The sequence below is a fragment of the Squalius cephalus genome (genome assembly GCF_949319135.1).
Source record: "Squalius cephalus genome assembly, chromosome: 8".
NCBI classification, from domain to species: Eukaryota; Metazoa; Chordata; class Actinopteri; order Cypriniformes; family Leuciscidae; genus Squalius; species Squalius cephalus.
In genome coordinates this window covers 40,572,263-40,644,351 of record NC_137129.1, presented here as the reverse complement: position 1 = coordinate 40,644,351, position 72,089 = coordinate 40,572,263, and the positions used below count along the sequence as shown (strand labels likewise).

Below are 72,089 nucleotides of genomic sequence, written 5' to 3'. Positions count from 1 at the left end.
CCAAGGAGAGGTCGTCCACCGACCAACAAGGAATCAGCCTCCAAAAACGAATCTCTGACTGCTCAGGAGGTTCAAGATTCTGCCAATTCGCATCACTTTACACGTTCAGGGAGACAAGTTCGAGCTCCAACCAAACTGCTTTTGCCGGTGCTTGTGAATTCTGGGGGGAGCTGTGTAGCGGCAGATACAAGCTCACACATCACTGATCTAATGACATAATTCACATATCAACAAGGCGCACGCATGTTGGACATGTCCCCTTTAAGAAGATGTTCATGAGAGTTTGGGGGTTGGGTTAATGCACGTTTTTCTGACGCATAGTGTTAATAAAAACAACTGTTGTTGTTCTGACACTGCAATCCTGCCTCTGTGTATTTTTGATAGCACAAAAGCTACAATATATATATACACTCACCTAAAGGATTATTAGGAACACCTGTTCAATTTCTCATTAATGCAATTATCTAATCAACCAATCACATGGCAGTTGCTTCAATGCATTTAGGGGTGTGGTCCTGGTCAAGACAATCTCCTGAACTCCAAACTGAATGTCAGAATGGGAAAGAAAGGTGATTTAAGCAATTTTGAGCGTGGCATGGTTGTTTGTGCCAGACGGGCCGGTCTGAGTATTTTACAATCTGCTCAGTTACTGGGATTTTCACGTACAACCATTTCTAGAGTTTACAAAGAATGGTGTGAAAAGGGAAAAACATCCAGTATGTGGCAGTCCTGTGGGCGAAAATGCCTTGTTGATGCTGGAGGTCAGAGGAGAATGGGCCGACTGATTCAAGCTGATAGAAGAGCAACTTTGACTGAAATAACCACTCGTTACAACCGAGGTATGCAGCAAAGCATTTGTGAAGCCACAACACACACAACCTTGAGGCGGATGGGCTACAACAGCAGAAGACCCCACCGGGTACCACTCATCTCCACTACAAATAGGAAAAAGAGGCTACAATTTGCACGAGCTCACCAAAATTGGACAGTTGAAGACTGGATCGTAGGGTGCAACGAGGCTAAAGGCACACCTTAAGAAAAAAATTGCTTTTCACTATTGCAGAAAAAAAAATTTGTTTGTATTGAACATTTATGGAGCAACAGATTTCGTGTGAAAATTGTGTGTTTATTTTATTTAAAATCGTATAAATGTATGAAGTTGCAATGTGGGCCTTTTACCCCACAGACACACAGTGTAAAACCAGCACGGGGCAAAAGACACACAGTATTTATACACAAATACTTTAGCTGAAATATTTTGTTTTTAATAATATCTGAGTTAATACTTGTTCAAAACAATCACTTTAGCAAAGTTTGCACTGTTTTCTGTTTATTTTGATACATAAGAGAATTATTTTCTTTTTTTTGTTCAATAAATCTGTCATTAAAATATGTTAATAATATGTTACAAATATAAAAATACATAAAATCATTTTAAAGTAAAGATTCTGAAAGCATTGAAAGATCCCATAATAATTTAATTTAGATTTACTGTAACATTAAATCATATTTTATTATATTATATGATTAATGTATTTTTAAATATGTTTCATTATTAATACGGTGATTATCTCTAAGGAGAACACCCATGTCGTAAAGAAGAGATAGGATCCAAATGCGAACGATAGTCAGAGTTTATTGAGAGAGCAAAAACAAATAGTTTCTTCAAAAGAGGAACACAGGTAGCTTGCAGGTTATGCCGAAAAGTCTTTAGAAAGGAAAACAGGACGGACTCAGTAGAAGGTCCCCTTTAAACGGGTCAGCAGCTCTCACAACTCTCGCTCGTAGGCTGGGGTGCAGCAGAAAGTCAGGGAGACCGGCCAGTAGACTTCAGACCTCTCGTCTCCACGTACAGAGCGGCAGCAATGCAATGAACACAGCACAGGGCGTTCGTCGACAGCGGGAGGGCTGGACACAGTGTAGAAGAGATGATTAATAGAGAGTGGAATAAATTAGCTGACCTGAACCAGACTGTTGACAGGACTGGAACACGACAAGACAGATACAGCAGGGTTTGTAAATAGCCACCAGCATAATACTCTCACGAAATAATCTGGCAAATGGCAAGGGAACAGAGAACATTAAATAGCTAGCGGGCTAGAGAAAAGAACAGGTGAAATGAATAAGCGTGATTACAGCTAATGAGAATCAGCTGAAGAGGGAAGAAGGGAAAGAGAACATCGAAAGGCCAGGTTCTGAATAGTATGGGATGAGGGAAAATACAAGTCTCTGATTCATTGCCCACAGTAGATGGCGGTAATGCTCTAACTGAGAAGCGAGCTGCCAATAAAAACGAAAAAGAAGAAGAAGAAGAAGGGAAAGAGAGAGGTGGTGACCAGCAGAGGGGGGAAAAGGAAAGGAAAAGCCCGAGAGAAGAACCAGACTCATGACAACCCAACTTAATATATGATATTTACCATCTGAATCTAGTCATGTCATGTCAACATATGGAAAAGTCAGACAGATATTTAATATCATGTAAGTGTACTGCGTTAGACTAAACTGGGAATGGTCACAGCACTTGCACTGTTGTCCTATTGTTAGTTTATTGGCTTCTATTGCTCTCCTCATTTGTAAAGTGTCTGCTAAATGATTAAATGACTGTGGCCTAAATGTAATGTAAATGCAAGCACACACACACACATACACACACACACACACACACACACAAATATACATGTTGGGTTTCCATGTTTTATGGAGACTTTCCATAGAATGATTTTTATACTGTACAAACTGTATATTCTCTCCCCTTCCACTAACCCTATACCATTAAACCTATCCATCAAAGGAAACTGTATTTTAAAGACTTAATCTGAGCATCAAGGATCCTTACTGTGTGTGTGAGTTTATGTTTGACACAGTATTTTTGTTTTGACAGCAAGTTACAGCAAACTGGACTGGAATAACTAGGGATGTAGGAAGTTTGTTTACCATTTTGCGAATATGGAAAGGGCAGAAAGCAATGACATTCCCTGAATGAGATCCCACACACATTCAACTATCCCTATTTGTTTCTAGCCTATACATAGGCCTACAGTGTGAGTTAGGTGAATTCAGGTTGATTGGAACACTAATCTTCTGATCTGCGGCTGTAGAGCAATACCGAGACTCGCTACAATACATTCACAGTCATGCTTCTGTGAGCATGTGAGACATGATGCTGCTGCTGCTCATGTAACATACATGTAAAAGACCCGTTGCAGATCTATACAGGTGGAGCTGGGGAAGGGGGAGGGTTTCTGAAAGCATTCTGCACTGCTAACAGCAACACTATTTAAATGTTGAGCCGCAGCTCATTGGCTGCTGATGTAACAACAACCAATCAGCTGTGCAACCTATAATGATGTGATCGCTACCAAATGAGTTAAGGACCAATCAGCCTGCGCCGTCTAGAGTTTCATGCCAGAACTTGGTATTGCCTTCAAAAATATTTATTTTTACAGTTTTTTACAATCACTTTGTACTATTTTCAGAACCTTGATGTCATTTTTCAAAACTCTAGACACAAAACTCAAAATGGTTATCACTTGTAACACAGGCTGTCTAATGTTCAAAACATTGCATTGTGCATTCAAAGAAATCTTGCACTTGCACAATCATTGGTTCAAAAAACAAATTTACTGTGAAATACCATTGAAACATAACCATAGATCACCCACACACAAGCAATCGATAGTTTCACTGTGCCATTGTTCGTACAATCATTAAATATTGTAGAACAAAATAGGTGATACAGGTTTCATTATGGTACTACATGTACAGTAAATACATCTCTGTAAAAGTACCGCAGTAGTAGAGAGAATACTTCAGACACAGTGGAATCATTCAACAAAGTTTGTAATATATTGATGCAAAACATACAATCACAACAGGTTTATTTGAATCAAAGCAAAAATAATTATGAAATAGAAAAGAAAAGACAGTACTGTAAAACATCAAATGCAGTGTTCCTCAACTTGCTTGCTTGTACTGTAAGAAACAAAACAGGAGTGATTACTGTACTTCTACATTGTCATCAACTCTGTGTTGTGGATTTGTGGTACAGTATTATTTGGGACCATACACAGTGTCTGATGAAGCATTATGATAAAATATAAGGCTACATCCATGGATATTGTAGTCTAATTGGTTCATGCTTCACGCTAATTGGTGACAATGAATCTCGTTATCTTGAAACTTTCATGATTTACTGTAAACATGGAAGATTGTTTGTCTGTTTCCATACAACTATGCATTAAGAGTACTGCAACAGTTACTTATCATTTTGAGCAGTTGTATCAGTTGATAGTTAGATCATTGTAAGGAAATGAATAGACACTCATTTGAAATGTAATGTGTGAATTGCCTTTTGAAATAGTAGTACTTTGATGTCAAGTTGTGTCATATTGAACAGGTGATTTTTGTTGAATGAACAAATGATCTAAGTTTTATGTGTATTGTATCCAAGCAATTGAGAAAAGGGTTAGAGTTCTGAAAAATGTGCATTTTGATCATTGGTTGTGAGTTTTGTGTCTAGAGTTGTGAAAAATGACATCAAGGTTCTGAAAATAGTAACAAAGTGATTGTAAAAAACTGTAATATCTTTTTGATGCTGTAGTAAATATGAATTGTTTTTAACAAAAGCAACAACAACAACATTTCAAGTGTATGCTGGTCATATGCTGACGTATTTGGTTAAGAAATGTATGCGCAATTGATATTTGTTTATAGTTTTTTAGGAATTTAAATAATTTAAGATTAAGTCTTTAAATCAATGAATATTGCATCATAAATATTATTAAGATTAATTATTTATAACTATTAAAGTGTGTGTGTGTGTGTGTGTGTGTGTGTGTGTGTGTGTGTGTGTGTGTGTGTGTGTGTGTGTGTGTGTGTGTGTGTGTGTGTGTGTGTGTGTATATGTGGACATGTTTTTCTACACCGGTGGGGACTTAAACCTGAATGCACACAGACTCATGGGGACTCGTGTCACCGTGGGGACCTAAATTGAGGTCCCCATGGGTACAAAAGCTTATAAATCATACAGAATTAGTTTTTTTGAAAATGTAAAAATGCAGAATGTCTCCTGTGATGGGTAGGTTTAGGGATGGGGCAGTGTAAGGGGATAGAATATACAGTTTGTACAGTATAAAAACCATTACGTCTATGGAGAGTCCTCACAAAGATAGTGCACCAGACATGTGTGTGTGTGTGTGTGTGTGTGTGTGTGTGTGTGTGTGTGTGTGTGTGTGTGTGTGTGTGTGTGTGTGTGTGTGTGTGTGTGTTTTGAAATGGCACTGTAGGTAGTATCTATTGTGTTCCACTAGAGGGCGAACTTAGTCCAGTGTTTGGAGCAGTGGGAGAACAAGGGTCAGATTCAAGAACATTTTACTGTAATCGTAACAATTATACATAAACAATTATAGAATTTACGATTGTTTTATATTTTAACAACATTCTTTTTTAGAAATTTTAAATCTTAAGTTTTGTCTTAAGAACAGTCTTATGGAAAATATAAGAACATAACGCAATGTTGTGGTGAATACAAAATATTCTTAACCTTTTTTTCCCCCGAAAATAATGCTAAAAAGACAGCAGTTAAGAAGTAGCCTATTGATTCCGTAAGCTCATCCACACACAAAATAGAATCAGCATTTTTTAAGTCATTACATCAAAATCTCTCATCATTGGGGTGGGGGAACGGATTTCGACATCTGAACTATTTGCCGTCGGATTCTGTTCCCCCTATGTTTATTACACAATGAGGTTCTAATATTTAACATATTTCATAAAAATTACTGGCCTCAGTAGCCTAGTAGTCAGTGCCCTGATACTATTTTTTTTTTTTTAGCTTTGGGCGACCCGAGTTCAAGTCCAGGGTCGTCGAACTTTCTTGATACTATACAGTCCTCATGATAAAAGGCAAAAAAAAAAAAAAAATCTTTAAACTGATGCAAGTTAAGCTGCATCCACACACAAAATAGAATCAGCAGTTTTTAAGCCATTACATCAACACCTCTCATAATGGGAGTAGGGGAACGGATTCCGACAGCTGTTTTTTTTGCCGTCGGATTCTTTTCCCCCCATATTTCTGACACACTGAGGTTCTAATATTTATCAAATTGATGCTGTTTAAGCTCCATCCACACACAGAATAGTATAAGCATATTTTAAGCCGATACATCAACAACCGATACAACAATAACATTTCAAGTGTAGGCTATGCTGACATATGCTGACGTCTTTTGTAAATAAATGTATACGCAATTTAGATTTGTTTACAATTTTTTAGGAATTTAAACAATTTAAGAGTAAGTCTTTAAATCATAGATATCATTAAGAATTATTTGTAACTATTACTGTAAATTGTGTTTGTGTGTTTTGAAGTGGCACTGTAGGTTGTATCTATTGTGCTCCACTAGAGGGCGTCCTTTGCATATACATAAACAATTGTAGCATTTACGATTATCTTTTTTAGAAATTTTAAATCTTAAGTTTTGTCTTAAGAACAATCTTATGGAAAAATATAAGAACATTCACGCAATGTTGTGGTGAATATAAAATATTCTCAACCTTTTTTTCCCGAAAATAATGATAAAAACATAGCAATTAAGAAGAATTGTATTCTTAAGAATCGTGAATCATCACAACAAGCGCAACACCGTTTTCTCTCTTCATGCTTACAATAGACCCATGCTCGGGTAACCTAGTTTTTGTCTGTAATTGCAAAAATGCGCTTTAAATATACTGTATGATTTGCACAGATTAATTTAAATATAGTGTATTTAACTATAGCCTAGGTACTATAGGTAAGCTACTACTTTAACCTCCATAAAAAGATCAATTCTCTAAATTGATTATATAAGATAAATCTCTTTAAACAAGAATCATGTGCCGCAAAAGAAAGAAGCAGCAGATGATGGACACAACATATCAAGTTGAGATTTTAATATGTTTTAATATGTGACAAAGATACTCGTTATTGTATAACGAGTGGTAAGGTAGTGGTTCAGGTTGCAAAACGTAGGCTATCTTTATTTATAAAGATGCCGGAGTGTGAAAACTTCTCCATCGCGGCGCACACAAGCGCATGCGCAGAAGCAAGCTAAAGGATCAATCTGCTATAGGCTCTTACAGTAACGTATAAAGCAACAGAACAACACCACTATATTCTACTACACTTATTATAAGTTTATTAGTCCTGTAAAGTTTTTTAACCCTTCATTAATACCACGCACTACAACAGTAGCCTATCAATAAAAAATCCAATGTCTATTCCTTTAATGTGAGAAATACATTGTACAAAGTAAAGCAAGTCCAAAATCTGGATCCCAAAGCAAAACCACCGCTGAGGTGTTTTCTGTTGTGTTCAATGTGCAAGAAAAAGGTCAGGGTGTGCTTTTGGGGAGTTGCCACATTGTATTACAGTTAAAACAATTCAACAATCTTCCTAATAGGCTACTAGGCTAGAATGACTGTAATGTCTACATATTTCAAAGAGAGTGTTGGCTGAATTCTACTCTGGACTAAATGCAGCAATGTCATCAGCAGGTGCTTTAGGCCAAGAGATGGGATTCTAATAACTCTATTTATTATTATAATTATTTCTAATAGCTATATTTAATGTTAATATTAATACAGAGCCTCTGTGATGTTAGCTGTCTGTCAGTAAAAAAAAAAAAAAAAACCTGTGCGCCTTGTATTTGCAGCAGTGTCAATGTTAAGGGTCATGCCATTCAGAAGATTCATGGGTGATTTTAACATTTGAGTAGCAGAGTGTCTATTTTTCTATTTTTACATCCTCACACTCAAACAGTTTGATTGACAGTTCCTTCTGTCACAGAAGTTATGTGGCTTGATTTGCTGCCAGAAATCCCTGAAGAATGATCATTGACAGCTTGTGTTGAGTGAGTATCACACATATCATCATAGATAAATCGTTTCATTGTCAACCCTTATCAACAATTCACAAAAATACCAGTTCTCAGCTTACATATCTCTGAAAGAATTAATTAAAACTGTCAGCCGAGTTGCTTTCACATGTGATATGTACATTGCAAAGTAAGACGCAATGTCTAGCATTTGTGAAGCGTGTCTTTTCATGAAAGCAACATATTTTGGCCCATATAAACTCATATTTATTTGATCATAATTAAATGACAAAAAAAACTGTTTAATCCTTAAAACAGCTGAGCGAACTTTTACATAAAATAATACAGAATACAGAAAATAATAATAAAAACATTAGGAATTACATGCAGAAAATGCCCTATTTTCCCTCCCAGAAGACAGCATGAAAAATTTAAATTCATTCCCTTTTTAAAAAACCTACTTTTAAATGAATAAATGCATTTAAAGTATTATATTCTTGAGGAATAGTGCAAAATCAAACTTATCTTTAAATTAACCTATACCCTAAACCGAGAGTGTGCTATAATTGCAAATATTAAGATAATATATATGCTGTTTAACTTGTTACAGCATGCCTGGCTGAACTCTCACGTTTGGTTGATATATGATTAAAGGATCTACAGGAAAAGTCTTAATATTTTTCCCATAATAATGAGGCCTGTTGCTTGTAGCAGATGCGATTCAATCTGTGACGCACTTGAAGATGCAGCCGCTGTAGACGGAGCAGCCGTTGTAGAAAAAGCTGTAATAGAAAGATTAGCTAATTAGCTGGAAAAGATCAAATATACCTTTTTTGCTTCATTCAGGTCAAAATGAGAAAAAAAGTGAGGGTTTTGTATCTTGACCCTATGATAATAATATGACAGAAGAATGTCTATTGAGTAATAATGCTTACTGGAACCATTGACGGAAATTGTCTGAGAAATGATGTTCAATGCATTGACATTTCCTGATTCTACTGCTGTCAAAAGTGTGTCTGCAATCTCTGTTCTGGATGGTAAAGATTGGTTGAAGCTGAAAACTAGTTGTGTTCTCGTGATGATTGACCCTGGTCTGAAATATAGTAAAAAATGTTAGAGGGGAATCCATTTTCCAAGCACATATTATTAAAAGTGCAATGTTCATGCTCAACACACACACACACACACACTTACTTACCTAAATCCTTGGACAATCACTCCAAGAAAGTTAACATACTTGGGTTTGTAGACAGTTCCAAGCTGGAACAAATAACAAACAATTAGAAATATCCAAAGTTAAAGTGTTAGTCATTTTCTCCTCTGTTAGAGTATTTCACAATTGCTAGGACACATTTTTCAATACTTGGGTCACTTTTTCAAATCTCTTCACACAGTTCTCCTAACCAACTTTCATCTTGGCACAGCAGTTCATTTCACATTCAAAATGCACTAAAATCATGTCAATGTCTCAAATCAACTCATTCTTCCAGAACACTATGGATTTCACCCAACAAACACACTTTGTCTGTCATAAAACAAAAACCTAAAAACACAACAGCTAGCATAATGTTTTCTTTTGTAAAATGTCTCTACAAAACAAGAACGACTCTCTCTACTGATCAGAATTCACTGCAGTTCATGTTGCGTGGTCCATGTTTGCATTACAGTACAAAATTATCACAGAGTTTTGGTGGTGTTTGTGTCTGAGTGAGTAAAGAATTAATGTATTCTGAAATATGTTGTTATTGAATGCATTTTAATGCCAAATCAATGATAAATAAATGGTCCACAGTTTAGCCCACATAAACTGCTGTTGTGCTCAATGTGTGAAGAGTTTTGAAAAAGTGACCAAAGTATTGAGAAGTGTGTCCTAGTGATAATTTAAAAAAAGCTATAGGTCTTAAAAATCCAGACATTTATCATCAGAGAAGCTCCAGTTGCTTCAACTCACCTGATCCTTCACAAGCTTAGACCTATTCTTGAACTCCTGAGACTCTGAATTGTTGAGAGCATCTGTAAATGTGTCAAAAGAGTGAAACTCCAGGTCTGTTAGTAGCTCAGGTACTATTTTTGCAGTGGTTGTAGGCACTTTAGTTGTGGTGGGTGTAGTGGGTCCAGTGTTAGTGATGGATGATGCAGCAAGAGTCGATGTGGCTGTTGAGGATTCTGCTGATATTGTTGTGGATGTTTCGACTGGACTAAACGTTGAACTTGCAGAAGCTGGTGAAAAGGAGCCGGCTGAAATCAAGGTAGAAGCTGTTGGTGGTGATGCTGTTGTGGTAAGTGTTGCACTAGTTGTGGATGTTGTGGTTGGTGTTGTGGATGATTGAGTTGCATGAAAAGCAGATGAAGAAGGAGTGGCTGAAGTAAATGAGCTAGTGGATGATGCAGCAAGAGTCGATGTGGCTGTTGAGGATTCTGCTGATATTGTTGTGGATGTTTCGACTGTGGTTTGTGTTGGTGTTGTGGATGATTGAGTTGCATGAAAAGCAGATGAAGGAGTGGCTGAAGTAAATGAGCTAGTGGATGACGCAGCAAGAGTCGATGTGTCTGTTGAGGATTCTGCTGATATTGTTGTGGATGTTTCGACTGTACTAAACGTTGAACTTGCAGAAGCTGGTGAAAAGGAGCCGGCTGAAATCAAGGTAGAAGCTGTTGGTGGTGATGCTGTTGTGGTAAGTGTTGCACTAGTTGTGGATGTTGTGGTTGGTGTTGTGGATGATTGAGTTGCATGAAAAGCAGATGAAGAAGGAGTGGCTGAAGTAAATGAGCTAGTGGACGACGCACCAAGAGTCGATGTGGCTGTTGAGGATTCTGCTGATATTGTTGTGGATGTTTCGACTGTGGTTTGTGTTGGTGTTGTGGATGATTGAGTTGCATGAAAAGCAGATGAAGAAGGAGTGGCTGAAGTAAATGAGCTAGTGGATGACGCAGCAAGAGTCGATGTGTCTGTTGAGGATTCTGCTGATATTGTTGTGGATGTTTCGACTGTGGTTTGTGTTGGTGTTGTGGATGATTGAGTTGCATGAAAAGCAGATGAAGAAGGAGTGGCTGAAGTAAATGAGCTAGTGGATGATGCAGCAAGAGTCGATGTGGCTGTTGAGGATTCTGCTGATATTGTTGTGGATGTTTCGACTGTGGTTTGTGTTGGTGTTGTGGATGATTGAGTTGCATGAAAAGCAGATGAAGAAGGAGTGGCTGAAGTAAATGAGCTAGTGGATGACGCAGCAAGAGTCGATGTGTCTGTTGAGGATTCTGCTGATATTGTTGTGGATGTTTCGACTGGACTAAACGTTGAACTTGCAGAAGCTGGTGAAAAGGAGCCGGCTGAAATCAAGGTAGAAGCTGTTGGTGGTGATGCTGTTGTGGTAAGCGTTGCACTAGTTGTGGATGTTGTGGTTGGTGTTGTGGATGATTGAGTTGCATGAAAAGCAGATGAAGAAGGAGTGGCTGAAGTAAATGAGCTAGTGGATGACGCAGCAAGAGTCGATGTGGCTGTTGAGGATTCTGCTGATATTGTTGTGGATGTTTCGACTGTGGTTGGTGTTGGTGTTGTGGATGATTGAGTTGCATGAAAAGCAGATGAAGAAGGAGTGGCTGAAGTAAATGAGCTAGTGGATGATGCAGCAAGAGTCGATGTGTCTGTTGAGGATTCTGCTGATATTGTTGTGGATGTTTCGACTGTACTAAACGTTGAACTTGCAGAAGCTGGTGAAAAGGAGCCGGCTGAAATCAAGGTAGAAGCTGTTGGTGGTGATGCTGTTGTGGTAAGCGTTGCACTAGTTGTGGATGTTGTGGTTGGTGTTGTGGATGATTGAGTTGCATGAAAAGCAGATGAAGAAGGAGTGGCTGAAGTAAATGAGCTAATGGATGACGCAGCAAGAGTTGATGTGGCTGTTGAGGATTCTGCTGATATTGTTGTGGATGTTTCGACTGTGGTTGGTGTTGGTGTTGTGGATGATTGAGTTGCATGAAAAGCAGATGAAGAAGGAGTGGCTGAAGTAAATGAGCTAGTGGATGACGCAGCAAGAGTCGATGTGGCTGTTGAGGATTCTGCTGATATTGTTGTGGATGTTTCGACTGTGGTTGGTGTTGGTGTTGTGGATGATTGAGTTGCATGAAAAGCAGATGAAGAAGGAGTGGCTGAAGTAAATGAGCTAATGGATGACGCAGCAAGAGTTGATGTGGCTGTTGAGGATTCTGCTGATATTGTTGTGGATGTTTCGACTGTGGTTGGTGTTGGTGTTGTGGATGATTGAGTTGCATGAAAAGCAGATGAAGAAGGAGTGGCTGAAGTAGGGAATGTTGCTGTAGATGCTGTTGGAGTAAATGAGCTAGCAAGAGTTGAGGTGGCTTTTGAGGTTGGTATTGTTGTGGATGTTTTGCTCATACTAAACGTTGAACTTGCAGAAGCTGGTAAAAAGGAACTGGCTGAAATCAAGGTAGAAGCTGTTTGTTGTGATGATATTGTGGTAAATGTGGTTGTGAAAGAACCTGTTGGTGTTGTGGATGATTCAGTTGTACTATGAAAGTCTGAAGGGGGTTGGGGAAAAATAGGCATTGTTGTTTCAGATGCTGTTGAAGTGAATGCACTAGTGATGGATGATCCAGGAACAGTTATTGGCTCAACTAGAGAGATTGAAACTGCTAATATTAGAAAAAAGCATCAAGTTAGATTGAACCTCATGCCAACACTGACATAAAAAAGTCATTGCATCATGTTTAATTTATTTTCAGTTCAGATATGTTTTTTTTTTTCATGCAAGACTAAACACATATAAAACAAGATTTCTTTATTTCTTCTTTTCTTTCAGTTGTTATCAGACCTACCTGAGTTATTAACAGTGACCGAATAAGAACTTATGTTCAGGATAGTGACGTTTATCTCAATCAATAATGCATTTGCAATCTCATTAAGTGATGGCACATCCTCTGTTGCATTGAAAGTGAGCTCTGCTGAGGTAATGACTGACCCAGCTCTGGAATGAAATTTTCAGAAGCAGTATTATACTGTGTTCCTTCAAAATTTGACAATTGGCCACTACATTATAAATATTATATATTTACCTGAAGCTTAAGACGTGAGCTCTTATGAAGGAAGGATACTTCAATTTGTAGATTGTCTCAAGCTGTAACGAATTACAGTTACAATAAACACCTTTAATTTATATGATTTGGCTGTATACACTTAATCAAAATCAAACTGAAATCACGATATATCAAATCAAAGGCTGTCACTGTTTTCAGGGTCTTGAGTCAGGAAATGCTTCTGACAAACTCTCTGTATATTATGTGAGTTTAACACTTAATTTAGGAAGGCAATGTGCAATTTCTCACATTTTTGAGGACAGAAGTTTACAGCATGTCAAATGCACCGCAAAAATAAAAGCTTGAGGATTTGAAATGTTAAAAGCTTGAGGGTTTGGACATTTGAAAGTGAAGATATTGAAATATTAGTTAGTTAATTTTTTAAGACATTTTATTAATATTTTTTATTTTAATATCACTATTTAACATGTTTTATTTTGCAGTGCAATTATTATCATTATTATTATTATTATTATTCAGTTTGATTTGGCTCCTAAAGTATGAATGTAATGTGGACAATTTGGACACAAAACAACTAACGAGAGGTTTAAGTTCACTTTTAAGTCTTGTAATAATAACTACACCAAGGCATTTTTTTATTTATTTCTTACAATCAAATAAAACACTAATTGAAAAAAAAATGCTTAAATATTTTATCTAAATGCCTGCGTGTCATGTGACCATTAACCTACATCAGAGAACCGTGAATATAGGAATGTGCTATTTTTTTCATTTATTAAAATCTTAGGATGTAGCCTATCAAGTAAAGTTTAAGGGGTTCAGCTAAGTTTGAGACTCCCTGATGTAAGCTGTTGTTATAGTGAATCAGTTAAGTGGGTTTAAACTCACATTGTCCTTAACATGCTTAGCCCTGTCCTTGAAAGCCTGAGAGGATGAGTCGTTGAGTTCAGGTATAAATGTCTCTGAACAGCGGATCTCAAGCAGTGCATTGGCTGTATGAGCACTGTTTGTGAAAGGAGACATTGAACTGTTGGTGGCTGTTTCTGTAGCTTCTGGTGTTGTAAAGGATGGTTCAGCAAGAGATGTTGATGACGGGAATGATGCTGAGTCTGTTATTGTTGACTGAGTTGCTGGAACAATTATGTAAATTTGAAGTGAATGTATGAGTTTTTAATGATAATTTTGATCTCAAGTATTGTAAAGTTGATTCACCTACCAATCAAAATATAGAAAATAATAAAAGCTTTTCTCTCCATCTTGGAAAGCGTCCAGTGAGTCTGCAACGTATAAGCAATGAGTCACTGAAGAGTTAATGAATGTGTAAACTTTATTAGTATAACCAGCTATAGTTTTATAATGCTTCTCAGGGGCGGTTCTAGAGGCGGGGCCACAGGGGCCCTGGCCCCTGCTGAAATCTTATTGGCCCCTGATTGGCCCCCGTTCCTAGGGGTGGGGGAAAAATCGATTCTTAGATGCATCGCGATGCGGACGTGAACGATTCTGAATCGATTCACAAATGTCAAAAAATCTATTTTCTAAAAAAAAAAAAAAAAAAAAATTCCTTAACGTAATATTGACGGAACGCAAAAGGCGGAACTCTAAAGCGGACGTGCAGTGCGCGGACAGTCTGGCGTGCACATAACAGAGACGCGCACATAACAGACGCATGATGGCTGAGCGCCAAATTCGAACGGCACCATCTTCGTTTAAAGCTAACGTATGGAAAATTGGCAATTTCATTGTTACCTATTTAGTATTTAATTTTTTTTTTTTTTTTTTGTATGAGAGCTGCTTTCTGTATTGTTTAGTTTTCACATCAATATGCTGTAAACCGATCTGTTTTACGTACGTTATACTGCCCTGCAATATCTGCAATGCCAGTCACAAAAAGTTACATTTTGACTGTGCTCTCTGCAGATGTTCATTAACTTTTTTTGTATAAGCTGTTTTTGATTGTGGTATACAGCAAACATTTCAAGTCATAACTCTTTATTATTTAGTTGTGAATAAGAGCGGCTTTGGATGTTACTAATTATTCAGAATATGCGTAAGTCCACAAGCATTATATGAGAGCTGCTGGTACATCATTCTATATTTTTGAACAAAAACTGTTTGTGAATTTGCTACAGCAAAATGTTTTTTTTTTTGTCTGAAGGATTATATTGCTCATTGGAAATAACAAGAGGATGTTGGTTAGTCTATTATTAAATGCTAGAGATTCAGAATATGCTGAAGTTTGTATTAATTTACTACAAGTACGCTGCTAGTACAGGCACACATTTATTTTCCTGTTGGTTCTTTGCAATGTTGGGACAAATGCTGGCAAATGTAACCGTTGACTTGCCAAATCACTTCCATTTGTTTTATTAATAAAATTAATATAGGAAGTATTGGAAGTAAGTTCATTATGGGTCATCATAAATACTTTGCTTTAAAAGTACCAAGTAGGCCTAGTAAAAAAAAAAAAATTATAATATCGATAATAATCGGTAATCTTTACCCTCTGAATCGTAATCGAATCGTGAGGTGCCTAGAGATTCCCACCCATCAATCGTCGACGAGAAGAGCAACCGGAGAATTCTTCACAACGATCACAGATGCAAATAATTTACTCTTTATAAGCGACGACATGATTATGAAACTTAAAAGGTGGAATTCAGAAAGAAGTGCATTGTGTCCTTTATGCACAGTATAAATAAATAAATAAAAATCATTAAGAACTTGACTGGCTCATAATTTTTTATTAGAGTGTTTGAAAAAGGAATGACTGCCGAAATGTATTTGCACCATACTGAATAAATTATTTATTATATATTTATTATATATTATATAAATATTATATATACCCTGTATTTGGCCCCTGAATGTAACATGTGGCCCCTTAATGGCCCCTGTTACAGAAAAATCCTAGAACCGCCACTGATGCTTCTGGAATATTTTTGAGAAAAACAAAACAATCCGGAAAGACGAGATGAGAGATGGCAACATCTGTTCAAATAAACCTAATATACAAGTAAGCTAATGTTAACATAAACAAAAAGTTATTACAGAGTTCTTAAGACCTTTTACAGTTATCTACTCTATAATTTACTCCAACACACATTTGACATCATACTTCTGTTTATCTCTTACAAATCACAAATTCTAATCAAATTTAAATTAAAGTATTATTTCCTCTAGCTACAATATTTTTCTATTATGACACTCTTATTATTAATATTTATTTGCGTTTAACAACATTATTTTCCTTTGATATTAACATCAGAATTTAAAGATTTCCCAGACTGGAATTTGGTTTCCCCAAAGAAAGAATATTTCCCAATTAAGATATATAAAGTAAAGTAATATAAAAGTTTATTTATATTGAGCTAGACAGCTGTCACATAGGGCTTTACAATATAAACCATAAAGATTACTTGTAATCAAAATAATGTAACTGCTATTTTCTTGTAACTGAAGATGTGTTACAATTACACAACTTAATAATTATTTAATTTCATTTAATTTGACACATACTGCTATGTCTTACAAAGACAAAAGCAGGCATCCATTATAAATGTTTTCCTGTTGTGATATTTCCCACAATTAAACGATAATTTAATATATAAACATAATTAACACAATACTTTAGTGAAATAAAATGTTCTTACCAATCTTTAAGCAGATATATTACTGAACACGTTGATTGTAATTTCGCTGTTGCTTCGGTGGTTTAAGTAAGTCTGCAGGTTATGCCTCTTATACCTGTGGCGATACTGCCTTTTAAAAGCACATAATGACGTCCGGACATTTTTTTCCGCCTTCATTGAAATGCAGAAATAAACTACAATGTGCCTTGGCATTCTCATTAATTTCACTTTTCCAGAACTCATCACTCATAGCACAAAAGCGTTCTGTGTGGGTGAAACTGGATCTTAACCTAGATAACACAAACTCAAGACAGCAATTTGCTACATTTTACAGTAATACTGTAAATATAAAGATTTGCATTGTAGCCGAAGAGCTAACAATTTCATTATCATCTTCATCTTAAGAATAAATATGTAGTTTAATGTAAACATGGAGAGCGTGAATTCAAAACAGTAGAGAGGTCCCTATAGTGTAAATAAATATACTCAAATGTATTTGAAATAAATGTATTTTGTGCTAAGTATACTACAAATACATTTACATATTTATGTGCTTAATAAAAATACCCTGCAATTGTACTTTTGGTATATTAAACTGCATGGTCTTTTTAAAGTCTGCTAAATTGGATGTGTAATTCTTTTTTCTAAAGAAATGTTTCAAACCAAAATGTGCAATGCTACTGTGTAAGTGTACTATACTGTGACTGATAAAGTGTGGTATGGTGAAAAAAATTTGCTAGATTGTTCTAGAAGAATGACTTGATTCGAGACATGAATGAAGTGTTTTCAGTTTGCTTTTTGAATGTGAAATGAGCTCAAAGTTGGATAGGAGAACTGTGTGAAGAGTTTTGAAAAAGTGACTTTTGGGTCACTTGGGTCCTAGCGATTGTAATAATAATAATAATAATAATAACAATAATAATAAATATATAAGGCAAATCTTTGGTAACATTTCTTAAGAATGTTCTTATCTGTTTTCTTAAGATTGTTCCTAAGACAAATCTTAAGAAGAATTTTAATTTAAAGTATGATCTTAAAAATGCTACAAAAAGTCAAACAGTGTTCTCTGTTTATGAGAATATGCATTTATCTCACTGGTGTTTGTAGGTACATTGACAGCATTGAATTGTTCACATGCTTCTATCCAGGAAGGACCACAGGTTTCCAGATCTGTTCTGCAGAAACGGCCCTGGGCTCTTCAAGGAATTCCATCGGCATGTTCATTTATTTCCATGAATGTATCAGTTTCATCCTTCCTGTGTGATTATGGCATGTTTCCAGAATGTTCACAGCCCAAATCCTTTGCTATGTTTCTTAAGGGTGTAACAAACATAACCCAGGTCGGCACTTTCAGAGACAGGATTTCTGACTCTAAAATAAGATCAAAACCATAACAGATCAGATAAAGCTTTATTCCAAATGTCTGGAACCTTTCACCAAATTAGACATGCTCAAAGCATTTACATTTTTTAAAGCATCTAAAGACACGTTTTTGCTTTTGATTAAATACCTTTACTTAACTACCTTTATTTTATTTCTAATTTCTTTTAAAAGTTCTTTTTTTCTGAATTATGTCATTCAAAACCAAACAAAATTAATAATAAGGTTTTGTAATTGGTTGCTAGGGTGTTCTGGGTAGTTGCTAGGTTTCTTACTCTCTGGTATAAAACTCACTCACACTTTTCACACGCTCTCACGCCACACATCCATTTTCTCACGCAGATAAAAATCGCGAAGCAAAGATGACACTGACAAACAAGACAGAGCAGGTTACTTTAGATATTAAACAAATCCTCAGCTCTCAGATTCTGTCAATTTTATTACGAAATTCAAACAATAAATACCGTTTTGGCGCATATAAATGTGACCTGACAGATCGCTGTAGTGCCTCAGTTCAAGCGGCACGTGAACCGATCATCTCTTACTCTTTACTAGTTAATAAATAAACATGAACAATAGGTTGGTTGAAATATATCTTCACAACTTACCGAAATGTATATGCCTACATAATATTGATCAATCAGTGTTTTTCAACCGCGGAAAGAGGTCAATAAAACAGTTAGAGAACTATATGTCACATAACTTTACATTTACCTCAGGAAAGCCATTTAATGGCCAAAGCACATTATTGGCTATAAAAATTAGCTATAGGCTATAGAGAGGAGTATTTTGTGCACTATATTACATATTTAATATATTTTCCTTATATCATTAAAATAGCCTATTATAACGGTGCTATAATAATAACATTATATTTAATTTGAGTTGTTATTTTTAACCTTTTAATAATAATTCCATCTGACAGCTCTCTGTGTTTACAGCATTAGGTCAGATATTTTTTTCTTGAGAAGAATTATCATGTAGGCCTATCTACTGTAGGCTAGCTAATATTTATTCAAATTAATCGATATTAAATCAAGATCGGAATCAAATCAAAAGAATTTAATTGAAATCGTGAAATTTGTGTCAAGCAATAATAAAAGTAGCCATCATTGTAATTTGTACCATGTAAACATTGTAACATATTGTCACTAAACTTAATAGAATTATGTTTAGTTGCCAAATGTTTTGACTATCACAATACACTTATTGATTGTGATGCAAGGTTTTTTTATTTTACACTGTACAGACGTAACTGTATGACCACGAGATCATTTTCAGTGGGACAGCAGCAGAACGGGGGCAGATCGCAAGCGCTTGACAAGCTTAATGAGAATCGTGCATGCAAAAATATACACCCGTTTCCTCCACTGTTCATACTTAGGCTACTATATAAATAATCATATATTTTTATGCTATTTAGTAAATATAAATTATTAACAACAGCAACAACAACAACATTTCAAGTATATGCTGATGTCTTTTGTAAAGAAATATAGGCTATAGCCTTAGCTATTTATATTTGTTTTCAATTTTTTAGGAATTTAAAGAATGTGCGTCTTTTCATCAAATTATAACATCATAGATATCATTAAGATTAATTATTTATAACTAGGCCTATTAATGCATGAACGTGTGTGTGTGTGTGTGTGTGTGTGTGTGTGTGTGTGTGTGTGTGTGTGTGTGTGTGTTTAGGTCGTATCTATTGTGCTCCACTAGAGGGCGCCATTAGTCCAGTGTTTGGAGCAGTGGGAGAACAGGGGTCAGATTCACGAACATTTTAATCGTAGGGTGCAACGAGGCTAAAGGCACACCTTAAGAAAAAAATTGCTTTTGAACAAACTTTTTTTTTTTTTTCTGCAATAGTGAAAACTTTTCACTATTGCAGAAAAAAAAAATGTTTGTATTGAACATTTATGGAGCAACAGATTTTGTGTGAAAATTGTGTGTAAAAACGTATAAATGTATGAGGTTGCAATATGGGCCTTTTACCCCACAGACACCCGGTGTAAAACCAGCATGGGGCAAAAGACACACAGTATTTACACAAATACTTTATCTGAAATACTTTGTTTTTAATAATATCTGAGTTAATACTTGTTCAAAAGAATCACTTTAGCAAAGTTTGCACTGTTTTCTGTTTATTTTGATACATAAGAGAATTCATTTATTTTTTGTTCAATAAATATACTGTCATTAGAATATGTTAATAATATATTAAAAATATATTTTAAAAATACATAAACAAAATCATTTTAAAGTAAATATTCTGAAAGCATTGAATGAGATCCCATAATAATTTAATTTAGATTTACTGTAACATTAAATCATATTTTATTACATGATATGATTAATGTATTTTTAAATATGTTTCATTATTAATATGGTGATTATCTCTAAGGAGAACACCCAACTTAATATATGATATTTACCATCTGGATCTAGCCATGTCATGTCAACATATGGAAAAGTCAGACAGATATTTATTATCATGTAAGTGTACTGTGTTAGACTAAACTGGGAATGGTCACAGCACTTGCACTGTTGTCCTATTGTTAGTTTATTGGCTTCTATTGCTCTCCTCATTTGTAAGTCGCTTTGGATAAAAATGTCTGCTAAATGATTAAATGTAAATACTCTTTCCCTACCTTTTAGGGAACTGAGGTTACGTTAGTAACCGAGTAGGCTACGTTATTTCTTATTTTATTTATTTGATATTGAAAATTGTTTTAATCAGGGCATTTATCCGGTTTGGGCAAGTACAATTCTCTTTCACTTGGCTGGCGCTCAGCGCTTAATATATCACAACTAATATGCAGTGTTTTCAACCACATAATGTTTATTTTATGTTTCAGACATTTAAATACACATAGTACTAGTAAAACAATACATTTGCAGTTTGTAAAATACACACTGATGTCTATGGAAGCGGCAAGCCACTTACTTTCATGTATTTCGGGAGAAACTGGATTCAGGTCAGTGGCGTAGCCACGGGTGTGCCAGGGTGTGCCGGTGCCACCCACAGTGGCAGCTGGCACACCTAAAAATGGATGCAGAATTATTTTTTATAGTCTCAATAAAAAATGTTTTACTAAACCTGGGCTTCACGCGTAAGTTAAAAATATTTTAACTGACCCCTTGTTTCCGTGATGTCACGTGACACGCCGCAGCCACAATAACTAACAGACGTATTGCTATTCGTTTTATTTCCTTTTTCCTTGAAAATATTCACAAACTTCCTTACCATGTCAGCTATCTGATATTCCGATTCTTCGTTTAAAAAACTTTTTAAATTATCTTGATCTATAACGAGATGAGCGCTGCAGTTCAGAGAGTCCTGTCAGCCGGATTTACAGCACCTGAACTCTTTTTAACTTACGCGTGAAAGAGTTGATTTAAAAAAAAAAAGTATATTCTAAATAAACAACTACATATTTCACATAAAGAGAGTGTTGGCTGAATTCTACTCTGGACTAAATGCAGCAATGATCAGCAGGTGCTTTAGGCCAAGAGATGGGATTCTAAATTTATTATTATTATTATAATGGTAGAATTAATAGAGAGCCTCTGTGATGTTAGCTGTCTGTCAGTCAAAAAAAAAAAAAACAAAAAAAAAAAACTGTGAGCCTTGTATTTGCAGCTATATTAGGGGTCATAGGTGATTTTAACTTTTGAATAGCAGTGTCTATTTCTCTATTTTCACTATCTCACACTTCTGTTCCTTCTGTGGCTTGATTTGCTGCCAGAATTCCCTGAAGAATGATAATTGACAGCTTGGAGCATGTGTTGAGTAGCACACCTCTTACATCACAGATAGTTTTCACTTTCAACCCTTATCAACAATTCACAAAAATACCAGTTCTCAGCTTGCATATCTCTGAAAGAATGAATTAAAACTATATTAACTGAGTTCCTTTCCCATTTGAAATTTGTACATTGCAAAGTAAGACGCAATGTCTAGCATTCAAGGGATTTGTGAAGTGTGTCTTTTCATGAAAGCAACCTATTTTGGCCCATATAAACTCATGTTTATTTGATCATAATTAAATGACAAAAAAAAAAAAAAAACACTGTTTTTATCCTGAAAACAGCTGAGCAAACTTTTACAATGTTTACATTTGAAAATAATAATAAAAACATTACATGGAATTACATGCAGAAAATGCCCTCTTTTCCCTCCCAGAAGACAGCATGAAAAATAGAAATTCATTTCCTTTAAAAAAAAAAAACAACTACTTTTAAATGAATAAATGCATTTTAAGAATTATATTCTTGAGGAATAGTGCAAAATCAAACTCATCTTTAAATGAACCTACACCCTAAATCGAGAGTGTGCTGTAATTGCAAATATTATAAGATAATATATATGCTGTTTAATTTGTTACAGCATGCCTTGCTGAACTCTCACATATGGTTGATATATGATTAAAGGATCTACAGGAAAAGTCTTAATATTTTTCCCATAATAATGAGGCCTGTTGCTTGTAGCAGATGCGATTCAATCTTTGATGCACTTGAAGATGCAGCTGCTGTAGCAAAAGCTGTAATAGAAAGATTAGCAGATCAGATCAAAAATACCTTTTTTGCTTCATTCAACTCAAAATGAGAAAAAAAGTGAGGGTTTTGTATCTTGACCCTTCTGATTAACATTACAGAAGAATGTCTATTGAGTAATAATGCTTACTGGAACCATAGACAGAAATTGTCTGAGAAATGATGTTCAATGGATTGACATTTCCTGATTCTGCTGCTGCCAAAAGGGTGTCTGGACTCTCTGTTCTGGATGGTAAAGATTTGTTGAAGCTGAAAACTAGTTGTGTTCTCGTGATGAAATATATTAAAAGGATGTAATAGGGGAATCCATTTTGCAAGCACATATAATTAAAAGTTCAATGTTCATGCTAAACACACACACACACACACACACACACACACACACACACACACACACACACACACACACACACACACACACACACACACTTACCTATTTTCTTTGAGAATACGTCTCCAAAATCTAACATTGGGTTTGTAAACAGTTCCAAGCTGGAACAAATAACAAACAATATGGAATATCCAAAGTTAAAGTGTCAGTCATTTTCTCCTCTGTTAGAGTGTTTTACAAATGCTAGATCAATCCCATAGAATTGTTTTCCTGTTGTGATATTTCCCACAATTAAACGATAATTTAAGAATGACTCTCTCTACTGTTCAGAATTCACTGCAGTTTATGTTGCATGGTCCATGTTTGTATTACAGTACAAAATTATTCCTAAGTTTCATATAGTTTTGGTTGTGTTTGTGTCTGAGTGAGTAAAGAATTAATGTATTCTGAAATATGTTGTTATTGAATGCATTTTAGAGCCAAATCAATGATAAATGATCCACAGTTTAGCCCACATAAACTGCTGTTGTGCTCAATGTGTGAAGAGTTTTGACAAAGTGATTTAAGTATTGAGAAGTGTGTCCTAGTGATTATTAAAAATCAAGACATTTATCATCAGAGAGGCTCCAGTTGCTTCAACTCACCTGATCCTTCACAAGCTTAGACCTATTCTTGAACTCCTGAGACTCTGAATTGTTGAGAGCATCTGTAAATGTGTCAAAAGAGTGAAACTCCAGATCTGTTAGTATCTCAGGTACTATTTTTGCAGTGGTTGTAGGCACTTTAGTTGTGGTGGGTGTAGTGGGTCCAGTGTTAGTGATGGATGATGCAGCAAGAGTTAATGTGTCTGTTGAGGATATTGTTGTAAGTGTTGTGGATGTTTCGACTGGACTAAGCGTTGAACTTGCAGAAGCTGGTGAAAAGGATCCGGCTGAAATCAAGGTAGAAGCTGTTGGTGGTGATGCTGTTGTGGTAAGTGTTGCACTAGTGGTTGTGAAAGTACCTGTTGGTGTTGTGGATGATCCAGTTGTACTATGAAAGGCTGAAGATGGAGTGGCTGAAGCAGGCAATGTTGCTGTAGATGCTGTTGAACTGAATGCACTAGTGGTGGGTGATCCAGGAAGAGTTATTAGTTCAACTAGAGAGATTGTAAATGCTGATATTAGAAAAAATTATCAAGTTAGATTGAACCTCAACACTGATGTCTGACAAAGAAATGTCATTGTATCATGTTTAATTAATTTTCATTTCAGATATACTAGGTTTATTTTGTACATTCCTTTTTCTGTAAGACTGAACACATTTAAAACAAGATTTCTTACCAGTAGTTACCAGACCTACCTATATCATTAACAGTGACAGAAGCAGAACTTATGTTCAGGTTATTGATATCAGACAATGCAAATGCTATCTCATCAGCTGGCGGCACATCCCCTTCAAAAACGAGCTCTAAGTCTGCAACAATTGACCCAGCTCTGGAATGAAATTCAGAAACAGTATTATACTGTTCCTTTATAATTTGACAATTTGGCCACAGTATATTTACTCTTTGTCCCAGTTTAATGCATGAACACACACAAACACACACACACGCACACACACACACACACACGCACACGCACACGCACACGCACACGCACACGCACACACACACGCACACACACACGCGCGCGCATTCTTTAAATATTATAAATATTATATACTTACCTGAAGCCTAAGACGTGAGCTCTTATGAAGGAAGGATACTTCAATTTGTAGATTGTCTCAAGCTGTAACGAATAACAGACAGTTACAATAAACACCTGTAATTTGGTATGATTTGGCTTGTGAGTTGATGAAAAGCTTCAAATGCAAAATAAATATAAAGAGCTGTACAGTTACAGTTTCTTCCAATTGCTAACACACTAAAATGACATGCACAGCACAATTATTTAAACTGACACACAGAGAGCAAAACCTCTTCTCGAGTCTCCAAAAGTCTAAACACATTTTCTGCTTTACACACGATATATCAAATCAAAGGCTGTCGCTGTTTTCAGGGTCTTGAGTCAGGAAATGCTTCTGACAAACTCTCTGTATATTCTGTGAGTTTAATACGTATTTTTGGGAGGCAATATGCAATTTCTCACATCTTTGAGGGCAGAAGTTTACAGCATTTCACCAGTAAAATTCACTGCAAAAATAAAAGCTTGAGGATTTAAAATGTTAAAAGCTTGAGGGTTTGGATGTTTGAAAGTGAAGATATTAGTGAAATATTAGTTTGTTTTATTCATATTTTTATTTTAATATAACTATTTAAGATACTTATTTTGAAGTGCAATTATTATCATTATTAAAATAATTATTATTATTCCGTTTGTGTCACGGTGTGGGTTTTGTCTTGTCTGTCACGTGATTCCCTGATTGTCATGTGATCCTGCCATGTGTCTTGTCATTTTGTTAATTGTTTGCTCCTTGTCTACAGGTGTCTCGGCTTTACCACACCCCCTTGTTATCTTGTTTAGCTTGTCTGCTTGTGTATTTATACCTCTGTGTTTCAGTTGTGGTTTGTCGGTTGTTGAAGTTGTTTGCTGTTCTTTGTAACCGTTCCTGAGGTCCTTGTTCTGAGTTCTGCTGTTCGCCCTGTTTGTTTTCATTAAATTTAGTACTTGCATTTGGATTCTCTCCGCTTTATTCCTGCCTCATTGTCACAGTTTGATTGGGCTCCTATAACTCCAGTATGCATGTAATGTTTTACAATCAAATAAAACAACCAATTGAATTTTTTTTAAATATATTTTATCTGATTACCTGTGTGTCATGTGACCATTAACCAACATCAGAGAACCGTGAAAATAGGAATGTGCCATTATTTTATTAAAATCTTAGGATGTAGCCTATCAAGTAAAGTTTAAGGGGTTCAGCTAAGTTTGAGACTCCCTGATGTAAGCTGTTGTTATAGTGAATCAGTTAAGTGGGTTTAAACTCACATTGTCCTTAATATGCTCAGCCCTGTCCTTGAAAGCCTGAGAGGATGAGTCGTTGAGTTCAGGTATAAATGTCTCTGAATAGCGGATCTCAAGCATTGCATTGGCTGTATGAGCACTGGTTGTGAAAGGAGACATTGTTGCTGTTTCTGTAGCTTCTGGTGTTGTGGAGGATGGTTCAGCAAGAGAGGTTGATGAAGGGAATGATGCTGAGTCTGTTATTGTGGACTGAGTTGCTGGAACAATTATGTAAATTTGACATACAAGTGAATCAAAGATTTTTTTAATGATAATTTTGATCTCAATTATTGTAAAATTGATTCACCTACCAATCAAAATATAGAAAATAAAAGCTTTTCTCTCCATCTTGGAAAGCGTCCAGTGAGTCTGCAACGTGAGTCACTGAAGAGTTAATGAATGTGTAAACTTTATTAGTATAACCAGCTATAATTTTATAATGCTTCTGGAATATTTTTGAGAAAAACAAAACAATCCGGAAAGACGAGATGAGAGATGGCAACATCTGCTCAAATAAACCTAATATACAAGTAAGCTAATGTTAACATAAACAAAATGTATGTTCTTAAGACCTTTTACTACTCTATAATTTACTCCAACACACATTTGACATCTTACTTCTGTTTATCTCTTAGATATCACAAAATTCTAATCAAATTCTAACTGATTATTATTTACTACAATATTTTTCTATTATGACACTCTTATTATTAATATTTATTTGCGTTTAGCTACAATATTTTCCTTTGATATTAACACCAGAATTTAAATGGATGCCCCTGACTGGAATTTGGTTCCCCCATAGAAAGAACATTTCCCAATTAAGATATATAAAGTAAAGTAAGACAAAAGTTTATTTGTATTGAGCTAGACAGTTGTCACATAGGGCTTTACAATATAAACCATAAAGATTGCTTGTAAACAAAATAATGTAACTGCAATTTTTTTGTAACTGAAGAAATTTTACAATTACAAAACTTAATAATTATTTAATTTCATTTAATTTGACACATACTGCTATGTCTGACAAAGACAAAACCAGGCATCCAATATAAATGTTTTCCTGTTGTGATATTTCCCACAATTAAACGATAATTTAATACATAAACATAATTAACACAATCATCTTTAGTGAAATAAAATGTTCTTACCAATCTTTAAGCAGATATATTACTGAACACGTTGATTGTAATTTCGCTGTTGCTTCGGTGGCTTTAAGTAAGTCTGCAGGTTATGCCTCTTATACCTGTGGCGATACTGCCTTTTAAAAGCACATAATGACGTCCGGACGTTTTTTTCAGCCTTCATTAAAATACTTGGCATCTTGTACACATTTCTCATTAATTGGGTGACTTTTCCAGAACTCATCACACATAGAACAAAAGCATTCTGTGTGGTTTTTTTATTTGCATTGGCACAAAGTGCATTCATCTTTCAAAGTGCATGAGGACTTCCGGTTTGGTAATGTGGTGTTGAGACGCACGGTGTCGAAGCTCTGCATTATTTCATGTAATCTCTTCAGAATACACCCTATTTTATCAGCACTTGGTATTCATTTAATCCTTTTTGTATGTTTGAAAAATTCCGCCTTCGGAATATTTCACTTAAAATGAGCAAGTCTACGAAGACGGGAGGTAAACAACAGTCTCAAGTTCAACATGCACAGGCCTCTCAAGAAAGCAGCAAAATGGCGGAAAACGAGCCCGTACCTGCACATCTCACAATCGAATCTCTAGTCAAAGAGCTCGAAAGATTCAGAAAAGACATGACCGGGGAGTTTGTTGCACTTCTAAATAGTTCTCTGGAACCAATTCGATCTTCAATTGAATCGATCGGTACGACCCTGACAACACAGGCAGTGACCATAAGCGAGATGGAATCGGGTCTCTCAGACCATAGCGACCGAATAGCTCAGCTCGAGCATGATGTAAACGCTGTTGAATCAAAACTGACGACAATGGAAAAGGAAAACACGGCGCTCAGAGCTAGCGTAGAAGACCTGATTTCTCGCTTGAAGCGCCATAACATACGAGTGGTAGGCCTTCCTGAGGGCCTTGAGGGAAAAAACGCAAGAGAGTTCATGACTAACTTGCTTTTTGAACTCCTCGGTGACTCCCTTACAGAACCACCCGAGCTGGATCGCGCCCACCGTAGCCTGCGGCCCAGACCTCGCGCAGAGGAATCTCCACGTCCGCTGATTATCAGATTCCATCGATACATCGTGAAGGAAACTGTCATGAGTTGGGCTAAATCCCACAAAGACATGTCTTACAAGGGCCACAAAATCAAGATGTACGAGGACTTCAGCGCCGAGGTGGCGAAGAAACGAGCGGCTTTCAACAAGGTCAAGAGCCTACTTTATCAGAAAGGAGTGCGCTTTGGAATGCTGTACCCTGCTCGCCTTCGAGTGAGTCGTAACGGCGTGGAACGGATCTTTGATTCCCCTGAGGCAGCGGAGTCGTTTTACCATCAAAGCTTTCCTAATTAGGTCGTGGACTATACCCGTGTCCGAATTGGGATGGTAAATTCAACAAGTACAAGCTGCTGTAAATAATTTAAGGACAGCATTGAGCTCTCACTGTACTTACGATTAGCCTTGCCCTTGAAGGAAAATTAGTCTGCCACACTACGAGTGCATCTGTCCGCTTTATTTAGTTGTTATTCACGCATCCCCAAATTATATATTTTATGGATTGCACAAGTTATTCAGTTAATGAATTTAAATGTCATTCCACCTGATCAATGTTGGTAATGCCGTCTTGTGGCGGATCGCCAGGGTTGGGGAGTAACGGAATACATGTAACGGCGTTATGTAATCAGGATACAAAAATCCAGTAACTGTAATCCGTTACAGTTACGTAAAAAAACGTAGTAATCAGATTATAGTTACATTTTGAAAAAAGGGGGCATACTTTCAGGATTACAATGGTTTCATTTAAAACTATATAAATAATTATTTTGGCATAATAACACATATTAAGCGCTGCTTGATTATACAGTAGTTCCTGGTTCTGTTGCCAGTAATGACTCACGTGTGCCACGCGCTGGTGCATGTGCAAATAACAGCTGTCTACAATCTCCTCAGATGCAGATTTAATTACTGCTGCTAAACGACGCTGCCTGCGGGTAAAATCGCTTTTAATTCATGGAAATTCCGCTGCTATTTTGTAGAAATTCGGAGGGTAGCTTTTTTAGTACCCAAAATGTCCTTTCTTAATCTTTTCTCACGTAACGGGATGTTCGCTGTCTAGGTAACATAGGGGAACTCCCACTGCCAACGCCACAAGTTCAGTCAGGCAAATTAAGAAAGATCACGGCTTTAGTCAACATGTAGGCCTATTTTAAAATAAACTAATATGTAGATTGTGTAAAAAAAAAATTAAATGTGTTTTTATTTTTTAGTTAAAAATTTGTTAAAAATAAAAGAAAATAATCTGTAATACCATACATTAGCCACTAGATGTCTGTATAGCCCTTTACATAAATATATATTCAGGCCTGTGTTAATGTGTTAAGGCCAAATTCTTAATAAATAAAAGTTTTTTTTTTGTTTTTTTTTACTTTATTTATATACGTGATCTTGAAGTAATCCAAAAGTAATCAGTTACATTACTTTCATATTATAGTACTTGGATTACGTTACTGAATACTTTTTTTATGAAGTAATTTGTAACTGTAACGGAATACATTTTTAAAGTAACCCTCCCAAGCCTGCGGATCGCTTATATAATTTGCCAACTTTAAATCTAATATTTTCTTATCATCTACTTGTTTGTTTATTTATTATTATTATTATTATTTATTTCTATATATATATAGTTTCTTGGCAGATACCTAAGCCTTGATAGCTGCTTTAGGTGTATATCTAACTTTTAGGAGTTGACAGTTCTACGTGGTTAATCGGTTGTGAGAATCGTTGTTCTGGCTACTCGTCATGTTCAAAAAGACGAGCATCAGAGTTGTAAGTATAAGTTTCCTTTTTTTTTTTTTTTTTCTCTCCCCCTTTCCACACCTTTTATTTATTCGTCTCAGACTTCTTTTTTCTTTTTCTCTTTTATCCTCACGATAACAAATGATTAGTCCTAAAGTGAACATAGAGGGGTTGGCTGGTCATAATGTCAAATTTGTTACTTGGAATGTTAGAGGTCTAGGTGGTCAAATCAAAAGGTCAAGGGTGTTCTCACACTTAAAGAGCCTGTCTTCGGGTATTGTTTTCTTACAGGAGACTCACCTCAGGGTTAGTGATCATGTAAGACTACGTAAACCATGGATTGGTCAAGTTTTTCATTCAAACTTTAGTAGTAAATCTAGAGGCACCGCAATTGTAATACACAAACGTATAAAGTTTGTCCCACACAACGTAATATCTGATCCTGATGGGCGCTACGTAATAGTATCCGAAATTTTGTACCAAACACCTGTTATATTAGTTAGCGTTTATGCCCCTAACTTTGATAACCCTGCTTTTATGACCTCGCTCTTTTCCCATCTTCCAAATCTGGATACCCATCACCTTATTTTAGGTGGGGATCTTAATTGCACAATCAACCCAAGTTTAGACCGCTCACAGCCCAAGTCATCAGCTCCTACGTCAATGTCTAGATCCTTTTCATCTCTAGCAGATCAGACGGGATGTGTAGACCCTTGGCGCTTTCTTAATCCAACTGCAAAAGAGTTTTCTTTTTTTTTCAAATGTTCATCGTGTTTATTCTCGTATTGATTATTTTTTTATTGACAAGGCTCTCTTATCTCAAGTTAAATCTACAGAATATTCAGCGATAATTATCTCAGACCATGCCCCACACATTTTAGACCTCTCTTTGCCACAAAACTTGTGTAGACATGCTGGAGGCTGGAAGCTCAATACTGGGTTGTTAGCTGATAAAGAATTCTGCGATTATATTTCTAAGAACATTGATTTTTTTTTGGAAACCAACAAATCAGATTTGGTTTCGCCATCACTTCTATGGGAAACATTTAAAGCTTTTATACGTGGGAGGATAATTTCCTTTAATGCATATTGGACTAAAGCTAGGAAATTAAAACAACAGAAACTCGTTGATAAAACATTAGAGATAGATAGGCTAAATGCCAGGTCACCAAATCCTGTTTTAGAGACACAACGGCTAAAATTACAAACCGAATTTGACTTATTGACAACCAACAAGGCAGAGTTTCTGCTAAAACGCACAAGAGCAACCTACTATGAGCATGGTGATAGAGCTGGCCGTCTGTTAGCATCTCAGCTCAGACATCAAACTGCTTCTCAGTTAATCACACAGGTGTATGACACCTCAAATAACCTTATTAATGGGTCTTTGGTGTTTTATGCCCCCAACGGCGCCTTCCAGGCAGCGAGGGGATGGGTAGGTTTAAGGTTGAGGGTAGGGTTAGCTGCCTCTAAGGAGCCATTGGGGGCTTAAAACACCATCGAGCTTATTAATGATCCGGTTAAAATAAACTCAGAGTTTTCTTCTTTCTATTCTAATCTTTACAAATCAGAAGCTAACGTAGACATTGCTGCTATTCAGTCTTTCCTTTCCCAATTAGAGATACCTAAGATTAGTCCTGATATAGCCAACAGCCTCGATGAGCCTATTAGCCTGGAAGAGATAGCCTCCTGTATCCTAACCATGAAAAATAATAAAGCTCCTGGCCCTGACGGCTTTCCTGCTGAATTTTTAAAAAAGTTTTCCACTCAATTATCCCCCTTATTATTAGATTTGTACAATCACTCCCTAGATCAAGGCTTCCTATCATCATCCTTAAACCAAGCTTTGATTTCCTTAATATTAAAGAAGGACAAAGATGCTAAACTTTGTGGCAGTTACAGACCTATTAGCCTAATTAATAATGACATTAAATTACTAGCTAAAGTATTGGCCAAACGCTTGGAGGTTCATCTCCAGTCAATTATATCAGATGATCAAACTGGCTTTATACTTGGTCGTCAGTTGTCTTCTAACATACGTAGACTCCTAAATGTTGTCTTTACTCCATCTAAGTCATCAAAGCCAGAAATGGTTATCTCGCTAGATGCGGAGAAGGCTTTTGACCGGGTGGAGTGGGATTATTTATTCATGGTTTTACAAAAATTTGGGTTTGGACCTAAAATAATATCATTGATTCGTCTATTATATTCCACTCCATCAGCTTGTGTGAAAACGAATTCCGAAACGTCCCCTTATTTCTCTCTTTCTCGTGGCACCCGTCAGGGCTGCCCACTTTCGCCTCTCCTCTTTGCCTTAGCTATAGAGCCTCTCTCTATAGCATTAAAATCGTCTTCAGTGTTTTCAGGTGTTTATAGAGGAGGAAGGGAGCCTCGTGTATCACTGTACGCAGATGACCTCCTGTTATATGTTTCAGACCCTCTAAACTGCATAGATAATATAATGCACCTTCTGAATGAGTTCGGATTAATTTCAGGTTATAAGTTGAATTTTGCTAAAAGTGAGTGTTTTCCCATAGGTGATTTGGCGAAACAAATTCCTCCAGCTATGCTCCCTTTTCACATGTCCTCTACAGGTTTCCGTTATCTAGGGGTTCATATTTCAAACTCATTCAAGTCATTGCGCAAAGAAAATTTTACTAAATGAATGGACCGCATTAAAGTAGATCTTCAGCGTTGGAACAATCTTCCACTTTCTCTAGTAGGCAGGATTGAATCAATTAAAATGATTGAATTTAATTTTTTTTTTCAGACTATTCCTGTTTTTCTTCCTAAATCTTTTTTTAAATCATTTGACTCCATTATATCCACATATATTTGGTCTGGTAAGCCTCCGCGTGTAAACAAGTCAACTCTTCAAAGAACCAAACAGGATGGGGGTCTCGCTCTTCCAAATTTTCTTTTCTATTATTGGGCAGCTAATATTCAGAAATTATATGCATGGTGTAATTCTCAGACTATTGATTGGTGTATAATAGAAGCTAACTCCTGCTTATCATCCTCATTATCGGCATTAGTTTTTGATCCCAATTTGAAACGGCCTTCTAAATACACCACCAACCCAATTGTGCTCTCATCACTCAAAATTTGGAAACAGTTTTGTCGTCATTTTAAATTAAACTCATTGTCCACCTTAATGCCTATATTTGCGGTAACCATCTTTTTGTTCCTTCTACTTTAGATTCAACTTTTACCAAGCTCAGAGAGAAGGGCCTTGTTCTATTTCATGATTTGTTTCTTGATGATCATGTATTTGCGTCATTCAACGATTTGATGAGTAGATTCAAAATATCTAGATCCAATTTGTTCCGCTACTTTCAATTGCGTGACTTTGCTAAAGCACACTTTAATACCTTCCCTCACCAGCCAATGAAAACTTTAATTGAAAATATAATGTCTCTCCCGAAATCGCATAGCCATATCTCCTCAATTTATGGCTTGTTACGATCCTCGCAATTCCCTCCTCTCTTTGCACTTGCCTGGGAGAGAGAGCTAGGTCTGGAGCTTGACGTGGAGCTGTGGAATAATGCTCTAGCTAAAATTAACTCTGTCTGCATTTGTGCTCGCTTGAATCTTATTCAGTTTAAAGTTGTTCACAGAATTCACTTCACCAAAGCTAAATTGAAGAAACTTTCTCTAATAGAAGATGATAGGTGCAATAGATGTTCGCTCTCCCCAGCAGATCACACTCATACATTTTATACTTGTCCTAAATTGTATTCATACTGGTCTTTTTTTTTTTTGATACACTGTCAAAGGCTCTCAATGTCTCTGTGAAACCCTGCCCAATAATTGCAATTTTTGGAATGACACCGGTTGATGGCTTGTACAACAAACGTCATGCTGATATTATTGCTTTTGCTTCATTGGTAGCCAGAAGACGAATACTGTTGCATTGGAAATTTTCATGCCCCCCCCTCTAATTTTTCTTGGCTGAAAGACTTAATGTCCTTTCTACACCTGGAAAAAATTAAACACTCCATCAGGGACTCTGTTGACTCATTTTATAAAGTGTGGAATCCTATTATCTCCTTTGTTGAGACTGTACCTTCACTGGAGATTTGATTTTTGTTTTTTGTTTTTCATTATATATATATATATATATGTATAATTTATTATTATTATTATTATTATTATTTTATTTTTTTCTGTGTGTGTATGGGATGTTTTGGGTTGGGTAGTGTTAAGAGTGTTCTGATCTTTCAAAGTGCATACATTTTTCTCTCTGACACAATCATCGACACTATAATTGCAGGCCAAATTGTATGTTTAATTTATTTTCAAAACTGTTCAACTTCAAGTTCAAAACCTACATAACACAAACTTGATAAGACAGCAATTTGCTACATTTTACAATACTGTGTATATATAATCTGCATCATTTATCCTTTTGATCTTTCATTCAAAAAATTGGCAAAATTCTAACCTTTCATTTAAGTAAAATAATTGAAAGTGGGGGGGAAATCACATTATAAAATAAATGTTTTTCTCCAAAACACGTTGGCCACAATTATTCATACCCTTTTATTAAATGCCTTTTTGCAATCTCCTTTTGCCAAGATAACTGCTCTGAGTCTTCTCCTATAATGCCTGATGAGTTTGGAGAACACCTGACAAGATATCAGCGATCATTCCTCCATACAGAATCTCTCCAGATCCTGCAGATTCCCAGATCCATGTTGGTGCTGCTTCTGTTCAGTTCAGCCCACTCATCAGGTCAGGAAACTGGGACGGTCATGGCAGAAGCTTCATTTTGTGCTCCATAACACATTTGTGTGTTGATTTTGATGTTTGTTTTGGATTGTTGTCCTGAAGGAAGATCCAACCACGGCCCGTTATAAGATTTCTAGCAGAAGGCGTCAGGTTTTGATTTTTTATCTGTTGATATTTGATAGAATCCACGATGCCATGAATCTGAATAAGAAGTCCAGGACCTCCAGCAGAAAAATATGCCCACAACATTAAAGATCCAATGGCATATTAAATTGTACACATGGGGTACTTTTTATCTCTGTGTGCACCAAACCCATCTAGCGTGTTTGCTAAAAAAAGCTCTTTTTTTAGTTTCATCTGACCACAGGCCGTCTGAAGTTCCAGTCGTGTCTGACAACTGAATATGCTGTTTGTTTTTGGAGGAGCGAGGAGCATTTTTCTTGAAACCCTCCCAAACAACATGTGTGGATGTAGAGGTTGTTTGATTTTTTTTTAATAGGCTTTCTGACCCCCAAGACTCAACTAATCTCTGCAATTCTCCATCTGTGATCCTTGAAGAGTCTTTGGCCAGTCAAACTTTCCTCCTCACCGTCAATTAAAGGGTTAGTTCACCCAAAAATGAAAATTCTGTCAGTAATTACTCACCCTCATGTTGTTCCAACCGCGTAAGACCTTCGTTCATCTTCGGAACACAAATTAAGATATTTTTGATGAAATCTGAGAGCTGATCACTCCTCCATAGGCTGCTAGGTGACCGAAACTTGCTGGCCCAGAAAAGTTATTAAAGAGATCGTTAATATAGTCCAAGTGACTCCAGTGGCTCAATCTTAAGTATATCAAGCGACGAGAATACTTTTTGTGCGCAAAAACAAACAAAAATAACGACTTTATTCCACTATTCATTTCCTTCTCTCTGGGCCTCGTAGTGTTTTTGCGCTGCGCGTCTGTGTTGCACGTCAGACGCATCACACACATGACCAGCTTCGGACAATTGTGAGCCTACGTGGTGACGTGTAACACAGACGCGCTACGCAAAAACACTACATGAACCAACTAGAGGCCCAGAGAGAAGGAAATGAATAGTGGAATAAAGTAGTTATTTTTGTTTGTTTTTGCGCACAAAAAGTATTCTCGTCGCTTGATATACTTAAGATTGAGCCACTGGAGTCACTTGGACTATATTAACGATCTCTTTAGTAACTTTTCTGGGCCAGCAAGTTTCGGTCACCTAGCAGCCTATGGAGGAGTGATCAGCTCTCAGATTTCATCAAAAATATCTTAATTTGTGTTCCGAAGATGAACGAAGGTCTTACGCGGTTGGAACAACATGAGGGTGAGTAATTACTGACAGAATTTTCATTTTTGGGTGAACTAACCCTTTAAGACAATATAGACACACGTCCTCTTCCAGGAGGATTCGTAACATCTTTAGTTGATTATAACTTCTTATTGCCCTGATGGTCAAAATGGGGATTTTAAATTCTTTAGCTATTTTCTTACAGCCACTTTATATTTTGTGATGCTCAACAATCTTTTGCTGCACATCAGAACTATATTCTTTGGTTCATTGTGATGGATAATTCAGGGAATTTGGCCTTTGTGTTTCCTCATATTTAAACTCCTGTGAAACAAGAAGTCAAAGCTGGACAATTTCATGTTCCTAGTCACCCTGGTGTGCTAAAAAAGGTAAATATTAATGGGATTGTACTTCAGAGATATTTTATTCATAAAAAATTCTAGGGGTATGAATAATTGTGGCCAACGTGTTTTGGAGAAAAACATTTATTTTATAATGTGATTTCCCCCCCACTTTCAAATCTTTTACTTCAATAAAAGGTTAGATTTTTGCCAATTATTTGAATGAAAGATCAAAAGGATAAACGATGCAGATTTATTTTTTACAGCCATTTTTGATCATATTTACCAGGGGTATGATTAATTCTGGGCACGACTGTATATATATATTGTAATTATCTATTAAAAAAAAATCCCATACAAAGATTGCATTGTAGCTGAAGAACTAACAATTTCTTTAGCATCAATTTCATTATCATCTTTATCTTAAGAATAAATTTGTAGTTTAATGTAAACATGGAGAATGTAACTTGAATTCAAAACAGTAGAGAGGTCCCTAGTGGAATATATATATATATATATATATATATATATATATATATACTCAAATGTATTTGAAATACATTTATTTTGTGCTAAGTATACTACAAATACATTTACATATTTATGTGCTTAATAAAAATACCCTGCAATTGTACTTTTGGTATATTAAACTGGTCTTCTTAAAGTCTGCTAAACTGGATGTGTAATTATTTTTTATTTATTTATTTATTTTTTAAGAAATGTTACTAACCAAAATGTGCAATGCTACCTATTGTTAGTGTTTTTTAGCTCATTTGCTTATGACTGATAAAGTGTGGTATGGTGAAAAAACTTTGCTAGCTTGTTCTAGAAGAATGACTTGATTCGAGACATGAATGAAGTGTTTTCAGTTTGCTTTTTGAATGTGAAATGAGCTCAAAGTTTGATAGGAGAACTGTGTGAAGAGTTTTGAAAAAGTGACTTTTGGGTCACTTGGGTCCTAGCTACTTAAATAATAATAATAATAATAATAATAATAATAAACATATAAGGTAAATCTTTTGTAACATTTCTTAAGAATGTTCTTATCTGTTTTCTTAAGATTTAATCTTAAGAAGAATTTTAATTTAAAGAATGATCTTAAAAATGCTACAAAAGTCAAACAGTGTTATCTGTTTATGAGAATATGCATTTATCTCACTGGTGTTTGTAGGTACATTGGCAGCATTGAACTGTTCACATGCTTCTATACAGAAAGAACAACATGTTCCTAGATCTGTTCTGCAGAAACGGCCCTTGCCTCTTCAAGGAATTCCATCATTTATTTCCATGAATAAATCATTTTCATCCTTCCTGTGTGTGATTATGACGTTTCCAGAATGGTTACAGCACTAATCATTTGCTTTGTTTCTTAAGGGTGTAACAGCCAAACAAACATGACTCAGGTAAAATTACATGTCACTCATGGGCACTTTCAGAGACAGGATTTCTCTGATATGATATGATATGATAAATGATATGATAAAATGATTTATTAACAAAGTTCGAGAGGAGCACCTTCAAATAATTTATCCAATTATCACATCATTCCAACCAGCTGTCAACAATAAGTAATCAACATGTCAATCCAAACAGCATGAGTGGAGACCTATATACTCATTTGACTCACCAATGTTCCTCGACCAATGGAAAATTTATTGAGTATAACCAGCACACAGTCCACAGTTAGGGCGGTTATAACTTTACTTAAAGAAACCCAACTAGCAAGTAGAATTTAGTTTTTTTTTTGTTTTCCTGGAGGTTGAGGAGCTCAGGGTGGAAGCTGGAGGATTTTTTTTTTGAATGATGACGTCCCAATGTGATCACACCTCTGTCTAATAGATGGCGGTAATGCACAATGATTGCAAACTGCCAATAAAATTTACCGAAGAAGAAGAAGAAGAATGTTCCTCGACAGTTTTTCAGCATAGGAGCACCACAGCCGCGAAAAAAGGCCTCTCCCAGCACCAGATTCAAACAGTTGGTCGGTGGTCATCAGAAGCTTTCAAGAATTACATCCGATCCAACCGCTTCCACATCAAAGAAGCTCAACAAACACTTATCAGCTAACTTCAGCTCCAGCTCGTTCTCCCACTCAAACCCACAAGCCATCTTTTCCAACTCAAACCACTAAAGTAGAGGCTATTCAATTCCAGCGCCACAGCAGAGATGTCCCTTCTGCTCCCGCAGGAGCTCAGTTTCTCTGGAAATTTCCCCCACTGCCGCAGCAGTGATGTTCTCTAACACTCCCGCAGGAGCTCAGTTTCTCTGGAAATTTTCTCAACTGTCGCAGCAGTGATGTTCTCTCACGCTCCCGCAGGAGCTCAGTTTCTCTGGAAATTTCCCCCACTGCCACAGCAGTGATGTTCTCTCACACTCCCGCAGGAGCTCAGTTTCTCTGGAAATTTCCCCCACTGCCGCAGCAGTGATGTTCTCTAACACTCCCGCAGGAGCTCAGTTTCTCTGGAAATTTCCCCCACTGCCACAGCAGTGATGTTCTCTCACACTCCCGCAGGAGCTCAGTTTCTCTGGAAATTTCCCCCACTGTCGCAGCAGTGATGTTCTCTCACGCTCCCGCAGGAGCTTAGTTTCTCTGGAAATTTCCTCAACTGTCGCAGCAGTGATGTTCTCTCACGCTCCCGCAGGAGCTCAGTTTCTCTGGAAATTTCCTCAACTGTCGCAGCAGTGATGTTCTCTCACGCTCCCGCAGGAGCTCAGTTTCTCTGGAAATTTCCTCAACTGTCGCAGCAGTGATGTTCTCTCACACTCCCGCAGGAGCTCAGTTTCTCTGGAAATTTCCCCCACTGCCGCAGCAGTGATGTTCTCTAACACTCCCGCAGGAGCTCAGTTTCTCTGGAAATTTCCCCCACTGCCACAGCAGTGATGTTCTCTCACACTCCCGCAGGAGCTCAGTTTCTCTGGAAATTTCCCCCACTGTCGCAGCAGTGATGTTCTCTCACGCTCCCGCAGGAGCTTAGTTTCTCTGGAAATTTCCTCAACTGTCGCAGCAGTGATGTTCTCTCACGCTCCCGCAGGAGCTCAGTTTCTCTGGAAATTTCCTCAACTTTCGCAGCAGTGATGTTCTCTCACGCTCCCGCAGGATCTCAGTTTCTCTGGAAATTTCCCCCACTTTCGCAGCAGTGATGTTCTCTCACGCTCCCGCAGGAGCTCAGTTTCTCTGGAAATTTCCTCAACTTTCGCAGCAGTGATGTTCTCTCACGCTCCCGCAGGATCTCAGTTTCTCTGGAAATTTCCCCCACTTTCGCAGCAGTGATGTTCTCTCACGCTCCCGCAGGATCTCAGTTTCTCTGGAAATTTCCCCCACTTTCGCAGCAGTGATGTTCTCTCACGCTCCCGCAGGAGCTCAGTTTCTCTGGAAATTTCCTCAACTGCCGCAGCAGTGATGTTCTCTCACACTCCCGCAGGAGCTCAGTTTCTCTGGAAATTTCCTCAACTGTCGCAGCAGTGATGTTCTCTCACGCTCCCGCAGGAGCTCAGTTTCTCTGGAAATTTCCCCCACTGCCACAGCAGTGATGTTCTCTCACGCTCCCGCAGGAGCTCAGTTTCTCTGGAAATTTCCTCAACTGTCGCAGCAGTGATGTTCTCTCACGCTCCCGCAGGAGCTCAGTTTCTCTGGAAATTTCCCCCACTGTAGTAGCAGTGATGTTCTCTCACACTCCCGCAGGAGCTCAGTTTCTCTGGAAATTTCCTCAACTGTCGCAGCAGTGATGTTCTCTCACACTCCCGCAGGAGCTCAGTTTCTCTGGAAATTTCCCCCACTGTAGTAGCAGTGATGTTCTCTCACACTCCCGCAGGAGCTCAGTTTCTCTGGAAATTTCCCCCACTGCCACAGCAGTGATGTTCTCTCACGCTCCCGCAGGAGCTCAGTTTCTCTGGAAATTTCCCCCACTGTAGTAGCAGTGATGTTCTCTCACGCTCCCGCAGGAGCTCAGTTTCTATGGAAATTTCCCCCACTGCCACAGCAGTGATGTTCTCTCACGCTCCCGCAGGAGCTCAGTTTCTATGGAAATTTCCCCCACTGTCGCAGCATTGATGTTCTCTCACACTCCCGCAGGAGCTCAGTTTCTCTGGAAATTTCCCCCACTGCCACAGCAGTGATGTTCTCTCACGCTCCCGCAGGAGCACAGTTTCTCTGGAAATTTCCTCAACTGTCGCAGCAGTGATGTTCTCTCACGCTCCCGCAGGAGCACAGTTTCTCTGGAAATTTCCCCCACTGCCACAGCAGTGATGTTCTCTCACACTCCCGCAGGAGCACAGTTTCTCTGGAAATTTCCCCCACTGTCGCAGCAGTGATGTTCTCTCACGCTCCCACAGGAGCTCAGTTTCTATGGAAATTTCCCCCACTGCCACAGCAGTGATGTTCTCTCACGCTCCCGCAGGAGCTCAGTTACTCTGGAAATTTCCTCAACTGCCGCAGCAGTGATGTTCTCTCACACTCCCGCAGGAGCTCAGTTTCTCTGGAAATTTCCCCCACTGCCGCAGCAGTGATGTTCTCTCACGCTCCCGCAGGAGCTCAGTTTCTCTGGAAATTTCCTCAACTGCCACAGCAGTGATGTTCTCCAACTTGCCAGTAAGTTACTGTAATTAAGATTTACAGTACGTTACCGTTTTCAGTTTTGCAGTATGGTACTGTAATTGTGTAATACAGTGCATTACTGTAAAAATGAAGCTAATCAGTACACTACTGTAATTATTTTTTATTTGTAATTTTTATTTATTTTCTAAATTAGATTTCATAATTCAGTAAGTTATTCTGTTTTACACTTAATCTGTTACAACTGAATCACATCTGACTATTGCACTGAGAGCTGCACATTCATTAACGTTTGAGGCTGGTAAACAAAGTGCCACACTCTGGTAAAACCTGCAGATAAAATAAAAAAATGACTTGTGCAGAAATCACCATGTAAAATTAAGACCCCAAATCACTAAGAAAATAAGTTAGGCCATACAAAAATTGTTTATGATGCGTACAGAATATAGAAAACTCAAATGATGAGCAATGATGATTCAGTTGTAACAGATTAAGTGTAAAACAGAATAACTTACTTTTTGTACTGATGCTTCATGTGATCCCACATCATAGATAGCTGTAAAGTTGCACTAAAAAATATCAACTTAGTCAAACACTCTCAAGCAGAAAGACTATCACTCAAATTCTTAATTTGCATTTATTCCTATAAACACCGAATGTTGACAGTTCTCAAAGAAGAGTCCAACAAACAAAATAGTGCTATCTGAATAAGATGGACACTAGTGGAGTGATAAAAAAACACTTACAAGACAAAATGAACAAACTTTCACAATTGCTCACGAATGGATTTTGTGTATTTATTATAAATGTTACTTTTCAATGTATGCTGTGCCCTCTTTTCTTACTGATTTGGTCTTTTGAATTTTACAGGTGTTTTGGACACGCATACAGTAACTCCTGTATAAATATTATGTTTGAAAGTTATTCAAGAGTGTGAACACTTTGTGGTGTGACACACCCCTGACAGAATATGTTGGCGTGTAAAAATACACACAAAGAGTTTAGCACAACTATTCACAAACACACCCACACACACCCACACACACCCACACACACAAATATCTAACTATATATTGTGTCACTTTGATATCACCCGTTTTTGGGGGTCATAGAAGATGGTAATAGTCGAAACATCCTAAGCTCATCTCTTTAATTTTGTGCTGGATGTTGAAGGGCTAGTGACTTCCATGATATTTTCTAGCATGAAGCTTTGTCTGGATCACTCAACACAAAGTTCTGTGTTCTGACCACAAGAAGATTACACTAAGATTAGATTTCTTGAGTATTGCATGTTTGCACTGTACCCGAAACTTAGGCGTCAATATGTATCCCTTGTGGTTGTTACACACACACACAGGTATAATTTGAAATGTAGGTTTGTCAAAAGAAAAAAAAGGCACATGCATACATTTAAAAAGTTTTCTAAGTGAAAAATGTGTTTTACTCATGTGAGGAAACTGCTCAGCTATACTAATAAAAGATGCTGGTCATCGTCTGTTTTAAAGAATAAAATAAAGTAAAAGTTTTATTTAAAGGAAATAGACAACTTTTCTTGCTTTTTGTATGGCAAACAAATGTATAAAATGTTTGAACGTTTAAAATCCCTGTGTGTCTTATTTTACTCAGAAATTTGTAGTAAAATATGTAAATTTGTTGTTTTGCAACACACACACACACACACACACACACACACACACACACTATGGGTTGGGTTAAAAACTAAAACATTTTCTTTAAAAAATACTAAAATAACAAAAGTAACAACCAAATTTATATACACTAAAAAGATGTTTTTGTGTGCGAGCCCAGAGAATCACCAGAAAGCTTTTGATGAAGTGTCATTCTTTAAACATCTAGGCTAGCCTAAGCAACTGTCCTAAAACCATTAACAAACCCATTTAGGATGCACTCTTCCCCCGCCAGTTCCACTCGCAAACACCTTCACTGTGAGTTAGATAAATGTTTTGATTCTTTGTCTTTTTAACACTGATCCTATTCGCTACTTGCACGTAGCCGCCATTTTGGATTTCGGATCAGCGAGGGTATGCTAAGACACTTCCGGTTTCGCATTACGCCCGGTGCAGGGAGACGGAGAAAGACGAAATTTATCTTTTATAGTTGTTTATAGAATCAATTATCACTTAAAATACTACCAAGATCCATATTACTATCACACGAGCAAATGGCAATTAAATGCACGGACGCATAGTCAGATTAATGAATGAAATACAACTGTTCACGAACAGAAGTTTGTATTTGACTCATGCTGAATACACATACGCAATGACAATTATGCCTACTGTAAATATAGAGTTACAACTACGACTAGAGTTGTTTACATAAAATGCACCGTGAACATTCACATGGCTAATTTATATCCATAAATACTATTTTCTCAATTCTGCGCATATATTTTTTCTTTCTTACATCAAATGCTCGATCAACATTATCATCACATATTTTACATTTTAATTTTTTACGGTAGGTACCACAAACAATTTAATAAAGGTAAGTTTGTGTATATTTTACACAATACATGTGCTGCTTATAAACACCAGACAGATTATTATTATTATTTATGGAACAGATCTTCATCTCACTTGCACAAAATAAATGCAGTAATAGAAAGCATATAAACGCACAGGTGAAATACACTGAAAAGCATATGCATTTAAAAATTTGATCGGGTTGAAGTCATCACTCCGGATCTTCTGTATCCACTCGGCCCGTCCCGCGGCGTCAACGGGGACCGCATGGAAGCTGACTTCTATTGTAACGTGACGAAATGGTACCGGCACACAACGATTAAGTGCTGAGGCTGTCCTCTGAAAGGCAAGTCACCTCTCTTGAATCCTAAAAACACTCCTTGTGAAAAAATATCTCTGTGGTAATGGAACTCGGTCGCTGTTGTCTCTCGCTCTCGCTGTTAGATCACCGTAGTTTTCACTGGAAGTACACACACTCAAGTTTGAACGTCAACGGTCTCCATGCACGGAGCGAATTGTAGCCGATCACAGGGCAAACATGAATGTTCACGGTGCATTTTATGTAAACAACTCTAGTCGTAGTTGTAACTCTATATTTACAGTAGGCATAATTGTCATTGCGTATGTGTATTCAGCATGAGTCAAATACAATCTTATGTTCGTGAACAGTTGTATTTCATTCATTAATCTGACTATGCGTCCGTGCATTTAATTGCCATTTGCTCGTGTGATAGTAATATGGATCTTAGTAGTATTTTAAGTGATAATTGATTCTATAAACAACTATAAAAGATAAATTTCGTCTTTCTCCGGCTCCCTGCACCGGGCGTAATGCGAAACCGGAAGTGTCTTAGCATACCCTCGCTGATCCGAAATCCAAAATGGCGGCTACGTGCAAGTAGCGAATTGGCGTCAGGAAACAGATACAGATGTTCTAGAAAAAACGACACCTTTTCTTGTTGAGAAGAATATAGTATGGGGTGTGTGGGTAATTAGGACTCTTTGGCTTGATGAACGTGTCTGATTCTTTGTCTTAGGCATTAACAATTAACATAAAACCTAAAGTTCAGGTATTACTGATCCTACTGAGGTATACACACACACCACACACACACACAGTTGTTCTTAAAAGAACATTTACCACTCTACAGATAAGGCGTTGTCGGGAAAATTCGTTTTGTGTACCTACCACGAAGTGACAAAATAAAATAAAATTCTGTATCAAAATTTATAAGGAAAGACCAGTACTTTGTTTAGGCTTGGTCTGTAGGAAATTACAAACCTGCGCACATATATTCAAACGCACATAACTATAGAAACAATTCTTAATGTGCATGTGACCACCTTCAGCGTTTATCACAGCTTCGCATTTAAAGTCTGTGTAGAGAGAACGGTGTCGTCTTAGCGGCCCCTAATTTAATAACAAAAACTAACTTTAGCTGGAAAATAACTTTATTAAAGAACCGCTATAAAGCCAAAACAATCTTACCTTAAATTATACGTTTATCTCTGTAAAGCTGCTTTGAAACAATCTACATTGTTAAAAGCGGTATATAAATGAAGATGACTTGACTTGACTTGACTTGACTTAAAAGAACATCCCCAGACATGTTATTTTAATGAATATAGCCAGTGTGGTGTAGGGGTAATGGTATTCCTGAATGTCTTGACTCAAATGTTTTGACTCAATTAACATATAGGCTACCCTATTGATCAAACAACAACGATTTTGACACTCAGGGTGTCAACATTACGTAATACCTGCATGGGTGAATTTCACCCCCAACAATCAAAGGAAAATACAATCAGCAACAGTTTCCCCCATACAGACGTTGCCCCTGTAAAAACAATTGACACCCACTGACCAGTCAGTTTGAGTGACACATGGATTCCCTGTCAATCACTAGTGACATAAATCAATCAAAAGTGACACAAAGTATATGTTAATACTACTGACCTGGGTGTTATACTCCAGGGGTTTTCAACCGGTGGTCCGCGGCCCCCTGGTGGTCCGCGGCGGCATTGCATGTGGTCCGTGACATGCATTCCAGCCTACGTAATTTCACTATTAAATAATTAATTTTTCCAAACATTTCCAGAATATTTGCACATTGGTGTGAATACACTAAATTTTATGAAAATATCAAAAATAATATAGAGGAGTTGAGATTCAAACTGACACAGGATAGGCTAGCTTTGCACCTATCAGGTCTATGCTTTGCAACGTCATATACGTACACATTCATCTTGCGCGCAAAATAGACCAGCATCTCGGAGAGTTAAGGAAATACATTATTGAGGTTTCATTGAAAAGACGCTTAATATTGGTGAATTTAAATTTGGAGTGGAGTGGAGCTGTTAGCTATAACGTTTCTAACTAAGGCGAAGATTGCTAGTCAGCACCAAGCATGGATCGCTTTTTAGTGAGGAAAGTGACAGATGTCAGGACAGATGGACAGGCTTCTGCTGCATGCTCTTCAGACAAAGCTACAACGTCGGAGGAAACAGGGAAACGTAGTGGGAAACGAAAAAGAAAATACAGTGAAGATTATGTTAAATATGGATTTACAGTAACGACTGACAAAACAGGAGAGGAGGTACCACTGTGTTTCGTATGTTCAACGTTGCTTTCAAATGAATCCATGAAACCGTCGAAACTTTCTCGTCATATGGAGACACATCACAGCTTCTTGAAGGCCAAGCCTATTGAGTATATGCAACAGATGTTGCGTGATTTCAAAGGACAGCAGACGCTCATGAGAAAGAGTGCAAAAGTCAGTGAAAATGCACTGAAAGCCTCATATCTGGTGGCTCTCAGAGTTGCGCAATGCAAAAAGCCTCATTTAATTGCAGAGCAGCTGATTTTGCCAGCAGCTATAGACATGTGTAAAACCATGATGAACGAAGAATGTGCTAATAAATTAAAAACTACTCCTTTGTCAGATAGCACAGTCGGACGTCGAATTGAGGAAATGGCAAATGATGTGAAAGAGCAGCTGATAGAGAAACTTCGATCAGTTCAGGGATTTTCAATTCAATTAGACGAGACGACAGATATAACAAATGACGCGCAACTTTTGGCATTTGTGCGATACGAGGATAATAGTGCGATGTGCGAGGAATTTCTCTTTTGCAAACCACTGCCAGGGCGAACTACAGGTGCTGAGATCTTTTCAGCCCTTGATGACTTTTTCAAAGAACACAATATTTCGTGGCAGAAGTGTGTGGCGCTATGTAGCGATGGAGCCAGAGCAATGAGTGGCAGCCAGACTGGATTGATTGGGCACGTAAAGAAAGTAGCACCGGCGATAATTTGGACACACTGCATGATTCATAGAGAAGCTCTGGCCGCCAAAGATCTCAGTGTTGAGTTCAGCGAGGTGTTTGATGCTGTTGTTAAAACTGTAAACCTGATAAAACGAAAAGCATTAAATACACGCCTGTTTGCATCCCTATGTCAAGGCTTAGGAAGTGAACACACCTCTCTCCTTTACCATTCAGAGGTGAGATGGCTGTCTCGCGGCGCGGTGCTCGCCCGTGTGTTTGAACTACGTGACGCTATCTATACTTTCTTGTGCGAGAAGGAGTGCACTGAACTGGCTTACATGTTCAAGGACAGCCACTGGTTAACTAAGCTGGCGTATCTCACCGATGTTTTTGCAGAGCTTAACAAGTTGAACACTTCAATGCAAGGGAGAGATTCAAACGTCCTGCAGCTCTATGAAAAACTAGAGGCATTTGTTAAAAAAATGTCAAGATGGATAGAAAGAGTGGAGAGTGGTAACTTGGCTATGTTCCCTTCAGTTGAGGAATATTCTGACAGCACTGACATTAAAGACATTGTGTGTGAGCATTTGAGGAAGCTTGTGCTTCAATTCCGAAAGTACTTCAATGATTCTGATGAGTGGCGCTGTGACAGCAAATGGATCCTGCTCCCATTCAGTGATGATGCAGCAGCAGGGTCAAGCTTAACTACTGTAGAAGAGGATCAGCTCATAGAGATGTCCACAGACTCTGTCAGGAGGCATATGTATGATACACAACCCCTTGTGAAGTTCTGGATAAGTTGCCAGACAGAATTTCCAGAGCTTACAGTAAAAGCAGTGAGGTGTCTTTTACCCTTTCCAACTACATACCTCTGTGAGAGCGGTTTTTCCACACTGGCATATCTAAAGAACAAGTACAGGGCAAGGCTGGAACCAGAGAATGATATGAGGCTGTCACTATGTACCACTATATCACCACGAATAGACAGACTGTGTGGAAGTCACCACGCCCAGAAATCCCACTAACAGGTAAGGAGTACCCCCCCCCCCCCCACACACACACACACCCACACACCCACACACACACACAATAGTGGGCCGCCGATTACTTGTTAGTCAGAATGGTGGTCCCTGGCACAGAACCAGTTGAAAACCCCTGTTATACTCGACTGTAACCTGTCTTTTGAAAATCATATTTCATATGTTACAAAAACAGCCTTTTTCCACCTTAGAAACATTGCTAAGCTACGTAATATCCTATCAGTTTCTGATGCAGAAAAGCTAGTTCATGCATTTATGACCTCGAGACTAGATTACTGTAATGCTTTATTAGCTGGTTGTCCTGCATCCTCAATAAACAAGCTACAGTTAGTCCAAAATGCAGCCGCTAGAGTTCTTACTAGATCAAGAAAATATGATCATATAACACCGATTTTATCATCACTGCATTGGTTACCTATAAAGTTCCGTATTAACTACAAGGTATTGCTACTGACTTATAAAGCCCTAAACGGCTTAGCTCCAGTCTATTTAACGGATCTTCTATCGCCCTATAATCCATCGCGCTCTTTAAGATCAATAAATTCGAGGCTTTTGGTCATACCTAGGATATCCAGATCAACCAAAGGAGGGAGATCATTTTCACATTTAGCTCCAAAACTCTGGAATAGCCTTCCTGATACTGTTCATTGCTCGGTCTCGCTCTCCCAGTTTAAAACTAGATTAAAGACGCATCTTTTCGGCCAGGCATTCATATAATATTTTTAATCTTACAGTTCAAACTACAATCCGGCCTCTAGTTCATAAATGCCAGAGGAGAACTGGCACCCGACTGAGCCTGGGTTCTCCCAAGGTTTTTTTTTTTCTCCATTAGGTCACTTGGAGTTTTTCGGTTCCTTGCCACTGTTGCCTTTGGCTTGCTCAGTTGGGGATATTTTGGGGATATTTAATTTTATTTTATCAATCAATAAATTCCACTAGAAACAAACCTTGTTGTATTATTTTAATTTAATACTGTGAAGCTGCTTTGATACAATCTGTATTGTGAAAAGCGCTATACAAATATACTTGACTTGACTTGACTTGACTTAAATGAATGTAGAGTCATTGGTTGTTTAGCTTATACAAATATTATAATGAAATATCAACCATTACATTCATAAAACTGCAGAATATAAATACATTTTTAAGCAGTCAAAAATGAAATGTCCAACACAGGACAAAACACAGTTCTTTTCACAATACATGACACATAACCCAACCTTCAAAATAATTTCACTTATTTACAAAAATGTGTTGGATTCATGTACACTGGTGGCCAAAAGAAGTATTTAAGTGTCTTAATGTTTTTGAAGTCTCTTTGATTCTCAAGAAACATTTCTTATTATTATCAATGTCTGACTGTCTACCCCTCAGTCTACTTCTACTTCTACTTCTACGAGTAAAAATCATCATCAAAATAATCTTTAAAAAGTCAGCACGATGTTTTTGTCCACCTTTGCGAATAAATGAACTTCTCCACAGATTGGTTCCTGTTCAGAACTTGACTGACAACATCAGAATGTTCCCTGGTCAGTATGCGTGTCCACAAACACAAATGTACTCAGTCCTTCAGAGAAGAGCCCGGTTCCAACACTATATACTGTGTGAGAGAGAGAGAGAGAGAGAGAGAGAGAGAGAGAGAGAGAGAGAGAGAGAGAGAGAGAGAGAGAGAGAAATATTAGTGTCAAAATATTTTTAACCTCCTTTTTTTACATTTTTATTATTATGTTTACAATAACTTAAAGGAGAACTCCGGTCAATTTTAACATTGAGCTCATTTTTTTGTACATTTGGAGTGCTGTCAATACAGAGAACAACGACAAAAATCGGTGTTGCCTACACCGAGTTATTCTATTTTTAAAATTTGCACCCTGTTGACTTCAATAGGGCAAGTAGTAAGCCTGCTTTTTAGCCTCTTAACATCCTTTAAGTGTCATTACAAGTGCACAGAAAATGTGAGTGATTCCTTCCGAGTGAACACGGGTGGATCTGACTGCAGTAGATGTTAGAGATATTAATAAAAACGAAGTTAATTCAGCCAGCGCTCATACCTTTGTTTACATCCTGTTTTCGGTGGAAGGCCATAGTAATCGATTGTCGAGTTCACGCGCATAGGTTTAGTTACCAATGATCACGCGCGTGAACTCGGGCATGGGGAGGAACCCTTGTGACGGGTGAGTTTTCAGATAGACACGGGTGAGTTTTCAGATAGATACAGGTGAGTTTTCAGAAAGATACGGGTGAGATGAGCCCCCCAATATCTCGAGTTCCAAAAAGGGGCCCCCACTAGTCGATCGGCTCGGGCCTAGAGCCTAATAAAGTATTTTTTAAGGACGAGGCTTATTTCCACCATTAAATAAGCTGCAATTGGACACAATCCCACCTGCAATCTATTGAATGGGATTTCAGACAGTTTCTTTGGTAGACATTTGAATTAAAGTTCCTGTCATGATAAAAACTATTTCACTGCACTCAGCGGGCCCCCCAGAGTCCGTGGCACCAAGTTTCATCCCAGAATTCCACTGTCCGCGAAACCACTGTTTTGCACAATGGAACAAATCCTACGTGGGATCTCCATATCTCAGCTCAGGAGGGGTGTGGAGAGCCAGGACTTGCGCTCCTGTCTGCGTCTCGTCGCCCTCTATCAGAATCCAAGGTTTCGAGAAGATCCGAGAAACCGTAATTTTCGACCCGAAAAATCTGTAAGGGGTATGCCTGTCGGTTTTTTTTGCTTGAAAATTAAAGTTTCTCGGATCTTCTCGAAACTCTGGATTCTGTTAGAGGGTGCTGAGGCACAGACAGGAGTGCAAGATTGGAGGCTCTAGAGCCTTCCGGAGCTGAGATATGGAGATCCCACGTTGGATTTGTTACACTGTACAAAACCGTGGTTTCGCGGACAGTGGAATTTTGGGATGAACCTCGGTGCCACGGACTCAGGGGAGCCCGCTGAGTGCTGATAAATGGTTTTCATCAAAATATTTCGAAAGCTAATCTTAAAATCCACCCGTGTCCGCGAGGCCACTGTTTTTCCCGCCAAATAGTGGTTTCGAGGACACTCGTTCTTATGCAAATCAAACACTGAAATGACTTGAAAATTAGTGCGATGTGTTCAGTCGAGTGTACTTAGTACAGCAGAGGTGGTTTAAACGACGAGAGTCGACATCACATGTGACGGGAGAGCAAAAACACAAAAATGTCCCAGTTCCAACCTATTTAGTGGCCAAAACAGTGGTTTCACGGACACTGCATTTTTATGGAGTGGTCAATAACCGAGATGCACCAAATTCGGGGCAAAGTAAGGTCTCGAGGGGCCCTCTCCAACGCACCCTGGCCCGTGCTTCTAGCGCCCCCGTGGGCCGAGATACGGGGCCCAACAGGAAAGGGTGCACTTCAGAAGGAAGGGTCCCAGAGGCTCAGGACTCTGGGGTCTGAGAGGGCCCCTAGGGGCCCCTCACCACCCCGAAGGACGATCCGCTGGGACTCGTCCTTTCCGAGATATCGACCGTTTTGTCCAAAAGTCCCTTGTGTATAACCGGGTGTATCTTGGGAGTTAAGCCAATTTGGAGCTCCAATCTCCGGGCATGAGGGGGGCCCTTAGGGCCCCTTCTGACCCCACCGCCCCCAGCTTCTGAGACCTTCCGTTTCCGAGATATGGCCACTTCTGGTTCAGCTTATACCGGGTGTACCTCTGGAACCAAGCCGAGTCGGAGCTCCAATCTCCGGACTCCAAGAGGGCCCCTAGGGCCCCTTCTAACCTCACCATCCCCGGCTCCTGGGACCTTCCGTTTCCGAGATACGGCCACTTCCGATCCAGCTTTGACCGGCCGTATCTCGGGAACCGAGCCGAGTTGGAGCTCCAAACTCCTGGTGTTGGGAGGGACCCTTGGGCCCCCCACACACCGCGAGTATGGAGCCCCAATTCCGCTTGGCATTGGAGTTATGCCCGGTCAAACATCAGACTTTGACTGGGTGTATCTCGGAAACCAAGCCAAGTTGAGCCCCCCAATATCTCGAGTTTCATAGGTCCCAGGGAGCTGAAACTCGGTACGTGTACTAACGGGGCCACGCGCAGTCGAACGGGCTCTGTCCCGTCTCTCTAGCGCCACCAGGCGCCGAGATGTGGTAGCGCACCACCCTTAATTTTGCCCCTGTCGAGCTCAAGTCTTGTGGGCATAGCGTTTGGGCCGCAGCTGGTCTATTGGACTCGGTCCCGTGTCTCTAGCGCCACTAGGCGCCGAGATATGGTCGGGTGAGTTTTCAGAAAGATTAGGGTGATTTTTGGGGTAGATGCTGGTGAGAGCCCCCCCACCCGAGTTGAGCCCCCCAATATCTTGAGTTTCATAGGCCCCAGGGAGCTGAAACTCGGTACGTGTACTAACGGGGCCACGCGCAGTCAAACGGGCTCCGTCCCGTCTCTCTAGCGCCACCAGGCGCCGAGATGTGGTAGCGCACCACCCTTATTTTTGCCCCTGTCGAGCTCAAGTCTTGTGGGCATAGCGTTTGGGACGCAGCTGGTCTATTGGACTCGGTCCCGTGTCTCTAGCGCCACCAGGCGCCGAGATATGGTCGAGTGAGTTTTCAGAAAGATTAGGGTGATTTTTGGGGTAGATGCTGGTGAGAGCCCCCTAGAGCTCTAGAGCGAAGGCAAAAAAAATTCAGCCTCTGTGCATAATCTCTACCTCATGGCTATTTCACTCTCACTCTGAAAGGGGGTCTTTCAGGCCTTTAAATGATTTGATGTCGGGGGAGGGGCATTTTTTTTTAGGAAGGTCCTAGAGTTTCACACTTCGGGGCCGTGCGTCGGGGGCCCCTGGAGAGTCAAAATCTCAAATATCGAGGTGCCACGACACTGCGTCTACGAACGGGGGCCGTCCCACGGGCCATTTGTTGGTGCGTTGCTCTCACGGACGTGCAGTGTCTTTTTTGACCTTTCGACCCCTGAACGAGGTGGTAGGTCCACCAAACTTTCCCGCCCGCTCCGGGGGGCCGTGGCGAGACGGAAAATGGCGCCCCCTAGTCGATCGGCCCTTTCCGAGCCTTGTCCGCGAAACCACGGTTGCAAACGCATTCATTCAATGGGTGGGTGGGAGTTTTATAGAAAAGTCCCAGGGGCCCCAAAATCGGCACGGTGACCCTTGGGCCCAACCCGAGCGACATACCTAAAGCGCAGGGCTCTAGAGCGAAGGCAAAAAAAATTCAGCCTCTGTGCATAATCTCTACCTCATGGCTATTTCACTCTCACTCTGAAAGGGGGTCTTTCAGGCCTTTAAATGATTTGATGTCGGGGGAGGGGCATTTTTTTTTAGGAAGGTCCTAGAGTTTCACACTTCGGGGCCGTGCGTCGGGGGCCCCTGGAGAGTCAAAATCTCAAATATCGAGGTGCCACGACACTTCGTCTACGAACGGGGGCCGTCCCACCGGCCATTTGTTGGTGCGTTGCTCTCACGGACGTGCAGTGTCTTTTTTGACCTTTCGACCCCTGAACGAGGTGGTAGGTCCATCAAACTTTCCCGCCCACTCCGGGGGGCCGTGGCGAGACGGAAAATGGCGCCCCCTAGTCGATCGGCCCTTTCCGAGCCTTGTCCGCGAAACCACGGTTGCAAACGCATTCATTCAATGGGTGGGTGGGAGTTTTATAGAAAAGTCCCAGGGGCCCCAAAATCGGCACGGTGACCCTTGGGCCCAACCCGAGCGACATACCTAAAGCGCAGGGCTCTAGAGCGAAGGCAAAAAAAATTCAGCCTCTGTGCATAATATCTACCTCATGGCTATTTCACTCTCACTCTGAAAGGGGGTCTTTCAGGCCTTTAAATTATTTGATGTCGGGGGAGGGGCATTTTTTTTTAGGAAGGTCCTAGAGTTTCACGCTTCGGGGCCGTGCGTCGGGGGCCCCTGGAGAGTCAAAATCTCAAATATCGAGGTGCCACGACACTGCGTCTACGAACGGGGGCCGTCCCACCGGCCATTTGTTGGTGCGTTGCTCTCACGGACGTGCAGTGTCTTTTTTGACCTATGACCCCTGAACGAGGTGGTAGGTCCATCAAACTTTCCCGCCCACTCCGGGGGGCCGTGGCGAGACGGAAAATGGCGCCCCCTAGTCGATCGGCCCTTTCCGAGCCTTGTCCGCGAAACCACGGTTGCAAACGCATTCATTCAATGGGTGGGTGGGAGTTTTATAGAAAAGTCCCAGGGGCCCCAAAATCGGCACGGTGACCCTTGGGCCCAACCCGAGCGACATACCTAAAGCGCAGGGCTCTAGAGCGAAGGCAAAAAAAATTCAGCCTCTGTGCATAATATCTACCTCATGGCTATTTCACTCTCACTCTGAAAGGGGGTCTTTCAGGCCTTTAAATTATTTGATGTCGGGGGAGGGGCATTTTTTTTTAGGAAGGTCCTAGAGTTTCACGCTTCGGGGCCGTGCGTCGGGGGCCCCTGGAGAGTCAAAATCTCAAATATCGAGGTGCCACGACACTGCGTCTACGAACGGGGGCCGTCCCACCGGCCATTTGTTGGTGCGTTGCTCTCACGGACGTGCAGTGTCTTTTTTGACCTTTCGACCCCTGAACGAGGTGGTAGGTCCACCAAACTTTCCCGCCCGCTCCGGGGGGCCGTGGCGAGACGGAAAATGGCGCCCCCTAGTCGATCGGCCCTTTCCGAGCGGTGTCCGCGAAACCACGGTTGCAAACGCATTCATTCAATGGGTGGGTGGGAGTTTTTTAGAAAAGTCCAAGGGGCCCCAAAATCGGCACGGTGACCCTTGGGCCCACCCCGAGCGACATACCGAAAAGCGCAGGGCTCTAGAGCGAAGGCAAAACATATTTTCCCTAACCCAAACCCTAAGCATAAAACTAACATTTTCGGCCTCTAACATTGAATTGGCGAGGTGGAGTTTTATAGAAAGGTCCCAGGGGCCCCAAATTCGGCACGGTGACCCCTGGACATGCCCCGATCGACATACCGAAAGCGCAGGGTTCTAGAGCAAAGGCAAAAGAAATCAGCCTCTATGTTGGACGCGAAAGTGGACTGAGTTGGATGGCGGCGGGGGATGGGTGTTTTTTCAGGAAGGTCCTGGACTTTAACGCTTCGGGGCCATTCATCAGGGGCCCCTGGAGGGTCAAAATCTCAAATATCAAGGTATCACGACACTGCGTCTACGAACGGGGGGGCCGTCCCAGGTGCAATTTTTTGATGGATTTGCAGTGTCTTTTTTGACCTTTCGACCCCTGAACGAGGTCGTAGGTCCACCAAACTTTCCCGCCCGCTCCGGGGGCCCGTGGCGAGACGGAAAATGGCGCCCCCTAGTCGATCGGCCCTTTCCGAGCGGTGTCCGCGAAACCACGGTTGCAAACGCATTCATTAAATGGGTGGGTGGGATTTTTATAGAAAAGTCCCAGGGGCCCCAAATTCGGCACGGTGACCCCTGGGCACGCCCCGAGCGACATACCGAAAGCACCAGTCTGTAGAGCGAAGGCAACACATTTTCACCCTTTAACCCTAATTTCTGCCTGATTCCTCTTTGACTCGTATACCCTAAGAGCCTTTTGAGTGAAAGTTGGGTATAAGTGGCACACTTCTCTTAGGAAGGTCCTAGATTTTCAGGCTTCGGGGCCGTGAGTCGGGGGCCCCTGGAGAGCCAAAATCTCAAATATCGAGGTGCCACGAAACTGCGTCTACGAACGGGGGCCGTCCCAGGGGCCAGTTGTTGGTGTAGTGCTTTCACGGACGTGCTTTGCTTTTTTGACCTTTCGACCCCTGAACGAGGTGGTAGGTCCACCAAACTTTCCCGCCCGCTCCGGGGGGCCGTGGCGAGACGGAAAATGGCGCCCCCTAGTCGATCGGCCCTTTCCGAGCCGTGTCCGCGAAACCACGGTTGCAAACGCATTCATTCAATGGGTGGGTGGGAGTTTTTTAGAAAAGTCCAAGGGGCCCCAAAATCGGCACGGTGACCCTTGGGCCCACCCCGAGCGACATACCGAAAAGCGCAGGGCGATAGAGCGAAGGCAAAACATATTTTCCCTAACCCAAACCCTAAGCATAAAACTAACATTTTCGGCCTCTAACATTGAATTGGCGAGGTGGAGTTTTATAGAAAGGTCCCAGGGGCCCCAAATTCGGCACGGTGACCCCTGGACATGCCCCGATCGACATACCGAAAGCGCAGGGTTCTAGAGCAAAGGCAAAAGAAATCAGCCTCTATGTTGGACGCGAAAGTGGACTGAGTTTGATGGCGGCGGGGGATGGGTGTTTTTTCAGGAAGGTCCTGGACTTTAACGCTTCGGGGCCATTCATCAGGGGCCCCTGGAGGGTCAAAATCTCAAATATCAAGGTATCACGACACTGCGTCTACGAACGGGGGGCCGTCCCAGGTGCCATTTTTTGATGGATTTGCAGTGTCTTTTTTGACCTTTCGACCCCTGAACGAGGTCGTAGGTCCACCAAACTTTCCCGCCCGCTCCGGGGGCCCGTGGCGAGACGGAAAATGGTGCCCCCTAGTCGATCGGCCCTTTCCGAGCGGTGTCCGCGAAACCACGGTTGCAAACGCATTCATTAAATGGGTGGGTGGGATTTTTATAGAAAAGTCCCAGGGGCCCCAAATTCGGCACGGTGACCCCTGGGCACGCCCCGAGCGACATACCGAAAGCACCAGTCTGTAGAGCGAAGGCAACACATTTTCACCCTTTAACCCTAATTTCTGCCTGATTCCTCTTTGACTCGTATACCCTAAGAGCCTTTTGAGTGAAAGTTGGGTATAAGTGGCACACTTCTCTTAGGAAGGTCCTAGATTTTCAGGCTTCGGGGCCGTGAGTCGGGGGCCCCTGGAGAGCCAAAATCTCAAATATCGAGGTGCCACGACACTGCGTCTACGAACGGGGGCCGTCCCAGGGGCCAGTTGTTGGTGTAGTGCTTTCATGGACGTGCTTTGCTTTTTTGACCTTTCGACCCCTGAACGAGGTGGTAGGTCCACCAAACTTTCCCGCCCGCTCCGGGGGGCCGTGGCGAGACGGAAAATGGCGCCCCCTAGTCGATCGGCCCTTTCCAAGCCTTGTCCGCGAAACCACGGTTGCAAACGCATTCATTTAATGGGTGGATGGGAGTTTTATAGAAAAGTCCCAGGGGCCCCAAATTCGGCACGGTGACCCTTGGGCCCACCCCGAGCGACATACCGAAAGCACCAGTCTGTAGAGCGAAGGCAAAAATATTCCCTAACCCTAACCCTAAAACTGACATTTTCGGCCCCTAACATTAATTGGCGGGTTGGAGTTATATAGAAAGGTACCAGGGGCCCCAAATTCGACACCGTGACCCCAGGGCCCGCCCCGACTAACATACCAAAAGCTCTAGAGCGAACGTGATAAATTTCAGCCGCTATTGGGGATGCGAATTTTGAAATTGGACCGGGTGAAACTGATAAAGGAAGCCGAGTTGGGACTTCATACTTGGGCCCTGGGGCGAGCTCCTGGAGACCCCCCTGTGCCCAGAGTAAGGGGCTCCAACTCGGCTCGGTTCCAGAGACATACCAGCTTGAAATTTTAAATTTGACAGGACGTACCTCGAAAAATAAGCCGAGTTGGGGTTCCATATTCTGGGTGTGGGGGGACCAATATGAGGCCCCCACGTGCCCAAAGTATGGGGCCCCAACTCGTCTTGGTTACAGAGATATACCAGCTTGAAATTTTAACTTTGACTGGACGTAACTTGAAAAATAAGCAGAGTTGGGGCTCCATACTCTGGATGTGGGGGGACCACCATGAGGCCTCCGTGTGCCCAAAGAATGGGGGGTGTCAACGGGACATTTGAAAACTATAGTTGTTTATTGGACAAATAGTAGGTCAGTGCGATGGGGGCGTGGCTCGGGAATGGACAGGGGGGGTCGACGGGACATTTGCCCACTATAGTGGGTTATTGGACAAATAGTGGGTTCGTGGGATGTGGGCGTGGCTTGGGAGTGGGGGGTGGAGGGATGGGGGGGGTCAACGGGACATTTGCCCTCTATAGTGGGTTATTGGACAAATAGTGGTTCCGTGGGATGGGGGCGTGGTCTGGGAGTGGAGCGGGGGTCAACGGGACATTTGCCCAATATAGTGGGTTATTGGACAAATAGTGGGTTCGTGGGATGGGGGCGTGGTCTGGGAGTGGAGGGGGGGGGTCAACGGGACATTTGTCCACTATAGTGGGTTATTGGACAAATAGTGGGTTCGTGGGATGGGGGGCGTGGCCCGGGAGTGGGGGGGTGGGGGTGGGGGGGTCAATTGGACATTTACCCACTATAGTGGGTTATTGGACAAATAGTGGGTTAGTGGGATGTGGGAGTGGCTTAGGGGTCGTGGGGGGGGGGGTAGAAGGGGATACGTGGGTGGTATAAGGGGGCATTTGCCCATTATCGCCCCCTAAAGGCGTCCGAATGGCCCCTACTCCCGGGGCGACAGGTTAGCGCAGGGGTTATCGCCAAGTGACAAAGGCCCACTATTTAAAGGGCAATTGTCATCCATATTCGCCCTACGGTCCATCGGGGCCACTATGCGTCCAATGGCAGCTTATTTGTATGGGCGTTTTTCCACGAACCACCTATTTGGACTACCTATGGAAATTTCCCCCACTGCCACAGCAGTGATGTTCTCTCACGCTCCCGCAGGAGCTCAGTTTCTCTGGAAATTTCCCCCACTGCCGCAGCAGTGATGTTCTCTCACGCTCCCGCAGGAGCTCAGTTTCTATGGAAATTTCCCCCACTGCCACAGCAATGATGTTCTCTCACGCTCCCACAGGAGCTCAGTTTCTATGGAAATTTCCCCCACTGCCGCAGCAGTGATGTTCTCTCACGCTCCCACAGGAGCTCAGTTTCTATGGAAATTTCCCCCACTGCCACAGCAGTGATGTTCTCTCACGCTCCCACAGGAGCTCAGTTTCTCTGGAAATTTCCCCCACTGCCACAGCAATGATGTTCTCTCACGCTCCCACAGGAGCTCAGTTTCTATGGAAATTTCCTCAACTGCCGCAGCAGTGATGTTCTCTCACGCTCCCACAGGAGCTCAGTTTCTATGGAAATTTCCCCCACTGCCACAGCAGTGATGTTCTCTCACGCTCCCGCAGGAGCTCAGTTTCTCTGGAAATTTCCCCCACTGCCACAGCAGTGATGTTCTCTCACGCTCCCGCAGGAGCTCAGTTTCTCTGGAAATTTCCCCCACTGCCGCAGCAGTGATGTTCTCTCACGCTCCCGCAGGAGCTCAGTTTCTATGGAAATTTCCTCAACTGCCGCAGCAGTGATGTTCTCTCACGCTCCCGCAGGAGCTCAGTTTCTCTGGAAATTTCCCCCACTGCCACAGCAGTGATGTTCTCTCACGCTCCCACAGGAGCTCAGTTTCTATGGAAATTTCCTCAACTGTCGCAGCAGTGATGTTCTCTCACGCTCCCGCAGGAGCTCAGTTTCTCTGGAAATTTCCCCCACTGCCACAGCAGTGATGTTCTCTCACGCTCCCACAGGAGCTCAGTTTCTATGGAAATTTCCTCAACTGCCGCAGCAGTGATGTTCTCTCACGCTCCCGCAGGAGCTCAGTTTCTATGGAAATTTCCCCCACTGCCACAGCAGTGATGTTCTCTCACGCTCCCGCAGGAGCTCAGTTTCTATGGAAATTTCCTCAACTGCCGCAGCAGTGATGTTCTCTCACGCTCCCGCAGGAGCTCAGTTTCTATGGAAATTTCCCCCACTGCCACAGCAGTGATGTTCTCTCACGCTCCCGCAGGAGCTCAGTTTCTCTGGAAATTTCCCCCACTGCCGCAGCAGTGATGTTCTCTCACGCTCCCGCAGGAGCTCAGTTTCTATGGAAATTTCCTCAACTGCCGCAGCAGTGATGTTCTCTCACGCTCCCGCAGGAGCTCAGTTTCTCTGGAAATTTCCTCAACTGCCGCAGCAGTGATGTTCTCTCACGCTCCCGCAGAAGCTCAGTTTCTATGGAAATTTCCCCCACTGCCACAGCAGTGATGTTCTCTCACGCTCCCGCAGGAGCTCAGTTTCTATGGAAATTTCCCCCACTGCCACAGCAGTGATGTTCTCTCACGCTCCCGCAGGAGCTCAGTTTCTATGGAAATTTCCCCCACTGCCACAGCAGTGATGTTCTCTCACGCTCCCGCAGGAGCTCAGTTTCTCTGGAAATTTCCTCAACTGTCGCAGCATTGATGTTCTCTCACACACCCGCAGGAGCTCAGTTTCTCTGGAAATTTCCCCCACTGCCACAGCAGTGATGTTCTCTCACGCTCCCGCAGGAGCTCAGTTTCTCTGGAAATTTCCTCAACTGTCGCAGCAGTGATGTTCTCTCACGCTCCCGCAGGAGCTCAGTTTCTCTGGAAATTTCCCCCACTGTCGCAGCAGTGATGTTCTCTCACGCTCCCACAGGAGCTCAGTTTCTCTGGAAATTTCCCCCACTGCCACAGCAGTGATGTTCTCTCACGCTCCCGCAGGAGCTCAGTTTCTATGGAAATTTCCTCAACTGCCGCAGCAGTGATGTTCTCTCACGCTCCCGCAGGAGCTCAGTTTCTATGGAAATTTCCCCCACTGCCACAGCAGTGATGTTCTCTCACGCTCCCGCAGGAGCTCAGTTTCTATGGAAATTTCCTCAACTGTCGCAGCAGTGATGTTCTCTCACGCTCCCGCAGGAGCTCAGTTTCTCTGGAAATTTCCCCCACTGCCACAGCAGTGATGTTCTCTCACGCTCCCGCAGGAGCTCAGTTTCTCTGGAAATTTCCTCAACTGCCGCAGCAGTGATGTTCTCTCACGCTCCCGCAGGAGCTCAGTTTCTATGGAAATTTCCTCAACTGCCGCAGCAGTGATGTTCTCTCACGCTCCCACAGGAGCTCAGTTTCTATGGAAATTTCCTCAACTGCCGCAGCAGTGATGTTCTCTCACGCTCCCGCAGGAGCTCAGTTTCTATGGAAATTTCCCCCACTGCCACAGCAGTGATGTTCTCTCACGCTCCCGCAGGAGCTCAGTTTCTCTGGAAATTTCCCCCACTGCCACAGCAGTGATGTTCTCTCACGCTCCCGCAGGAGCTCAGTTTCTATGGAAATTTCCTCAACTGCCGCAGCAGTGATGTTCTCTCATGCTCCCGCAGGAGCTCAGTTTCTATGGAAATTTCCCCCACTGCCACAGCAGTGATGTTCTCTCACGCTCCCGCAGGAGCTCAGTTTCTCTGGAAATTTCCCCCACTGCCGCAGCAGTGATGTTCTCTCACGCTCCCGCAGGAGCTCAGTTTCTCTGGAAATTTCCCCCACTGCCGCAGCAGTGATGTTCTCTCACGCTCCCGCAGGAGCTCAGTTTCTATGGAAATTTCCTCAACTGCCGCAGCAGTGATGTTCTCTCACGCTCCCGCAGGAGCTCAGTTTCTCTGGAAATTTCCTCAACTGCCGCAGCAGTGATGTTCTCTCACGCTCCCGCAGAAGCTCAGTTTCTATGGAAATTTCCCCCACTGCCACAGCAGTGATGTTCTCTCACGCTCCCGCAGGAGCTCAGTTTCTATGGAAATTTCCCCCACTGCCACAGCAGTGATGTTCTCTCACGCTCCCGCAGGAGCTCAGTTTCTATGGAAATTTCCCCCACTGCCACAGCAGTGATGTTCTCTCACGCTCCCGCAGGAGCTCAGTTTCTCTGGAAATTTCCTCAACTGTCGCAGCATTGATGTTCTCTCACACACCCGCAGGAGCTCAGTTTCTCTGGAAATTTCCCCCACTGCCACAGCAGTGATGTTCTCTCACGCTCCCGCAGGAGCTCAGTTTCTCTGGAAATTTCCTCAACTGTCGCAGCAGTGATGTTCTCTCACGCTCCCGCAGGAGCTCAGTTTCTCTGGAAATTTCCCCCACTGTCGCAGCAGTGATGTTCTCTCACGCTCCCACAGGAGCTCAGTTTCTCTGGAAATTTCCCCCACTGCCACAGCAGTGATGTTCTCTCACGCTCCCGCAGGAGCTCAGTTTCTATGGAAATTTCCTCAACTGCCGCAGCAGTGATGTTCTCTCACGCTCCCGCAGGAGCTCAGTTTCTATGGAAATTTCCCCCACTGCCACAGCAGTGATGTTCTCTCACGCTCCCGCAGGAGCTCAGTTTCTATGGAAATTTCCTCAACTGTCGCAGCAGTGATGTTCTCTCACGCTCCCGCAGGAGCTCAGTTTCTCTGGAAATTTCCCCCACTGCCACAGCAGTGATGTTCTCTCACGCTCCCGCAGGAGCTCAGTTTCTCTGGAAATTTCCTCAACTGCCGCAGCAGTGATGTTCTCTCACGCTCCCGCAGGAGCTCAGTTTCTATGGAAATTTCCTCAACTGCCGCAGCAGTGATGTTCTCTCACGCTCCCACAGGAGCTCAGTTTCTATGGAAATTTCCTCAACTGCCGCAGCAGTGATGTTCTCTCACGCTCCCGCAGGAGCTCAGTTTCTATGGAAATTTCCCCCACTGCCACAGCAGTGATGTTCTCTCACGCTCCCGCAGGAGCTCAGTTTCTCTGGAAATTTCCCCCACTGCCACAGCAGTGATGTTCTCTCACGCTCCCGCAGGAGCTCAGTTTCTATGGAAATTTCCTCAACTGCCGCAGCAGTGATGTTCTCTCATGCTCCCGCAGGAGCTCAGTTTCTATGGAAATTTCCCCCACTGCCACAGCAGTGATGTTCTCTCACGCTCCCGCAGGAGCTCAGTTTCTCTGGAAATTTCCCCCACTGCCGCAGCAGTGATGTTCTCTCACGCTCCCGCAGGAGCTCAGTTTCTATGGAAATTTCCTCAACTGCCGCAGCAGTGATGTTCTCTCACGCTCCCGCAGGAGCTCAGTTTCTCTGGAAATTTCCCCCACTGCCACAGCAGTGATGTTCTCTCACGCTCCCACAGGAGCTCAGTTTCTATGGAAATTTCCTCAACTGCCGCAGCAGTGATGTTCTCTCACGCTCCCGCAGGAGCTCAGTTTCTATGGAAATTTCCCCCACTGCCACAGCAGTGATGTTCTCTCACGCTCCCGCAGGAGCTCAGTTTCTATGGAAATTTCCTCAACTGCCGCAGCAGTGATGTTCTCTCACGCTCCCGCAGGAGCTCAGTTTCTATGGAAATTTCCCCCACTGCCACAGCAGTGATGTTCTCTCACGCTCCCGCAGGAGCTCAGTTTCTCTGGAAATTTCCCCCACTGCCGCAGCAGTGATGTTCTCTCACGCTCCCGCAGGAGCTCAGTTTCTATGGAAATTTCCTCAACTGCCGCAGCAGTGATGTTCTCTCACGCTCCCGCAGGAGCTCAGTTTCTATGGAAATTTCCTCAACTGCCGCAGCAGTGATGTTCTCTCACGCTCCCGCAGGAGCTCAGTTTCTATGGAAATTTCCCCCACTGCCACAGCAGTGATGTTCTCTCACGCTCCCGCAGGAGCTCAGTTTCTCTGGAAATTTCCACCACTGCCGCAGCAGTGATGTTCTCTCACGCTCCCGCAGGAGCTCAGTTTCTATGGAAATTTCCTCAACTGCCGCAGCAGTGATGTTCTCTCACGCTCCCGCAGGAGCTCAGTTTCTCTGGAAATTTCCCCCACTGCCACAGCAGTGATGTTCTCTCACGCTCCCACAGGAGCTCAGTTTCTATGGAAATTTCCCCCACTGCCACAGCAGTGATGTTCTCTCACGCTCCCACAGGAGCTCAGTTTCTCTGGAAATTTCCCCCACTGCCACAGCAATGATGTTCTCTCACGCTCCCACAGGAGCTCAGTTTCTATGGAAATTTCCTCAACTGCCGCAGCAGTGATGTTCTCTCACGCTCCCACAGGAGCTCAGTTTCTATGGAAATTTCCCCCACTGCCACAGCAGTGATGTTCTCTCACGCTCCCGCAGGAGCTCAGTTTCTCTGGAAATTTCCCCCACTGCCACAGCAGTGATGTTCTCTCACGCTCCCGCAGGAGCTCAGTTTCTCTGGAAATTTCCCCCACTGCCGCAGCAGTGATGTTCTCTCACGCTCCCGCAGGAGCTCAGTTTCTATGGAAATTTCCTCAACTGCCGCAGCAGTGATGTTCTCTCACGCTCCCGCAGGAGCTCAGTTTCTCTGGAAATTTCCCCCACTGCCACAGCAGTGATGTTCTCTCACGCTCCCACAGGAGCTCAGTTTCTATGGAAATTTCCTCAACTGTCGCAGCAGTGATGTTCTCTCACGCTCCCGCAGGAGCTCAGTTTCTCTGGAAATTTCCCCCACTGCCACAGCAGTGATGTTCTCTCACGCTCCCACAGGAGCTCAGTTTCTATGGAAATTTCCTCAACTGCCGCAGCAGTGATGTTCTCTCACGCTCCCGCAGGAGCTCAGTTTCTATGGAAATTTCCCCCACTGCCACAGCAGTGATGTTCTCTCACGCTCCCGCAGGAGCTCAGTTTCTATGGAAATTTCCTCAACTGCCGCAGCAGTGATGTTCTCTCACGCTCCCGCAGGAGCTCAGTTTCTATGGAAATTTCCCCCACTGCCACAGCAGTGATGTTCTCTCACGCTCCCGCAGGAGCTCAGTTTCTCTGGAAATTTCCCCCACTGCCGCAGCAGTGATGTTCTCTCACGCTCCCGCAGGAGCTCAGTTTCTATGGAAATTTCCTCAACTGCCGCAGCAGTGATGTTCTCTCACGCTCCCGCAGGAGCTCAGTTTCTCTGGAAATTTCCTCAACTGCCGCAGCAGTGATGTTCTCTCACGCTCCCGCAGAAGCTCAGTTTCTATGGAAATTTCCCCCACTGCCACAGCAGTGATGTTCTCTCACGCTCCCGCAGGAGCTCAGTTTCTATGGAAATTTCCCCCACTGCCACAGCAGTGATGTTCTCTCACGCTCCCGCAGGAGCTCAGTTTCTATGGAAATTTCCCCCACTGCCACAGCAGTGATGTTCTCTCACGCTCCCGCAGGAGCTCAGTTTCTCTGGAAATTTCCTCAACTGTCGCAGCATTGATGTTCTCTCACACACCCGCAGGAGCTCAGTTTCTCTGGAAATTTCCCCCACTGCCACAGCAGTGATGTTCTCTCACGCTCCCGCAGGAGCTCAGTTTCTCTGGAAATTTCCTCAACTGTCGCAGCAGTGATGTTCTCTCACGCTCCCGCAGGAGCTCAGTTTCTCTGGAAATTTCCCCCACTGTCGCAGCAGTGATGTTCTCTCACGCTCCCACAGGAGCTCAGTTTCTCTGGAAATTTCCCCCACTGCCACAGCAGTGATGTTCTCTCACGCTCCCGCAGGAGCTCAGTTTCTATGGAAATTTCCTCAACTGCCGCAGCAGTGATGTTCTCTCACGCTCCCGCAGGAGCTCAGTTTCTATGGAAATTTCCCCCACTGCCACAGCAGTGATGTTCTCTCACGCTCCCGCAGGAGCTCAGTTTCTATGGAAATTTCCTCAACTGTCGCAGCAGTGATGTTCTCTCACGCTCCCGCAGGAGCTCAGTTTCTCTGGAAATTTCCCCCACTGCCACAGCAGTGATGTTCTCTCACGCTCCCGCAGGAGCTCAGTTTCTCTGGAAATTTCCTCAACTGCCGCAGCAGTGATGTTCTCTCACGCTCCCGCAGGAGCTCAGTTTCTATGGAAATTTCCTCAACTGCCGCAGCAGTGATGTTCTCTCACGCTCCCACAGGAGCTCAGTTTCTATGGAAATTTCCTCAACTGCCGCAGCAGTGATGTTCTCTCACGCTCCCGCAGGAGCTCAGTTTCTATGGAAATTTCCCCCACTGCCACAGCAGTGATGTTCTCTCACGCTCCCGCAGGAGCTCAGTTTCTCTGGAAATTTCCCCCACTGCCACAGCAGTGATGTTCTCTCACGCTCCCGCAGGAGCTCAGTTTCTATGGAAATTTCCTCAACTGCCGCAGCAGTGATGTTCTCTCATGCTCCCGCAGGAGCTCAGTTTCTATGGAAATTTCCCCCACTGCCACAGCAGTGATGTTCTCTCACGCTCCCGCAGGAGCTCAGTTTCTCTGGAAATTTCCCCCACTGCCGCAGCAGTGATGTTCTCTCACGCTCCCGCAGGAGCTCAGTTTCTATGGAAATTTCCTCAACTGCCGCAGCAGTGATGTTCTCTCACGCTCCCGCAGGAGCTCAGTTTCTCTGGAAATTTCCCCCACTGCCACAGCAGTGATGTTCTCTCACGCTCCCACAGGAGCTCAGTTTCTATGGAAATTTCCTCAACTGTCGCAGCAGTGATGTTCTCTCACGCTCCCGCAGGAGCTCAGTTTCTCTGGAAATTTCCCCCACTGCCACAGCAGTGATGTTCTCTCACGCTCCCACAGGAGCTCAGTTTCTATGGAAATTTCCTCAACTGCCGCAGCAGTGATGTTCTCTCACGCTCCCGCAGGAGCTCAGTTTCTATGGAAATTTCCCCCACTGCCACAGCAGTGATGTTCTCTCACGCTCCCGCAGGAGCTCAGTTTCTATGGAAATTTCCTCAACTGCCGCAGCAGTGATGTTCTCTCACGCTCCCGCAGGAGCTCAGTTTCTATGGAAATTTCCCCCACTGCCACAGCAGTGATGTTCTCTCACGCTCCCGCAGGAGCTCAGTTTCTCTGGAAATTTCCCCCACTGCCGCAGCAGTGATGTTCTCTCACGCTCCCGCAGGAGCTCAGTTTCTATGGAAATTTCCTCAACTGCCGCAGCAGTGATGTTCTCTCACGCTCCCGCAGGAGCTCAGTTTCTATGGAAATTTCCTCAACTGCCGCAGCAGTGATGTTCTCTCACGCTCCCGCAGGAGCTCAGTTTCTATGGAAATTTCCCCCACTGCCACAGCAGTGATGTTCTCTCACGCTCCCGCAGGAGCTCAGTTTCTCTGGAAATTTCCCCCACTGCCGCAGCAGTGATGTTCTCTCACGCTCCCGCAGGAGCTCAGTTTCTATGGAAATTTCCTCAACTGCCGCAGCAGTGATGTTCTCTCACGCTCCCGCAGGAGCTCAGTTTCTCTGGAAATTTCCCCCACTGCCACAGCAGTGATGTTCTCTCACGCTCCCACAGGAGCTCAGTTTCTATGGAAATTTCCTCAACTGTCGCAGCAGTGATGTTCTCTCACGCTCCCGCAGGAGCTCAGTTTCTCTGGAAATTTCCCCCACTGCCACAGCAGTGATGTTCTCTCACGCTCCCACAGGAGCTCAGTTTCTATGGAAATTTCCTCAACTGCCGCAGCAGTGATGTTCTCTCACGCTCCCGCAGGAGCTCAGTTTCTATGGAAATTTCCCCCACTGCCACAGCAGTGATGTTCTCTCACGCTCCCGCAGGAGCTCAGTTTCTATGGAAATTTCCTCAACTGCCGCAGCAGTGATGTTCTCTCACGCTCCCGCAGGAGCTCAGTTTCTATGGAAATTTCCCCCACTGCCACAGCAGTGATGTTCTCTCACGCTCCCGCAGGAGCTCAGTTTCTCTGGAAATTTCCCCCACTGCCGCAGCAGTGATGTTCTCTCACGCTCCCGCAGGAGCTCAGTTTCTATGGAAATTTCCTCAACTGCCGCAGCAGTGATGTTCTCTCACGCTCCCGCAGGAGCTCAGTTTCTCTGGAAATTTCCTCAACTGCCGCAGCAGTGATGTTCTCTCACGCTCCCGCAGAAGCTCAGTTTCTATGGAAATTTCCCCCACTGCCACAGCAGTGATGTTCTCTCACGCTCCCGCAGGAGCTCAGTTTCTATGGAAATTTCCCCCACTGCCACAGCAGTGATGTTCTCTCACGCTCCCGCAGGAGCTCAGTTTCTATGGAAATTTCCCCCACTGCCACAGCAGTGATGTTCTCTCACGCTCCCGCAGGAGCTCAGTTTCTCTGGAAATTTCCTCAACTGTCGCAGCATTGATGTTCTCTCACACACCCGCAGGAGCTCAGTTTCTCTGGAAATTTCCCCCACTGCCACAGCAGTGATGTTCTCTCACGCTCCCGCAGGAGCTCAGTTTCTCTGGAAATTTCCTCAACTGTCGCAGCAGTGATGTTCTCTCACGCTCCCGCAGGAGCTCAGTTTCTCTGGAAATTTCCCCCACTGTCGCAGCAGTGATGTTCTCTCACGCTCCCACAGGAGCTCAGTTTCTCTGGAAATTTCCCCCACTGCCACAGCAGTGATGTTCTCTCACGCTCCCGCAGGAGCTCAGTTTCTATGGAAATTTCCTCAACTGCCGCAGCAGTGATGTTCTCTCACGCTCCCGCAGGAGCTCAGTTTCTATGGAAATTTCCCCCACTGCCACAGCAGTGATGTTCTCTCACGCTCCCGCAGGAGCTCAGTTTCTATGGAAATTTCCTCAACTGTCGCAGCAGTGATGTTCTCTCACGCTCCCGCAGGAGCTCAGTTTCTCTGGAAATTTCCCCCACTGCCACAGCAGTGATGTTCTCTCACGCTCCCGCAGGAGCTCAGTTTCTCTGGAAATTTCCTCAACTGCCGCAGCAGTGATGTTCTCTCACGCTCCCGCAGGAGCTCAGTTTCTATGGAAATTTCCTCAACTGCCGCAGCAGTGATGTTCTCTCACGCTCCCGCAGGAGCTCAGTTTCTCTGGAAATTTCCTCAACTGTCGCAGCAGTGATGTTCTCTCACGCTCCCGCAGGAGCTCAGTTTCTCTGGAAATTTCCTCAACTGTCGCAGCAGTGATGTTCTCTCACGCTCCCGCAGGAGCTCAGTTTCTATGGAAATTTCCTCAACTGTCGCAGCAGTGATGTTCTCTCACGCTCCCGCAGGAGCTCAGTTTCTCTGGAAATTTCCTCAACTGCCACAGCATTGATGTTCTCTCACACACCCGCAGGAGCTCAGTTTCTCTGGAAATTTCCTCAACTGTCGCAGCAGTGATGTTCTCTCACGCTCCCGCAGGAGCTCAGTTTCTCTGGAAATTTCCCCCACTGTCGCAGCAGTGATGTTCTCTCACGCTCCCACAGGAGCTCAGTTTCTCTGGAAATTTCCCCCACTGCCACAGCAGTGATGTTCTCTCACGCTCCCGCAGGAGCTCAGTTTCTATGGAAATTTCCTCAACTGCCGCAGCAGTGATGTTCTCTCACGCTCCCGCAGGAGCTCAGTTTCTATGGAAATTTCCCCCACTGCCACAGCAGTGATGTTCTCTCACGCTCCCGCAGGAGCTCAGTTTCTATGGAAATTTCCTCAACTGTCGCAGCAGTGATGTTCTCTCACGCTCCCGCAGGAGCTCAGTTTCTCTGGAAATTTCCTCAACTGTCGCAGCAGTGATGTTCTCTCACGCTCCCGCAGGAGCTCAGTTTCTATGGAAATTTCCTCAACTGCCGCAGCAGTGATGTTCTCTCACGCTCCCGCAGGAGCTCAGTTTCTATGGAAATTTCCCCCACTGCCACAGCAGTGATGTTCTCTCACGCTCCCGCAGGAGCTCAGTTTCTATGGAAATTTCCTCAACTGCCACAGCAGTGATGTTCTCTCACGCTCCCGCAGGAGCTCAGTTTCTCTGGAAATTTCCTCAACTGTCGCAGCAGTGATGTTCTCTCACGCTCCCGCAGGAGCTCAGTTTCTCTGGAAATTTCCTCAACTGTCGCAGCAGTGATGTTCTCTCACGCTCCCGCAGGAGCTCAGTTTCTATGGAAATTTCCTCAACTGTCGCAGCAGTGATGTTCTCTCACGCTCCCGCAGGAGCTCAGTTTCTCTGGAAATTTCCTCAACTGCCACAGCAGTGATGTTCTCTCACGCTCCCGCAGGAGCTCAGTTTCTATGGAAATTTCCCCCACTGTCGCAGCAGTGATGTTCTCTCACGCTCCCGCAGGAGCTCAGTTTTTCTGGAAATTTCCTCAACTGTCGCAGCATTGATGTTCTCTCACACACCCGCAGGAGCTCAGTTTCTCTGGAAATTTCCTCAACTGCTGCAGCAGTGATGTTCTCTCACGCTCCCGCAGGAGCTCAGTTTCTCTGGAAATTTCCTCAACTGTCGCAGCAGTGATGTTCTCTCACACACCCGCAGGAGCTCAGTTTCTCTGGAAATTTCCTCAACTGCCGCAGCAGTGATGTTCTCTCACGCTCCCGCAGGAGCTCAGTTTCTATGGAAATTTCCCCCACTGCCACAGCAGTGATGTTCTCTCACGCTCCCGCAGGAGCTCAGTTTCTATGGAAATTTCCCCCACTGCCACAGCAGTGATGTTCTCTCACGCTCCCGCAGGAGCTCAGTTTCTATGGAAATTTACCCCACTGCCACAGCAGTGATGTTCTCTCACGCTCCCGCAGGAGCTCAGTTTCTATGGAAATTTCCCCCACTGCCACAGCAGTGATGTTCTCTCACGCTCCCGCAGGAGCTCAGTTTCTATGGAAATTTCCTCAACTGCCGCAGCAGTGATGTTCTCTCATGCTCCCGCAGGAGCTCAGTTTCTATGGAAATTTCCCCCACTGCCACAGCAGTGATGTTCTCTCACGCTCCCGCAGGAGCTCAGTTTCTCTGGAAATTTTCCCCACTGCCGCAGCAGTGATGTTCTCTCACGCTCCCGCAGGAGCTCAGTTTCTATGGAAATTTCCTCAACTGCCGCAGCAGTGATGTTCTCTCACGCTCCCGCAGGAGCTCAGTTTCTCTGGAAATTTCCCCCACTGCCACAGCAGTGATGTTCTCTCACGCTCCCACAGGAGCTCAGTTTCTATGGAAATTTCCTCAACTGTCGCAGCAGTGATGTTCTCTCACGCTCCCGCAGGAGCTCAGTTTCTCTGGAAATTTCCCCCACTGCCACAGCAGTGATGTTCTCTCACGCTCCTGCAGGAGCTCAGTTTCTCTGGAAATTTCCTCAACTGTCGCAGCAGTGATGTTCTCTCACGCTCCCGCAGGAGCTCAGTTTCTCTGGAAATTTCCTCAACTGTCGCAGCATTGATGTTCTCTCACACACCCGCAGGAGCTCAGTTTCTCTGGAAATTTCCTCAACTGCTGCAGCAGTGATGTTCTCTCACGCTCCCGCAGGAGCTCAGTTTCTCTGGAAATTTCCTCAACTGTCGCAGCATTGATGTTCTCTCACACACCCGCAGGAGCTCAGTTTCTCTGGAAATTTCCCCCACTGCCACAGCAGTGATGTTCTCTCACGCTCCCGCAGGAGCTCAGTTTCTCTGGAAATTTCCTCAACTGTCGCAGCATTGATGTTCTCTCACACACCCGCAGGAGCTCAGTTTCTCTGGAAATTTCCTCAACTGCCGCAGCAGTGATGTTCTCTCACGCTCCCGCAGGAGCTCAGTTTCTCTGGAAATTTCCTCAACTGCCGCAGCATTGATGTTCTCACCCTTCTGACGCCACGACCATCAAAAAGCCCATGGCGCAAAAAGCCCTCCTGATCCAGTGACCAAATTCCCTCCATAAGATAGGCACAACTTCAGCCTTCACACTCTGCAAAGTTTTGGGGGGATCAACATCATTTCTTAGTTTGCAAATTTTGGGAGAGTACTCTGGGTTCGGGCCCAATTTCCGAGCTCGGAGCCCTCTCCCCGGACAGCACGCCAAATATGCATTTTATTCCATCTAACTTATTTGTAAGTGTGAACTGGTGAAAATAAGATCAAAACCATAGATCAGATAAAGCTTTATTCCAAATGTCTGAAACCTTTCACCAATTTAGACAAGCTCAAAGCGTTTACATTTTTAAAAGCATCTTAAGACACATGGACACATAATATACCTACCTTTTATTTAACTACCTTTATTTTATCTCTAATTTCTTTTAAAAGTTATTTTTTTCCCCGAATTATGTCATTCAAAACCATGGAAAAATAATAAGGTTTTGTAAGTGGTTGCTAGGGTGTTCTGGGTAGTTGCTAGGTTTCTTACTAGTCCTGCACCCTCATGTCTGATCTTCTGGTATCAGGTCAATTTCTCAATGTAATCCATAAAACAGGCAAATGGTCAAAATACAGGGCAGATAAATCAAACAATAAACAACAGGGCAGAAAACACAGACAATCTAGGAAATCCAAGAAACCAGGTAGAAGATCAAAACCATGACACAGTAAACCAGAGAGCCCTCAGACACTTACAACTACAAGACTTTACAAATGACTAAAAACCGGTAAATGGGTATACAAGGATAATGAGAAACAGGTGAATGTAGTCATGGATAATGAGCCCAGGCAATGGGAGATGTAGATGTGGTAGGCTATGTATAGAGATGTAGGTGGAATGGTCTGAGGAGGAGTGCCCTCTGGTGATCATGACACGGGTATCGGTTTTGTAATGTCGAATTCACAATACATTTAGGGCTGCCAACTCACACTCACACTATTCACACGCCACACATCCATTTTCTCACGCAGAGAAAAATCGCAAGAGGACACGGAGACCGCGACAGACAAGAGCAGGTTAGGCTACTTTAGATATGAATCCTCAGCTCTCAGATTCTGCCAATTTTATTACGAAATTCAAACAATAAATACCATTTTGGCGCTTGTAAATGTGACGTGACAGATCGCTGTAGTGCCTCAGTTCAAGCAGCACGTCTCTAACTCTTTACTACTAGTTAATAAACATGAATGAACAATAGGTTGGTTGAAAGATCCAGTACAACTTATCGAAATGTAATAGAAATGTACTTATCGAAAAAAGTAGGCCTATTTTGCTAAATCTGTGCACTATATTACATATTTATTATATTTGTCCTTATATTAAAACCGTTATAATATTTTACCTATATGTATTTACCGATATTTTTTGCATTTCTAATCCAAACAATGTCAAACTTGGCACTGCACCTACTCATGCCCGTATGAGACACCTGTCAAGTTTGAAAT

At 42.1% G+C, this 72,089-nt stretch overlaps 1 protein-coding gene across 1 annotated transcript; it reads left to right on the top strand.

The window, feature by feature from the left end:
• Window positions 1-45,787: 45,787 nt before the first annotated feature.
• On the top strand, window positions 45,788-47,410 carry LOC307163342 (zinc finger MYM-type protein 6-like; the record flags this gene model as incomplete). Its single annotated transcript, XM_079879374.1, has 1 exon — window positions 45,788-47,410. The coding sequence occupies one exon, from the start codon at window positions 45,788-45,790 to the stop codon at window positions 47,408-47,410; it is 1,623 nt and encodes a 540-aa protein (XP_079735500.1).
• Between the last annotated feature and the right edge of the window lie 24,679 nt (window positions 47,411-72,089).